This window comes from Melanostigma gelatinosum, assembly GCF_949748355.1.
Source record: "Melanostigma gelatinosum genome assembly, chromosome: 3".
Lineage (NCBI taxonomy): Eukaryota > Metazoa > Chordata > Actinopteri > Perciformes > Zoarcidae > Melanostigma > Melanostigma gelatinosum.
Genome location: NC_136636.1, coordinates 16,129,396 through 16,188,104, shown reverse-complemented (window position 1 = coordinate 16,188,104; position 58,709 = coordinate 16,129,396). Strand labels below are relative to the sequence as shown.

Below are 58,709 nucleotides of genomic sequence, written 5' to 3'. Positions count from 1 at the left end.
GGAGGTCTAAGGTGGCTTTGGCTACAGAGGCACTTCTATTGGATCTGTTGATAATAAGACAAAAATATGAAATATAACCAGACTTATTCTTTAATATTTTAATCACCTCTTTAAAGTGAAAGTAGCACAATCTGCTCGATTTTGCTGACAGAAAACAAACAACTTTAAAGCTGCAGAACTTATTCAGGTAACCTGAAGTGATGATGTTTGTCAAAATGATACAAGATGTATATGTTAGAAAAAAGTATTTTACTTGAAATGTCTTTAATATGCTGTACTGAACCATTACTTGCAAGACTTGTGTTTATTAGAGGATTGTTTGACAAACGTACATGGAGCTTTTAGTTTTTGACTTGTTTACGTCGTTTCATTCATTAAGGTGTTGAAATGACTATAAGCACATAGACTTCACAAAGTGATCTGTTCTTGTGTTTTTGACAGAATATTTGTGTGCTTTGTTAGAAGTGTAAAGTGTATTTCACAGCGTTTGAGCGTTGCCATAGCTCTGTTGCTGATGCACATGTTTTGATATAAAATTGACTTCATTTCCAAAGAGGAAGGTGTGAATTAATGCATAATAACCTTCTTCGTGTTGTTCTCACGAGCACTCAGTTAGACGACATGGTTATTGTGTGTGTGTGTGTGTGTGTGCGCGCAGCCTGCTGTCATGATTAGTCGAGGAGAAAGCTTACATGGCAAGTGACCACTAATATTAATTTCCCATTACTGAATGCAAATTTCTGTTACTCGACCTTCTATTTACATCTGGCTTCTTACTTCCTCAAATTTTCCTCACACATCCATTCACAGCTCCTCATTTTCTTTCAAGCCGTCATATTGTGTTATTTTACTTGCTCAGCCTTTCTCCCATCTGCTGTCTCTTTGCACACTAATTACCAGCTGCAACAGCGAGGCTGGTATATACTTTTCACCTTGTGAGTATGTGTGTGTCATCACGACAACATGTGGTTCTGGAGACACCAACTGTAGTGGGAACTACCACAGAGGCCTTTGCCAGGTGTTTGTATTTGTCTGACAGTCTGTCTATTTGTGAACAGATGTTGTCACAACTGTGTAGGATCCAATCACAACACTTTACTGGTATGTACTGGTATGTACTGGTATGAGATTAAATTAAAGGCCGAATTTGAAGATGGTTGTGATCCAAGTAAGGAGGTAGGAAGGGGGGGGGGGCCTTTCACTTTATGCACCTGGCCCTATTTGGCATCATGGCTGATGTGTGATCCCATTGCAGGATGGATGGTCTGTAGTTTCTGTTTCTCCTTTTATTCTTTTCTCGCTTTCCCTCTGAAATAAATATGGCAGCAGCAGCCTGAAAGACCACCCTAACAACCCACAGAGCGTGTCCAGTCATATCCATATCCTTTATTTCCCAACAAACGAGATCGCACCAGACTTGTGGCAGAGAGCAGTGCTCACCTAGAGGGATGTGCATGTGTTATCAAGTGTGAGAAAATCCTTCTAGGCCAGTTTCAAGTAAACAGGTGTTGCATATTCTGAGATAAAATGCGTTCTTTTAAGATTCTACAGATTTTCACTTGGACAGAAACGTGTATTACGTGTAGACAAAGGCTACACGTAATTATCTTTTATCTGAACTGAAGCTATTGTAAAGGGTGTTATTCAGTCTTAAGTAATGACTAATATTACATATATTATGCAGCCAGACTGATTCTTTGAGGAAAATTATATTCCATTAATGGAGATCTTTTGCTGCCTGACAGCTCATTTGAGTCATTTTTCTTGACAATCCCTTGTTAAACTATTGTATGTTCTTATTCCACATGGAAATATAAAAAAAAGCCTGTTACAGCATCACTCATTCACTAATTTATTCTGGTTGAAGTTGCTGCAGAGACCTAATTGGCAGAATGCTGAGCTGTTACCTGACTAATGCTCTACAAATACGATGATCTATAGTGGGTGTTTACATTTGTAATCTAAATGCTGATGGCTCTAAAGAGGGTTCAATTCCCTCAGGATAAAGTTAAACAAGATGAATGTGCTTAAATAGTAGAGTGAGGCCCTGAGATGCTGCCTGTTTGTGTAATTATAGCACCTCTCTGGGAGCAGTGGGTGCACTATACACGTGGGGTAGTAACTTGCTGAGGCCATGCTGATCTGTGAATTATTTGTTGGCTACAGGGAATCTAAACATAGACTTAAATATCATTGGTGTGACAGTAGCTGGTAGGGATACTGTTTTATGGAATTAAAGGGTAATTCCGCTTTATTCCAACTTGTCATCGTTTAGGATCACTGTTCCTGTTGACAATAGTCACTTACTCACAAAAGTAATAGCTGAAATCTGTGACTGCAGGGATATTGAAGGGTTTGACCCACTGTAGATGTTGTATTTGTGGACACGTTTATCCTGTGTTGAGGCAGCCTATTCTTTTTTATATTAAAAGTGCAGCCACTTTGTGTTTTACCTCCAAATAGAGTAGTTTCAGTGATCTCACCAAACGTTTGGCTTGTTTACAAGGCTTGGGTTGTATCCGACAGTCTGACTGCTCGAGTTTCTTGCCACAATGACCTCGTTTGTTCCCAGCAATTACTTTGACGAGTACAGCGTTTTCATAACAATGTATGAAAATATGAGGCAAATTAAGCTGAAAACGGATTTATCCTTGAAGGATGAACCTTTTGGTGTGGGAAGTTGAATCTAAGCAGGGACTATTTCCTTTGTAGAAAGCAGTATTTCTATAACAAAGTTAGTCTTTGTATGTTTCCATACTTGTGAATATCAACAAAAACAGAAACACCACATGATTTTAAACAGTTTGTTTAACATCGCTCATTGACATTGAATCATTAGAAACCCACAAAGAGAGCAGCAGTCTGACTGATGTGCACTGACCGGCTGGAAACGCTTTGTGTCTGTCCTCTATAATTTCACTCGACATTAATTGGCATGTTGCTATCTAAACTCTACATTCCACCCACATGCCCTCAACTATTGTAATGTAAACTACAATTCTATTTCAGGAGGAAATTGGTCCCTTTGTGTTAGCTGAGGGAATTATGCAACAAGCAGGACCCACTCGTCATTTTAATTGTACACAGAAAAAGGTTTTCTTTTCCCAACCCCTAACTGCAAAGTATCTATTGTTAGTGCGGAAATGAAACATTTGAAAACGGTGAGATGTGTTATGTATGTGTAGGTGAGAGGAGGGTGTGGTGGTGGTGGTGACGAGGTGGAGAAAAGCAGTGGTGCTCAAGTATGTGAAGGTGACAGAAACGGGTGAGCGATGAAGCTGAATACATTCTGCATTAATTATTATGTTGCTTCCTGAATATTTCCAGATTTAATTGTAACTGGTTGTGCACAGGGTATGGAGTTGGACTTAACAACCCAAACTGGTGCAGCAGACCTTTTATGCACTCCTCACTAATTATGCAACAGGCATGTTCGTGATGTAATGTTGTTTTGGATGAGAGTTTGTTGCATGAAAGGGCGTCTTCGCAGAATGCTTTGCTGCAGAGCACCATGTAGCATAGTTCACCTTAATTACCAGTGAGACATTGAAGTTTTCCACTGCTGGCTGCACCGCTTTTAAATAGCTAATAGCTGAATCAATACAGTTAGCCTCGTTTCTTTTGGACGATGAAAAACATTTTTAATATGTATTGTGTTCGTATTAGTTCAGGGTTGTTTGCAACGACAAATTATTACGAATGATGTATTTTTTCATTTGATTCAACCTTGAGCTCAAGTATGCCTTCATCATATGAACAGCAGATTAAATGTGAAGTTGTTTGCTGTGGGAGTTGTATGTTCGTGTGGGACGTTGTAGCCTTTTCAGTGAAAAACAAACCGTGCAAGGCCCCCTTTGAGTTTGTGAAGTGCTGAGCCACTCATCTGGAGTGGGATTCCGTTTTAATGAGCTGGAGGCGAACGAGGAGCTGGCCAGCCTTCATAGAGGGGGAAAAAAGTTGCTAATTTCTCTTTTCTCATCTAAATTTAGCTGGAGAGCTGCAGCGCCTTGCTTTGTCTATTTGGAAAGACATTTAAATGGGGGGGGAGAGGGATATGTCATTAAAAGTTAGATACCTCACAAGCTTGGTCCCACAATGCAATTGATTAGTCATTTAAAAACAGACCACGTGAGAAGCTGGAAACAGGATTTGTGACTTAGATGTTTGTATTCTTCACTCCTGCATATGCCTACAGCAAACGGAACATTTATATTCCCTTTTTTTTAAGTTGTTCCCTGCAAACAAACGCCATGGAGCACAGTGAGGCTACTGAGACGCGAGAGCGCAGCGTCGACTCGGTGCACTCATTATAGCGGTGGCGCTGCAGAGAGGGGCTGCACGAGCGCTATAGGATTCCTCAACACTGATTGTTTTGAAGTTGAATTTGATTCACTTGAAGAGAAACCACTACAGATAGCGATTGTAATTGTAATCACAGATTCGTTTAGATTCACTTGCTTCTCAGTCCAGCAGGCAGACACATACAGAAGAATCCGTCGCGCATCGTATCTGTCGATGCGAGTGGACACACGCGCACATGGGCGGTGGGCTGTATCGCTCCGGTCTGTAGGCGTGCTGTACACACGGTGACTGGCAGACACGAGTTGGAGAGCCCCGAGTGAAGTTTGACAGACTTGCCGATGAGGACAACACTTCAGAACCAAGGACAGATCCAAGCCGCTGCCTGGCCAACATGCTCAAAGTGAACAACATCTGGACTCCGCTCGTCACATGAAGCGCTGCACGTTGTCTGTTAATTGACGCGCGGATTGAGGAAAAGAGACCTGCAGATATATCTGCCAAGAGACATAGTGCAACAACCAGGTAAGAAATGAGCCCTTGATAACTTCGATTTTTAACATCGTGGTATGTTTCCCTAACCTAGCATAGTCTGTCATAGAAATAACTTGTCTCTGCATTTTACTGTACTAGTGCGTTTGTATTTTTTCTCCTTAAAATTAGATTTGATCACGCATCCCACATCCCCATCATAACTGCCATTCAATCCAGATCACATGCATCTTTATTGCACTCAAATCTCTATGGCTCAATATCACCAGTACATATTCAAAGGAACTTGCCCTTATAGTGTGTAGCCTATCTCTTTATAATTAGACAATCCAACACCTGAGTGTGTCTGCATGTATGTTGGAATACTGCATGTCAAGTTGTCTCCCTCTCCACACGAGAGACTATCCAGCACAGTCACAATTGTCCTGCACTAAAGATTGCATTTATAGTCTAATATCGCACTTGCTGTTCTCTAATCAGAGCTTTTGTTTTTAAGACAACAATGTAATAGCGCCCTGCTGTGAGAGTAACTGAGTTGTTTTCATTCTGCAAGAGTCATGAAAGTATTTCGTAAAGACTGATTCGGCATTTGACAAATACACGATTGCATGCATCAAATAGTTGTCAATGAATCCGAGAGGATGTGATGTAGCAGCGGGATTTCTCTCAAATGTAAGAGAACAGTGATAGGTTGGTTGTAGGTTAGTGTACCACCACCACCACCATGTCTGCATGAATGTGATTATCATGTTATTATTGGATGGTGCCACCAACAGTCAATAGACTGAGGCAACCTGTTGTTGCCAGTTTCACTCTCACATCTGCACTTCGTCTCAGTATGTGATTTAGACACATAAACACCCAGGTAAGATATTGGCACAATACAATCCTGAGAGGCAAACAGGCTGACTGATTTCTCCTGTGCTATTTTGATGAAATGATGCACTTGATCTGTTCAAATTTACAATCGAGCCGGCTGCTGGCCACCACAGAGGCATCCTAATTCCTTCAGCTGACAAGTCCAGGTGGAGGGATAAACTGTGTCCCCACTGGAGATGATATCGTGATGAAAATCATTCGTGGGATTATGGCGACTGCTGTTTTTCTCTTCTTCTTTTTGTATTTCATCAGCAGTAAATATAGGTTTTTTGCTTTGAACAGCTAGTTCCACTCCTTCAGAGGATCATGAAAATTCACAATGTTAAATGGCACAGGCGATGTGTCCTGTGTCTTCCGACTGCATAGCTGGATAATGTGAAAATCTGTTGGGTCATATTACACAAAAATAAAATCGTGGGGAACAGGATGAGAAAAGGATGAGCAATCCATCTTGTTTAGTTTGCCATAATAAGCACAAAATGATCATCCTATCAGTGATAGTCACTAAACATTGGAAAGCAACATTTTGGATAAATCTCATGGAACAAGTGCTGTGTTTAAGCTGTTATTACTCAACAGGCTTAATGATTCACGTGTAGTGGATTGCACACTAAATGAAATGTCATGTCATGTACAATCAAGCATTCAACAAAAAGCTATGTGCCAAACAAACCGGAGGGCAAAGCCTAAATGCTTGAGGTGATGTTACTAAAAGGAGCATTAAAAAAACGTTATCGGACATCACAGTATTAAATAATACATCAAATAGATTGATTTCAGCATTATCATAGTGGATTTTGTTAACAATAACAAACAGGTGGTTAGTGCCCCACCCCCCCACCCTCCATCTCATCAACTCGATTCCTAAACATGACATTGTAAACGCGTACTTAATACAGTTGTATGTGGCAATCACTGTCATTGAAAGCCACTCTGCAGTGAGTCGCTCATTAGTTCTATTTGGATAAGATAATAAGGAATGGTGTTCTCAAACCATCTTGTTGACGAAATCCTTTCTGCGCCGTGCGGGAGCTGTAATGCATTAGCTGATGGTTCAAAGCAGTCTGCTTCTTCTTTTTGAACTTGCTGTTCAGTGGGAATATTGTGCTCAGGCATCTGGGGAGCGAGTGACTCTATCAGCTGCTCAGTGTGAGCGTGACAGCCGTTTCTACATCAAGACGCTTTTAATGATGTGATCGATGCCTGATAGGAGCTACTTTTCAACTAAGCAGAGCCTGATGTGAGCTGATATCAGTGCTCCCGTTTAATAAGTGTTTCAAATATTGGTAGGAAATACGACAGCTGTATTTCATGTCTACTTCAGACCAACAATTATTTGAACTTCTTAAAGGATCTGAGAGGTTCTGTTGGACCTCCAGCCTCACTTTGACCTAGTTTGCACATCCTTGCCTAATTGGCTGTTCCTTATTGCACCATTAATTCAGACTGTGACCGAGTCTTTGCGACCGGAAAGCCCCCATCTGCTCCAGCAGACAGCAAAGAGGAGCAATTAGATTCTTTATGTTGAACTCTTCAAGTTGCTTTCTCACCTTGGATTTAATAATAGGGCAACATGTTGGGTAGCAGTAACAAACTCCTGCACCCACTGTTCAAGACACACAGCAGGTCTGAGACACATTTTATGAGTTCACACATGTAATCCTCTGCGCTGGATGGAGCGTAGTGGATTCATCATTGCAACATCAGGTTTCCCACCCACAACCTGATGTAATATTTATAAGGAAGGGACAAGTGACACATTTTATGTAATGGTACAATGTCAGTGGCAACACCTTGTGGCACAATATAAGAAGTCACTAATAAGGTAGCCGCTCTTTGATGATTAATAGAGGATCGGCAGCGCATATTGTTGTAGTCCAAACTACATCCAAGCTCTGTTACCAGAACTTGGATGTTAAAAAGTACAAAACACACAAATTTCTGCTGATTTCATGAGTCATTTTTGCAAATGACTTTCAAATGATGTCAGAAAAAAACGCGACATTATCGATAGTCCCGAAAATGCTGTTGGTGATGAGATATTAAAAGTCTATTGTCTCTCAAGCCAGTTTAAATCATTCTGTTTTGCTGAACTTGTGCGTTTGATGAATGTGATGAATGATTGTGTTTGAAAGAAACAGGATTGGTTTTCTCTCTCTGAGAGCACCGTGATTGAAGCTGCCCGCCTCCCTAATCAGACATCATAACAGCTCCTGGTGAGGCGTAAACCTGTAACCTCCACATGGTAGGAATCATATTAGCATACATGTCTCACTGCCCACTTCCCTGCAGTCCAACCCTTATTTTTTTTTACCCACCATGTTTCCATGGCAACCCCAGCCATTGAGGAGAACCGCCATCTATGTGATATCTCGGGTGTGAGCTTGGAAATTACGCTTCACTTGAAAAGTCCCTGAAGTATTTATTCATTTTTGATGTGGTCACTCGGCAGACTTCGTCTTTCAGATAAAACTGCAGTGATTATATTACACACGGAGCGCCTGGCCGAATCGAACAGTTTCACATCCAAAAGTAACACAAAAGCCCAATTTCAGCCTCCTAACAAAACAGTCTGAGTCCCGGGTTTATACTGTCTTTCACTGTAATTGCATTATCTGCCTGTAACATTTCTGTCGATAGCATTAGACTTAGAAAAAAAGGGAAAAATCGACAAGAAAACAGTGAAGAACCACTTGCAAAGAAAGTTAAAATATAAACTGGCTGCTTTTATACTGCTTGATGCCTTGGGGCGACTGTTTCATGTGTTTGGATAACCCTGTGGGCGAAAAGCTGAAAGCGTAATGGCACTAATGAAAATCTGAGACAAAAAGGCAAAACAATTTGGTGTCAGTGGGCGTCAGTAATGGGCATTTTAAGACATACAGTCATGTTATTACTCTGTTTTGTAACTCTCTTTCATTCCTCATGAATTGAAATGTATTTACTTTCTGCCCATGGATGCTGTTGAACCTGAAAAGATAGATTAGTCAAATGCACTTCATGCTTGATTAACTGAGTAATTAGTTTTCTCTTTCATTCACTCAAGGAAATATCAAACATGCTGCACCCACTGAGAGAAGACTTGACAGCGATCGGCCTCCAGACTCTGTGAACCTCTGCTCCTCTCTACTTCAGCCAGCTGAGTCCTGCTACCTGATCCTGTCATGCTGGGTGTCGTGCTCTGCCCCAGGTCGTTGGCCAATTCGGCCCATTATTGGCCTCTACCCATGCTCCTGCTGGAGCTGCTGATACCGGGAGTCCTTCCCAACATCTCCAGATTAACACCCGCGGCCAAACGTGAGATCATCATGGAAGGGGACTTGGTGATTGGAGGCTTGTTCCCGGTACACCATAAAGGTGATGGGATGGAGGACTGTGGTAAGATCAACAAGGAGAGAGGGATCCAGAGACTGGAAGCCATGCTGCTGGCACTTGATGAGATTAACTCCAGCGACCGCATCCTTCCCGGACTCCAGCTGGGCGCCCACATTCTGGACACCTGCTCGAAAGACACATATGCTCTGGAGCAGTCCCTTGATTTTGTCAGGGCCTCCCTCACCAAGGTGCACGATCCAGGCTTCATCTGCCCTGATGGCTCCAGACCCGTCCAAAATGAGGTTCCACTTGCCATCTCTGGGGTCATCGGAGGATCATACAGTGACGTTTCCATCCAGGTAAATTAGCAAATTAATTTATCTCACAACAAATATCCACAACCTTTCCCTCACCTTAACCATAGTTGCAATGCACAGACTTTGCGTAAAGAAAGACTGTAAAAAACCTTTGCATCGGACATTTGCAGAATCCAATACTCACGTTGTTGTCAAGACAACTTAAGCTCACGGGAAGGCGTATAAATAGCATAACCTTTTAAGGACATTCTGCCTGTCATGGTAACACATCTTAGGCTTTTTACGTAATTTTATTCCACGTTGTTACCGTGAAACAGCCGCAGTTAGGTTTAGGCAACAAAACCACTTTGTTAGTTTTCGAGAAAAACATAATGGTAGGGTTTAAAATAAGTAATTAAACTCAGTCAAACATAAACAACGTAATGTAAGTACGGAAAACATGTCACAAACATCACTACTGAAACCTCAAAATAACTCTTTGGTACAAAAAACAACCTGGTTAAAAGTCCTGTTTGTTTGCCCCATCTACCTCCACTCCTACCCACCAGAAGTATTCTTTTTTAATCTTTACTGTACACCTATGCATTTACATTACAGTCAGTACAGACTTTATGGCATTACATTACACGCAAAAAGCTAGAATGGCGTTGTTATTGCAGGCTAAATGACTTACAAATTGTCTGTGTCATAGTTAAACCATTTGGTGAGTAGGGTTGGGATTGAAGCATCAACATTCACACAGAGATGTCCATCACTTTGTCAGCGACTTCATTTACGCCTTGCAAAGGATACTGACCTTTCACACACACACACACACACACACGCACACACACACACACACACATATGAAAGGTTGCCAAAGGCTATGCATCTGAGCATAATTTATTTATTCTGATTGCCCTCACACGCCATAATTACCATGATGCACTGACTGTTGGTGAGACAAAGTGTGTAGGTATAATTCAGTTTCATAACACATTCATCATATATACACACACGCTCACACAGATTAAGCGCTATCTTTTCATTTGTAGCAAAGCTTTGGAACAGTAAACTATACGCATATAAAGATGATTTTTATTAGCAGCGTAGCGCATGGCCGTACTTAATGCTTTCGTCACGTAGACTTCATTTGCTTTCACATAATGACAGTTCACATTACTGTGGTGGCCTACAATTATTTTCATGCTTATAGCAATTGGTTGACTAGTTGTTTCCTCTTATAGCCATTGGAAATTCACTGTATACAAAACATGTTATTACATCTTAACTGAAAAGATGTTAGGCTAATGCTGATTTACTAGATCTTGCAAAAACACCAGTGTTCCATCCATCCATCCGTCCATTCACTTTTTCTTATTCAGAGTCGAGTCATAGGGGCAGCAGACTTAGCTGGCCCATTTCGACAAAGTAGTAGCAGCTCTACTCTGAGCTCCCTCCGAATGTCTAGGATCCTAACCCTATCTCTAAGGCTGAGCCCAGACACCTTACGAGGGGATCTCATGCAATCTCAGTCTTTCGGTCACTACCCAAAGCTCATGACCACAATGATTTGGTTTATAAAGTACAATGGTAACATCTTTTCCACCAACATTTTTTTATATTTCACAAAAATGCATTTGGTTTCCAGTGCTCCACACCCATCTCCGATAAATAAGGTTGGATGGTAATGTCACTGACCCTGCTCCCTAATTTGACAGGACATCACATTAAGGGACACTTCAGAGTGGCTTGTTCAAATGGTACAATTCCATCACATTAAAAATCACTCAGTTTTAGATGTTGGGTCATCGGGGATGATTGTAAAGATGTAATGATACTCATTAATGTATTCCAGTGTTTCCCAACAGAGTGGTGGAGGTTGAGTATTTAGGGGGGGGGGGGGAGTTTTGGGTGACAAAATATATTTTAGATCAAAAATAACATACGGAATAATAAAAGAGCATCAAAGAGCAGTTGATGCCAATGAATCCAAATAGAAAACAATGTGACACACGTTCAAAAACCACAGATGCACAGGCTGAAGCCAGAGCTCATTATTTCTATACACTTCCTACAAGCTTTCAGGCAATAAGTCCTTGTGGCGCACTAATCCTGAAATACTAATTATTTATCAGACAATTAATACTTTTTTTAAGTGGCTGTGTGCTACAATTATTTTGTTACTCACTGCAAAAACCCATTTCCTGTAACTCAAATACGCTTTCCTTTTTTATTTTTAGCATATCCTGTTTTCTTCTTCCATTTTTTTTCAAATCATATAGCTTGCTCTCATTTTAAAGAAATACTTTTGGAAAACTTTATTTGCCAATGAGAGTTAGATGAGAAGACAGATACCATACTCATGTTTGTCTATTAAATATGAAACTACAGCCAGGACACGGTTAGCCTAGCTTAGCATGAAGACTGAAATAGCTGGGAAACACCTACACCGGCTTTGTCCAAAAGTAAATAACAGACACTTATCACTAATTCATACATGTTAAAGTGTTTTTTTAATTCATACAAAAGCCGAAGGGAAAAGCAACTAATTGTTGTTCCAGGGTGTTCAGGGTTGTACAGGGTGTACTAAACTAAGCTAACAATCTCCCAGCTGTCGCCATAGTCATTAACAGACAGATATAAGAGTAGTATTCTTCCCAACTAACTCTCGGAAATATGCTTTTTTCCCCCAAAATGTCAAACTACTCCTTCGAGCAACCTCTGAATCTTTTCAATACTGTTTTTCTTTATGATATGTAGAACTGTCATAAAACAAATATTTTATAATTCTCCTTTTGAAGTATGAAAATTGGATTTGTATTTGATATCTAGACAGATAGATAGATAGACAGACAGACAGACAGACAGACAGACAGACAGACAGACAGACAGACAGATAGATAGATAGATAGATAGATAGATAGATAGATAGATAGATAGATAGATAGATAGATAGATAGATAGATAGATAGATAGATAGATAGATAGATAGATAGATAGATAGACAGACAGACAGACAGACAGATAGATAGATAGATAGATAGATAGACAGACAGACAGACAGACAGACAGACAGACAGACAGACAGACAGACAGACAGACAGACAGACAGACAGACAGACAGACAGACAGACAGACAGACAGACAGACAGACAGACAGACAGACAGACAGACAGACAGACAGACAGATAGATAGATAGATAGATAGATAGATAGATAGATAGACATACAGACAGACAGACAGACAGACAGACAGATAGATAGACAGATAGATAGATAGACAGACAGACAGACAGACAGACAGACAGACAGACAGACAGACAGACAGACAGACAGACAGACAGACAGACAGACAGATAGATAGATAGATAGATAGATAGATAGATAGATAGATAGATAGACAGATAGATAGATAGACAGACAGACAGACAGACAGACAGACAGATAGACAGACAGACAGACAGACAGATAGATAGATAGACAGACAGACAGACAGACAGACAGACAGACAGACAGACAGACAGACAGACAGACAGACAGACAGACAGACAGACAGACAGACAGACAGATAGATAGATAGATAGATAGATAGATGTATACTTTATTCATCCCCAGGGGGAAAGTAGTTTGTAGCAGCAGCAAACGAAGTTACAGAGTAAACATAAAATATTAAGTATGGAAGATGCTCAATATATACAATACAATAAATAACAGAGCAGAATATAATACATTTAAAGAAAATGTAAAATATTAAAAAAATTCAGAATAAAACGAACTAAACAGTAGTTATCTAATACCACACAGTAATATATACATGCTGCAGCCTCTTTGACTGTGGTTCCCGTCTGCTAAAACAGCATCAGAATATGATCCAACCTTTGAGAGGTTTGCCAGGAGTCTGCAGTAATGAGTGCTTCATGTCAGCATGCTGAAGCTGAATGGAGATCACATTCATAGACAGACAGACTGGACAGAGGACCTTACCATGTGGAATAATTTAAAGCTTATAAACACAGCGCTTCTTCACTGGAAAATGTAGATCTTCTCCTCCTGTAACGTTAGTTACAAGGCTTTGATGAAAGAACAGCCTGTTTTTAAGAGGCATGAAAAGGACTGTGTGTCTGTGAATGAGTCTTCAGCGACCACACGGTCACAAAAAGCAGCTCAATGCTTTTGAGTGTTTTTGTATGAATTTGAATATATACCTCTACTGTCACTTCGCTCAACAGCCTCTTTGTTCGCGCCCTTCACTTACTGGGCGCTTTAATGAATCGAGCCGTGAGAGTGCCGAGAAGCCCGTGGTGGGATTATTTGGAGAGGTCACTGATTTACACAGTCCCTATTTATCCCAGAGAAGCACTTGGTGGGGATGAGGAGGGTTTTAAAAGTGAGCAGGACAAGTGCCAGGGATGGGACTTTGAGAGGAGCTGCTTTTCCCATCTGTGGGGTGCCTCTCCATTGGCTGGCAAGGACTAGTCCACCTGCGTGTGGAGAGGAGGCCGACGCTGCCTGCGACTGGGGCCAAGGACGAGATGTGGGAAAGATGGTAGGAGACAAGCCAGTTTCTCCTCAGCCTTAAAAGGATTCTTTCATAATTAGCCGAGCAATATTTGGAGGCTTTCATCATCTTCTTACTCATGCTGGTGTATGTTGTCGTCCCTGTGGTCGTCTCACTGTTAAATGTTTTTTTGAAAACAGTCTTTATTGCCATCTGGAATGTTAGCTATATAGAATGGACCATGATGAAAGATGACTCAGTCCTAACAGCCTCCACGTTCTGCAGTTATGAATTTAACCCAGCCACATAGAGCCATAATGAAAAAAAGAACAATGCAACCATTCTGAACTATACCCACACTTCTGCAAAAATAACATTATCTTCAAATTCACAAGCCACTGTACTTTCACACTCACAAGGTAAAAAAGCTGAAATCTGCTTAGAGGCACAACTTTGTCTTCAACGTGGACTTAATGCACATAACTTTAAGCTCAAATGAAGTTCAACTGTTGCACACGTCTTTAAATAATTATGCAAACAAAGAGGACAAATCAAGTATATGTGTGCTTATAATCATTAAAGAATATGAAATCATTGCAGGACAGTTCAACACCGTATCTCTAAGTAATATGGCACTACTGTATGAGCCATTCTCCCTTCAGATGATAGTTATTGAGATCCTAGTATCCACAAAATGTAATATCCGAAAACATACACTCCAAAATCACTAAATCCTTTAAGACCATTCGACAAACTGTCAAATGACTGCTGAGGCTGCTGGGAAGGCCCTCACCAATTTGAGGTTATAAGAGTTCATATCTGTCCTGCAATACGTTGGAGTTTAATATTTTTGGTTTGTGGTGTTTTATTAAGTCTGTTTATGTGTCTTGCAGATGAACTGGAGAGGGCTCTATCTTTATTGTCTTTCTGTCTTCACAGATTGCGTCGGCTGAAAAGAAATCCTGCTTTTGTGTTAACTTCAAAAGGGTCTTGTTTATCATGTGATATTATAGCTGAAGCCCCTTCAAACTCCCCTCTTCTTCTTCTTCTTCTTCTTCTTCTTCTTCTTCTTCACTCCAAGAGACTGTTGTTTTTTAACTGAAAATGTTAGCACATTCGGTGCACACAGCTACCTAATTAGCACGCCAGAATGTGATTCAAAGTGAAGGGAAACATAGTAATGACTGGAAAGGTTGGTTCGAGTCAGGACCCACACGGTCAATGATATTGATAGCCTATTGATTTCTAGATGCAGTTCCATTCATCTTGTCTGTCTAAGAGCTGTTGTTTTTTCACACGGTATCACAGGAATAAATTACCAGCCGTTGCTCTGAACCTGTGGCTGGTATTTAGAACGGTGTGTGACAGAAGCACTGCACTCCAGTCTCAATAACGATTTATTTCATAGCTAGCTAGAGGCTAGAAGTGATATTTCAATGTTTCAAGCTAAGCAGGAAAGATTTTCTCAGCTGTCTCCTTGTAGGCTACTTGCGAGTGGTTCGAAAGGTCGCTCTTGTGCTGAGCATTGTTTTACTGGTGGGAGGAAATAATAGATGTAAGTTTAATGCGAAGAATAGCGCATGCAAGCAGATCAACACTTATTTCTTTCTGCTGCTGCATTCCCAACTATACAAGCTCTAATATTAAGTCCCAGCTCTGACACACAGGCATGAATATATGCAGTATGATCTTATGTATATTATCTGTTTACATGTGCATTTTCTGATTTGAAGATCATATTATTTGTTTAGGCCTTTGTTGTATGTATGCTTCTGTGTGTGAGTGTGTGTGTGTGTGTGTGTGTGTGTGTGTGTGTGTGTGTGTGTGTGTGTGTGTGTGTGTGTGTGTGTGTGGGTGTCTGCAAATGCAGCACACGTCAAGTTCACTTAAATGAAGAAATGTGCTATCCCTCGCTTTCAGCAAACAATACCTCACACGAGATTACAGTTCTGAAATCAGGCCAAAAGTTACTTAAGGAAATACTTTTTCATCATTTCCTATTTCTTCAAATCAAAATATATTGCCCCAATTGGGTCAACACTGTCTCATATTTACAAGATCCTTATCACTTTCAAGATCAAGATGTATTTTCATATTTCTCTACATACCAAATCATTTTTTCAGTTTTTTTCCCAGTTTTTTTCAAATCAGTTTTTACAAGAAACCTTTCTTTAAAAAATATGTTTTAGTTGTCATCTAAAATACAAGCATTTAGGAGGCTTACATATACTGTATATACATATATATGTATATATAATTTGGGCTGCTGTTTGTACAACATCTGTTTTTCATTTTGGAATCAAATGGCATTTTAAATGAACGACACTGAACAAACATTGAGATTGTTAAATTAGTTAAACTGGAAGCTTGTGTCACAGAGGGGACATAGAGAAGTGTAAATCCGGTGCTAAAAGTGAGGGAGAGAGCTGAGGGAACTATAAATGGGATCCTCGTAAATGTTTTCTTGCTCGGTGCATGAATAAACGCATCTTTTTTATTTAAAGATCCCCTCCAGTCATGTTTAAGATATTGAAGAAAATGCTGCTTTGAATCATAATTTGTGTCTGGTATGTTGAGAAAATGTGAAAATTCCTAAAACTACATTACTTCTCCCTCATCCTGAAATGTGAATATGCTAATTTCCTTCATTTAGAATGTTAATCTGCTGGATACAAGACTACTTCACTTAGTAAGCAAGTCTAGTCTCTGTATGTTCACCAGTTGCAAACTGGACTAAAATTGGTTTCTGAACTTGTAGTGATGTCACACATATTGCTCGCACATTACACGCGTCTCAAAATTAGAGACACGTGACACAATGGGCACAGAATAACAATGTAAAAAGACACATGAATATGATATAGAATATCTGAACAAACTGGCTCCGCACACAGCTACTGGACTTTAATGTTTTAAACATGAAGAATATGACATAAACTGCAATATAATAGTGCAATATCCATCTATTTATGCTTTGGTCAAAACCTACCTCGTTGAATATTGAATATGTTGGACTAGACTTTAGTCCCTGTCTACCAAACAAGCCACTGACATTAATGGATATGAACGAAACTCTTCTTCTTGACATATGATGACATACTTTGCAGTTGCGTAATCATTTTGGAAGAAATATTGTTCAAAGACTGCACTGTGTTTACAACAGCATATTCTATATCACTGCCCACTACATTGCAAAGTTTGAATTTAAAGAAACACTGAAGGAAAGGAGACATTCATAACTTCTACTTCATAAGGAAACATCGTAGAAAAGAATCACTGTTTCACTAATGAACCGACTTAATAACAAAACCAAAACAAGACCTGAACTGCGTAATGAACTTTCATAACCATTGGGATATATTAGATATAACCTGTAATGCTAATGAGGTCATTCATCTAGTTAATGCATCATTTGCATATTCCGCCATTCTTTAAGTATGGTTGTGCATACTTTATTTCACAGAGCCACTAGAAATTTCCAATTAACATTAGAGTAATAATATAAATAAAGTATTACTTTATGTAGTTAATATAAAAATATACGCAAGAGGGTGCCTTAAAATCCAATCAGACCTTATTACACAGGGAAGCTGTGGTGTGAATATGCCTCTGTCATGAATTATTTTAGACACTGGTCTAAGATACAGCATGCCATATTTGGGAACCTCTTTTGGATTTTAAACCGGTGGACCGTGAAGAGCACCTAATTGGTGCAGTTGTGATCCAAACAAGCTAAAGTTGTGTCTTGATGTGTTCAGGTTACAGTAAAGTCTACTGTTCTACACTGACTATGATGTAGCTTCGTGGGAGTCTTGAATGAATTAGTGTCAGTCAAACTGTCTGCAAAGCTTGCACACTGTACCGTCTACAGTGGTGGGACTTAATTAAGAAATAAAATGCAAGTTTGGAGTTTGTGGCGTTTCATGATATGAGATAAAATGTACAGTATGATACGCCTGAGTCAATACTGTGGTTGTGTACTTATCTGACTTGTCGATGGAGAGAGCGAGAGGGAAACAACACATGACGACGAACAGACGGTTACTGTCACACACTCCAGTAACGTCCTGAAAGGTGCGCTGTCAAGCTTCTGCAAGAATCTACTGATGAAGGCCAAAAGCCTGTCTGAAAATCCTGCTGGAGGAAACTACCTGATTACTATGCAAGTGTGACTGACTTGCTGTGGCTGCTCATACTCTGCTGCATACAAAGTACTGTAGATATCTAAGGCAACATAAGTGAATCCGTAAATGCAGGGCTTTTGTCCTGTTCCCTGTACACATGAACAACGGAAATCCCGTCTCTCAGCGCCTAATTTGATGAGACTTCTGCCCTATATTCTGCTATGAACAGTGGATAGGACTACTGCCGGGTGCAGTGGGCTTGTCTAAATACATCATATTTACTTCATTCATCCCCTCAAGAACTTGTAGTGTGCCCGTGTTTTCTGCTGGCTCTTGTCTTTGTGGTGTTTTAGCTTAAGGAGGTTTAGCACATGGCCACTTGCAGATCAGACTTAATGTCAGTATATTTCAACAGAGTGTGTTGGCATTGATGCCAAGTAGTCTCCTCTCTTTGTCTCAGTCCAGTAATGCATGCTTACAGATGCTTCACTTCATATTAAGGCTGGCCATAGCAATACAAATGTAGACGTGTCAGAGGAGGGAGTTGAGCTATCAGAGAGAGAGCGCAATGCAAGAAAAGGAAGGAACTAGAAAGTAAATACAGCTTTGTGAGGTTGTACGTATACTGAAGGCACAGCGGTTCTTTGAGCTAAATGCTAACATCAGCATGCTAATGCTCACAATGAGCATTAGCTCACCATCTTAGATTAACAGTTAAATAACAGTTGAATGAGATTTATTTTAACATCTGTTCTTGAGTTTTTCCTGTTAATATTCAAATCATTTTTCTTTTTAGATTATACTCTATCTTATATTATACTATAGATGGAACTTTGATAAGATAAATATTTGCAAGTTTAGCGTCTTAGCAAACATAAGTCATTAATGAATACATATGAAGCTGAAAGGAGTCATTGGTTTGGTCTTTAAACAAAATATTGGACAAAAAAAAGAAGAACGTTTTACAATTCACCTTTGGGGAGACATGCATGTACCACATCTATCCAACAGGTTTTTTTTTTTACCACAATTATGGACCTATCGACTGACCGAGGCATTGCCCCGCTAGAGCAATTCCACTAGCATGACTAAAAAACAATAGTTGTGTATGTTCTGGGTATGCACTACATGCAGAAAATTGTGCTCCAAGTGCACATACAGCATAAAACGATACTTTTAATGGGACTTAGTGTGACTGTGGAAGATTCCAATTACAGCCATGGGGATGCAATTTTTTGGGAAGCCTCCCGGCAAACAATGGTCCCTGAAAGAGGAGGTAGTCATAGTGAAGCTCATGGGTATTCACTAATCATCCCCATGAGGAATCCTGCAAAATGACAAGTTCTCACCAGCTCTCTGTTATAGTTGGCTCTGTAATGCAGTGTGGGAAAATAATTGCCATGATTTTGTGTTACTGTGACATGATCATTTGTGCAGGCTTGTGACCAACATGGTTGCCTCGCTGCTGAGTTTTCACTCAAAGATTATCATCCAACCCTGTTGAACTCAGCACCACCAACTATCATCTCCACAATAAAATCAATAAGGATGTCTGGGTTGCTGTAGGTGGGCATCATAACTTGGCAGAATCTGTTATGAGACTTTAATGACTTGACAGAATGGCTTTAACTAAAAAAAAACGGAAAAACACACAGATACAATTCTTATCTCTGTGCCATTGTTGCTATTGTTATCTGACACTCTCTGGGAGGGCATTTGTGGCATTAACTGCTTGTGATGTGGATCCCTGACAGAGCGAACAGTTTGAGATAGAGGAACATTGAATTTGTCGCTGTTTCCACCGTCAGTCTCCGCCACAGAGCTGAAGCACATCAGACAGCAGCTCTGCCCTTTCATGGCTCCACTTCGCCTACGACCAGATGGATATCTACAAGCTAAGAAGCAAAAAGGTTTAACGATACTTGAGGGATTTGAAATGTAGCATTGCGGCATTTTGTTGAAGAGGTCAATTTTAAAGGCGTTTATTACAATAACAGTACATTCTGAGATGATGAATTTCATTTTGAGAGAAAATATGACCTTACTGCACTCACAGTTGTTGGCTATCGGCATGCCATTTAAACCACATAACTGTTGTAACATTCAATTATCAATTTTCCTGCCTGCCAGCTGCACAACAATCTGCAACTGTATCACTCTGTTAAAGTGTTTAGAATCAATGTTTTTAGAATAATTAATAATGAAAAAACGTGTGTTATGTGACTAAGATGCCTACCATGTAGCAACAAAATCCTAAAATTGATTCTTGGTCATTATGCATATCATGCTTCTTCCATTCGTTCATGTCGCGCCATACTAAATTTTATGACACTATATCCAATAAAAGTGACCTAATTAAATATCTGTCCTCTCTTTCACCAGGTGGCCAACCTCCTGCGATTGTTCCAGATCCCTCAGATCAGCTATGCCTCCACCAGTTCAAAGCTCAGCGACAAGACCCGCTATGATTACTTTGCCCGCACTGTACCGCCTGACTTCTACCAGGCCAAGGCCATGGCAGAGATCCTGCGTTACTTCAACTGGACCTACGTGTCGACAGTAGCATCAGAGGGCGACTATGGTGAGACTGGCATTGACGCCTTCCAGCAGGAGGTCCGCACTCGCCAAATCTGCATCGCCACTTCAGCCAAGGTAAGCCGCACCATGAACCGCCAGGGCTATGATAATGTGATCCGCGCTCTGCAGCAGAAGTCCAACGCCAAGGTGGTCATCCTGTTTACTCGCAGTGAAGACGCCCGTGAGCTGCTGGTGTCCGCTGCTCGCATGAACGCAACCTTCATCTGGGTGGCCAGCGATGGATGGGGAGCGCAGGAGAGTGTGGTGAGGGGCAGCGAGACAGCAGCAGACATGGCTTTCACCATCGAGTTGGCCTCCTACCCAATTAGAGAGTTTGAAGACTACTTCACCAAGCTGAACCCGTACACCAACACAAGGAACCCGTGGTTCAAAGAGTTCTGGGAGCATCGCTTTGGCTGTAGCCTCCAGGAACCAGGCTGCAGTGAACACAGCCTCCGAGATGGACTTTTTGAGCAGGAGTCCAAGATCATGTTTGTGGTAAATGCAGTCTATGCCATGGCCTATGCTTTGCACAACATGAGGCAAGCTGTATGCTCCAACACATCCAAGGTCTGTGAAGCCATGAAACCAGGTAACGGCAAAAGGTTCTACAAGGAGTTCATCTTGAAGACCAAGTTTGAAGGTAAACACAGAAATGAAAGAAAACTCAGACAAAAGGTTCACTATAACAAGAATGCTTGTGTTTTATGTGCCTTTTTCATAGTTTGTAAATAGCTGACAATGGATTTAAATTCATTGGCAAATGGGGGGTATCACTGGATGTGCATGCCACTGGATTAAGACAGCAAATGATTTTGTCTGCAGCACTGAAAGGGGACTTCTAATTAATCAATTAGCAAATACAGCTCATGACTTAGCTTGGATGAATGAGTGGGAGGGGAAACTATCTAGAACATATTAATCTGAGAATATTGGGAATTGGTTGTATGAAAGAATACTCACTTTTAGCTTAAATGGCAGGAGACCAGCATGTTGAGCATTTACAGCCATGCAATGTATTACATGCCAGGACAGTGACGTTTTTATGTTGTAATTTTAATGTTTTTAATCATCACTGAAAATACTAATGTAATGAACCATTCGTTTTAACAATGCCAACTTCAGAATTTATACATATTTAATGCACATATATCATTTTGTATATGTACACAACTCCACACAACTCAGTTAGACAACTGAACAATGATTCATTTCAGAACAATCTTGTAACAAAATCAATTGTTTCCTCTTTTTGTTTTCTATTATCCTTTTTTGTATTTTTCCCTACCAGCTCCATTCAGACCTGTAGACACACAGAACATGGTGCGCTTTGACTCTTTTGGCGACAGCATCAGCCGCTACAACATTTTTCATTACCACAAAGAAGAGGGAAAGTTTGTTTATAGAAAGGTTGGCTACTGGGACCAAAGCCTGACCCTGAACACCAGCCTGGTACCGTGGCCTGACCTCGTACCACCCACCTCCCAGTGCAGTGACCCCTGCAGGAAGAACGAGGTGAAGAGCATGCAGCCTGGAGATGTGTGCTGCTGGATCTGTATCCCCTGTCAGCCCTACCAGTACCTCCAGGATGCATTCACCTGTGCTGACTGTAGCTTCGGTCAGTGGCCTCTGGCTAACTTGACTGACTGCTATGATCTTCCTGAAGAATATATCCGGTGGGAGGATGCGTGGGCCATTGGGCCAGTCACCATCTCCTGCCTCGGTATACTGTGTACTCTGTCGGTAGTGGGCCTGTTCTTCAAGCACAATGAGACGCCTGTGGTTAAAGCAAGTGGACGTGAACTCTCTTACATCCTCTTGTTGGGAGTGCTGATGTGCTACCTCATGACATTCATCTACATCGGCAAACCGTCCACCGCTGTTTGCACCCTACGTCGTCTAGGCCTGGGCACCTCATTCGCTGTGTGTTACTCAGCTCTTCTAACCAAGACCAACCGTATCGCTCGCATCTTCAGCGGGGTGAATGATGGAGCCCAGCGGCCGCGCTTCATCAGCCCCGCCTCCCAGGTAGCGATCTGCGGCGCTCTTATCTCCTGCCAGTTGCTGGTGGCTGTTATATGGCTGCTGGTGGAGGTGCCAGGAGTTCGGAAGGAGGTGGGCCCGGAGAGGAGAGACGTGGTCACCCTCAAGTGCAGCAGCAGGGACTCCAGCATGCTCATGTCACTCACCTACAACTGCATCCTCATTATCCTCTGCACCGTCTACGCATTCAAGACGCGAAAGTGCCCTGAAAATTTCAACGAGGCCAAGTTCATCGGGTTCACCATGTACACCACCTGCATCATCTGGCTCGCTTTTCAGCCCATCTTCTATGTCACTGCCAGTGACTACAGGGTAACTATCTGTGAAAATGTTTTTTTATAATGTCAACTGAGTATGAGTGTCATTATAATTTATATTTCGAGAAACTTCTGAAAAAAACTTTGTGGAATAATGTACACAAAGTCTATAAATAACCATCCCCAGTGTGTTTATCATTCCTAAAGAAGAAGGTGTCACTTTCACATTCCATTTGATCACCCAGACTCATGAAAGAGCGAGATTTCATTTCATGTGTGCTGAAGGATCTTTCAAGACAAGAACAAAGACACTGGAGACAGATCAGGCTGGAATATAGATGGAAATAATTGATGACACTCAAAGTGAGTCATAGAATCATGGCGTTACTAAATGCTTAATGACACATTTCAAGTGCACAAAATAATTTGTGGAGATTTATTACAGTTATCATATTCTAAAATCACAACTGACGCTATGGTGAACTCACCAAGTAGTGTTGTGGCCTGTAGTAAAAATAATTGTAAGCAGGGACATGGAGTGCTGGCCCATTTAGTGGCACTGCCTCCTGTAACAGTCTGAGGAAATATGACATATCTGCTCAGGTTTTGCAGCCTTCAGCCTTTGCAAAAAGCTTAAATGCTGCATTTACTCTGCATCTCATTTATGACATTGAAGAAATTGGCTGAATATGCATAACTATTACTGGACCTGCTTGAAATGCTGCGGCAGGCCAACAATTTGAATTATTTTCCCCAAGTAGAAAATGTATAGCTGCAAGGACAAATGAATGTATTTATACATGCTGCGTAAAGTAAGACAAATAAGACAAAACAACGGGCACAAAGCTGATCGACCATGTAAGTTATGAGTGCCGGTGCCTTAGGCAGACTCAAGGCTGCTGCCACAGCATTTGGTCATGGTGTGCAACAAGGCCTTTGCTTTGCAAACAGATGGGGGGAGGTCTAGAGCACACAAGCTTTGTATCATCATGGGGCTTTTCATGTCTGTAGAGATAAGCTTTCCCGGCACCAAAACCGTGAACCTTTACCTTTCCTGATCCCCAGTGGGATTTTTGAGACCAGCCGATCATTGTAGAATATACGGCTTTATACTGAAGAAGCAGCAGTAATTGAGAGGATGAGAGGTTTGCCACTGCAGCAGAAACCTCGATGCTTTGGTTCTGTGTGACACCAATAACAATGGCTGTTTGTTCAGTTGCCACAAATTAGGGTTGGATAGCACAGAAGTATTCTAATGAGAGACTAGCCTTGTTGCCAAGTGAATCATGATGAACTCCAGGTTTCACAGATGGATACAGATATTATCTAATGTTCAGAAACTTGTACTATATCAACTCTCCTTCATCTGAACCATTTCATTTTCTTATTTGATCAAAACATGAACATTATCACTGTGAAAACAGCCAATGCCTGATGTTTGTGCACTATATCCTGGTTAGTTATACATTCATTCATGAATTCTTTATTTTTAAATAGATGGAATAGATTCGAGGAGTTGCAGTAAATTACAATACTGAATCACAATAGACAAGGAAAGTGTGAAAATAATTGATTATGCAGTTGTACCCAAATTAAAATGCAAATTTCTGTTGAAAAACTATAAAGATATTTATTTAAGAAAGACATCAAACAAATCCTACAAATACAATAAAAGATGTAAAAAGGCACAGAGCATTGAACACATGTAAAAGTGGTAACCTCATTCTCTTTGTTGTCAGTTTTAAAGTAACAACACAGATGCTGCAGTATGTCCTAATGGTGATTCATAATTATTTGTATAGAGAACTGTTAAATGGAAACAGCTTCATGGCTGAAAGACTTAAGGAGCTGCAGGCAAAAGAAAAGTGTAGTAGTATATTACCTACAATCTTGGCGGTGTTTTCACCAGTTATTGTTTTGGTCTAGAATTTAAATTGATGAGGACTTAACATATTTCTGCAGTGTTGTTGTTGGGCAGTATGTTTAGAAGGGATTTCACTTCATGCTGTGGTTCTGCAAATAGAAGTTCCTAGACTGCAGGGGTGACCAGTGGGATAGGAAGAGAGGCTGCTCTGGAAGATGACCCCAGCAGTCAGCTCACATTAAGGCCCTGACATTCCAGGACAGCCAGCTGTGCTTATTCCACATTCTTCTTCTTGCCCTCATATTCATGCACATACAAATACACAATTAGAATTGCTAACATTCATAATTGAAAACGTCACACACACCCACACACACACACACACACGCACACACACATACACACACACACACACAAGAGATTTATGTTTTTATTGATGACTGCACGATACGACAGTTTAGGGCCAATTTAGGACAAATCCTCTAAATTTTGCGAATTTAAAAGCAAACAAATACCGATAAAGCACATGATCGAACATATAATGATAATGTAGAGCTCATTAGGTGTACAGTGTATATTTGACAGGGAGGTCATGATTGGTTTGGGAGTGATTGGTTGTATGATTTTGGAATAGCCACAAGAGGGAATTTTACTTATTGGATTTAAGAATCACCAGAAACGAATCAAACTGTGTGTGAACTGACTTGATCAAAGGCCGGAGTGAAGTAACAGGTGTGCGCGTGTGTCTGTATGCAGGTGTGTGTGTGAGAGTTTGAGAGAGAGAGAGAGAGAGACCTTTGAGGCCTTTGAACAAACTTCATTAGTCCTTTTGAACACAAAAGGTTGAAATCCAAGTGCAAGCTGATAGATTCATCTTCACCCACTCTCTGTCTCCTCACAGGTGCAGACCACCACCATGTGCATCTCCGTCAGTCTGAGTGGTTCGGTGGTTCTCGGCTGCCTCTTCGCCCCCAAAGTTCACATCATCCTGTTTCAGCCCCAGAAAAACGTGGCCTCGCTGAGAGTCACAGCCAACCGCTTCAGTGCCACAGTGTCTGCTCCTGCCTCCGCTCCCAGCTCCAGCTACTCTAAAGGTGCTACTATCCATCCACTATATCTCGTACTCATCGCTCTCTGTAGTACTGTGAAGAAATTGTAAACGCCAGCACGACGGTATCTGTGTTGATGAATGTTTCTGACTGAAAACTTCATCACAGATTTTGACGATATGATTGCATTTTTTCAGGGCAATTTCAGCTGCAATAGTGTTGGGACCATGAGTCTAGGTTTCTAAAATAGGATATAACAAAGAATTGCAACTTGAAATACACGGAACATTCATATTTTGTAAAACACCACCAAACATTTAGAAACAGACAATATTGAATGTTTTTGTGTCAGAGTGGCTAAGCAATTCATATCCAGTGATTATGTTTATTTTCATGTTGGATAAGTAAGTCTTATCTAAAGCTCATTGATAAACCAACGACTAATTCACAGTGCAATATTATAAATAAGCACAGACACAAAAAGTTACAACTTTGCAGTTAAAGGGTTAATGCTAGTTTAACTGCTTCACCTTGACTAAAGACATCTTAGTCATCTGAAAATGATCTTTTGATGCAATGATTTAGAACCATGACGTGGAGGAAGTATTTAGACATTTTACTCAAGTAAAAGTGGAAATACGACAATGTAAAAATACTCAATTACAAGTAAAAATGCTGCATTTAAAAGTGAAAGTACAAAAGCATGTGTTATGCAGACAAACTGCCTCTGTGACTGTTGGATTGTTATATAATATACTGGATTATTGTGAAAGATGCATTCATGTGTAAGTATCATTGTACTGTTGTAACTGCATAATATACTGGTGAGATCGTATGTTTTGTAAGTAGTCTTAACCAGCAAAGCAGCTGTCAAATACAGTAAATGTGTAATAATAAGAAGACTAGAAGTATAAAGTAACATAAAGTATAATTTAGTTACTCGTTGCTTTCACTGAGAGCATTTAAACTGACATTTTTGTACCCTAACCAAGATAGACTTGTAGAGCTCTGTGTCTGGTGATTTCCGTACTTTCGTTAACATTTCAAAATAACATTTCTTCTTCCAGGATCAGCCTCTAACTACGTGCCAGCGGTATGTAACGGCCGCGAGGTGGTAGACTCTACAACGTCCTCTTTGTGAAAAAAAACAAGAAGCTTCCACTCTAAGCACAAGAGACCATCCCGTCGTTACTCATCCCTCCATCAAACAGGGCTGTGTACAACAGAGCCCCCATTCCATCCAACACGCTACAGAGAGATAACTGTCTGGGTCGACTGACTGACAGCGGCGAGGGTCATTCTTAACTGTGAAGGCTACGTGATGTTTCTACAGCGAGCAGTATGTATCAAGTGTAAAGCCTTTTTGTATAGATTTATTATTCTGTGATCTCCTTGGTTTACAGATGTAGATGTGATTAAATGCACTGTGCCTTGTCCTAAAGAGTCTTGTTGTCAAATGGGTGGTTGTGAAGCAATAGTGTTATACAAAACAAAAGGCTGTTCTTATCTTGTCCTTAAAGTGCTGTGAATATATCCAAATGTTGTAGACATTGACAAAAAAAAAAGAAGCTATGAACTACATTTAGCCCTTCTGTTCTACAAAATATGTGACTAACCTTAGTGAACGTGATGAAAAGTAGGCAAATAGACAATATAAAGGAGGTGTGTTATTGTAGACTGGTATAACAGTGTGTGCTCTCCTGTAATTCATGGAAATAAAATGTTTTTTAATATTAAAAGATTAAATACTGTTTTGTTTGGGTTCACTCATGAATTCTTGATACTATTATCAGACTAAATGCAGCGATTCAGAGACAATAACGGCTTTTGCGCACAGGTTTGATCCCCCCCCCCCTACTTTAAAACCAAATTAACTTCCTTTAAAATTTCTTCAGTTGAATCCACTTGTAGTATTGCTTCCAATGAGTAAAAAAAACAAACAGCTGAAGATGTTAAGTTTGAGTCTGCTCTATTACAGAGACTTGTATTCGGTGCTCAGCAGTCAAAGATATAACTATTGCTGTATCCATTAGTTGAGTATGTGCAATTATACATGTGTAGTGTCTATAACATGTATTCACCCAGGTTTTTCATCTTTTATACAGATTGGCGTTTCCTGATATTAAATTGTAAATAACCATCGCTAAACAACCCGCCGACTGTCTGCCTGGTCTGTTTTTACAGGTTACCTTAAAAACCTGCATCCCATCCAGGAGTGACTTTATTTACTAAATGAAAGGTCATTGTCAAATGTTTAACTGTAAAAGTGGACAATACAGTAGAAATGTCATCCCCTCCGAACATTTATGTACAAACAATTGAATAATTCATATTTGTACAAGTGAAAGGGACAAGAACACTTCTACCAAAGAGGACACCTGCTGGAATGCTGAAGAAAGTGCCAAACTAAACCGGCTTCATGATGTTAACCGCCTCTAATAAAACACTATCATCTGGGTTATGCTCATGACTCACTACTTCTAATTAAAGGATTTCCACTTCTTTACATTCAGTATGTAAGAGACCATTTTCAGTCCAACTATAAACCTGACTGCTGGTCACATTCCTTTGAATGCAGATGTTATTAGTCAGACATTTTGCAAGAGTTAAATAATTCTGCAGGTCCTTTACCAACAGAGATAAAATGATCTCCTCTAGTTAATTATAATTTAATGTTTGGCTCTGACAGGCTGACAATATCCACCACAGAAGCAGTTCCCAAAAACGTAACCCATGAATCTTGCTTTTTTATTTAAGTGAGGTTAACTTTTCCCAGCAGACAACTTGACAGAAACTTTCAGCAGAATTCTTAAAAATAAATGAAATAGTACAAACACAAGTTTTGCTCATAAGATGGTATAAGTCTTGGTCAGACAATACAGTCTCTTCCCTTGTGTGGCCCATGTCAGACACAGCTCACCCGGCAGACTCCTTCACTAAAGCCGTCAAAGCTTTCTCAAACTAAAATCCTGTGGTTTTTGGTATTTCAATTTCTTCCTCAAAAAAGAATAAAAACAATGAGAAGATGATACACCGGCAGTTTATAAACCTTTAATTTACAAAATAAAAGACACTTAACAGTCCACTATTCAGTTATCGTGGCTTCCTCTGGATTTGGAAGTTTCCTTTTAAGAGGAATAATATAGATCCCATTCCTGGCCTCTTTTAGTCTCCACCATCGTCCCAACCTGCAGAAAAACAAACCAACTTAGAATCGGAGGTAACGGATACAAACAGAAATGTTTGTGTGGGTTCCTTTCAATCAACTGACGTCAGCTCAAGCTACCATCACTGACCATGAGAGATGGATAAACTCTGCCATCTAGTGGACATGTCATTCACTGAACATAAACCGGCCTGAAGTTACCTGTGCTCCTGTCCAACTCCTGCCACCAAGAACTGACCGGAGCTTGAAAACTTCAGACTGTTGACAAAACCGGACTGAGAGAGACCGCAGAGGAAGAGACACTGTGAGGTATTTTGAGACGACCATTGTGTTTGACAGGAATTCATTGTAAATAATGTGTACATATCTCATGTAAACGTAACCATTTCCAAAAGAGCGGACGAAGAAGGCACTTACCACCGGTACACTGAATAGAGGCTCCAGCTTGCGGTAATTCTGGCCACATTTCCACAGCTGCACCTGTGAGTTGTGTGAACCTGTAGAGGAGAACAGTCGTAACGTTACATCACCACAGACAACAGAACATCTTAAGTGCAGCTAAGATAAACATAAATGCATCAACTGCTCTACTTGTAAGCGTGCAGGGCACTTAATCAGGACCATGGTTGTTTGATTTATTGATAAAGTTCATATAAGACATAATAAATTCAATGTATGTGTGGTATTAAAGAGCTGGTAAGAAGGACTCTCACAGCCTTCAGAAGCACCTGAGGCGACGGTATCCGAGTTCTGAAGCGCCGCCACCGACGCGACCCAGTGAGGCTGCTCCAGCCCTGCGTCACCGTGGCAACCGTGAGCCTTTTTCACCGTGCTGAGAGGCCTCTTCTTGTTGACGCTCCACAGAGACACCGAGCTGAGGACGTACAGAAAAATTGAGTGAAACGCGGAAGAGAACCGTGAATGGATCTGGACCAACGCTGTAAAAAGTCAAGACAACGTGAGACTGTACCGTCTTACCCATCATCACCTCCCGTTACCATGTGCTCCTCGTTTATGAGCTGGATGCAATCAATCGAACCCCTGCAGGGAGACAGAATCGTGTCAAAGGGACAGATGTGCTGTTGCAACCACTACGGTCACAGTTCTGCAACAGTTTACCAAAACTAGTTTTGTCCAAAATCATTGCCACGGTCAACTCATTCACTACCAGACTCAATAGTTTATCTGTAACTACTTCTAATTATATCTGCTTTGTGACTGTTGATTTGTTATTTTAGTTTTTCTGTTATCAGTTTACTGCTAATGAAGCTAGACACTATAGTAGCTAATATAACATTCTACGCAACTGTTGATTACTGCTGTAAATACGTATTCTACTCTTGTGGATGTATACGTTAACAGGAGTCTATTACTATTTTGTACTCCGTATTCAGACATTATTCTCTTATACTTGTATAATACTGTAGCAACTCAATTTACAACACTATTGTTCCATGTCTCGTTTGTGGTATATTTTTCTCATTTGGAAAGGTTGTCCTCTTGTCTTTTATCGATTTCGCAACATATGCTTTCTTTTCTGACGCTCATGCTTAATGTTATATTACGTGCCATCATATATGGTTGTTGACGTTCACTTGATATTTGTTTATGCTCTTTGTGCATGCAATAAAGGTTTTATTTAGTCATTTAATCATTGCCACTACCGTGTATCCGATATAATATTATATTTGGAGCTGTGAGCGCAGCTACTTCCTATTCAGGGACTTCCTGGTTAAATAAAAAACGTTAACCCGTCACTGCTAACTCACAAAATGTCTGGGTCGTTTTAACCTCGGCAAAGTAATACTATTTTTACTTGACAATTATGAAATGTTTCCCGCAGTAAATGTATGTGCAGCACTGTGGTTTTATGACCATCGACAAACGCATGTGAAATCAAAAAGGTGCAAACAGGGAGATGTAAAAACAACGGCCGGACTCACTCGTGTCCGTGGAACACCAGCTGAGATTCCTCGGCTATCTTCCACACCCTCACCGAGCGGTCCCTCCCGCCTGCCGTCACACAGAGCTCTCGGCTCAGGCTGTCCAGTCCTGTGATGGCGTCCTGATGCCCGAAGCTGCAGCGAATCACAATTACAGTTAAATTCAAACTTTCAAGACAAATTCCAGTGTTGGGCGGCGAGATAATCATTTATTTTCTGATTAGTTACTCACAGAGTTTCGACATATGCGTTCTCGTCCACGTTCCACACCTTGACTGAGCGATCGTGAGAGGCGCTGTACAGATCATGAGTTCCCCTCCTGAATGAAAGACCCTGAGGAGAAACAGACACTCGATGCGTTTCACAGGAGGTCCTCGGAGCGACAGTATCTACACAACTGGTAAGATGAAAAAAGATGGTATTCCATGTAACAGAGAGAAAGGAGGGAGAACGTACCGACACAGGGCCCTTGTGTCCTGTGAATTTATACAGATGTTTACACGTTCCTGCCTCCCAGATCATGATCAGTTTGTTCATGTCTCCAGTGGCCTAAGAAATGTTGAGAAAGAGGATTCTTAAAACATCAAGTCGCACTTTGTCAAAAGCAGGATGTGCTGAGAGAGTATTACTCACCAAGTATTTTCCATCTGATGAAATGGCCAGACACAGGATATGGGCTGTGTGTCCAACATGCCGAGCCTCTGTACCTTTCCTTCCACCAGGTATTGTGTGCAGTTTCTTCCCACTCTCAAAATCCCCTGAATAAATAAGAAAAACACTGAATTAAGACGGACATATTAGCCTCAGAAACAAAACGAAACATTCAGTTTCCGTCCCTCTCTAATTTCATACATACTTCCCTCCAAGTATCAAAAAAGTTTTTAATGTATACTGACATTTAATGATGGAGCAGTCTTTGGCAGCAGAATAGATGTACTTGTCATCAGCACTAATGACCAGACAGGTAATTGGAAGTTTGTGTCCTCTTAACAGCCTGATCTCTGAAGCATCCGGTGGAATCAGCTAAAAGACAGAACAAATATGAACTAGGATTCAGTCCGTTCATAAGAAATACATTCTGTGAAGATTAAAGGAATGAAAATTTCCATTCTTACATCTTTGGCAATGAATCGCTGAAGCTTTCCTTTTTGTTCAAGCTGAGGGGGGAAAAACACACATCACACACACATCACAAGATCAACAACTAGTATTAAACGTATTAAATCGAAAAAAGAAAAACTGGCTCAAATCATGACAGAGGTTTAGTTCGAAAGTCAGTTGAGACACAAAGTAAAACCCTAAAAAATATTTATACTTTGACGGATTAAACAGTATTTACTTGTAACCAGTGGACCATGTTCATCACAATTGCTTCATAGTGATTCAGGGCTTCATGTCCCCACCACTAGTGGCAGTACCTTTACCATGACAAGTGTCTGCAGATCTTTCTCTCAAGCTGCATAGAGCCCCAGCAAACAAAGAATAAGCAGCCTACATGTAGCCTGAGAAGTGCAAAGCAGGGGAAATTAACTCCACATTAAACCTATTGCTGCAGCTTTCAACATTTCTATCTGCTCAGGGATTCACTCATCTGGATAATGGTAGCTGTTTAATAAGAGGATCGTGTTTAGAGTGATTTAATGAAAGTTTTGAGTCACAAGCCATGGAGATTTAGGCAGAATATGATGGAAACTACCATAAAGAAAACGCGATACAGCTACAACACAGACTGCAAAAAAAAAAATCGTATAACTGGGTGAAGCCGATCGTAGGCGATTCTCAGAGAGTTTTAGCTTATATTTCAATTTCACAAAAGGGGGGGGGGGTTACGACATGAATGGAAACGCGAGACTACCTCTCAGCATCGTAAACATGTTCCACGTTACACCACACAAACACAAACTATTTGTCCTACATTTGGTCGGCTTGGATCTGGTCACCCTCGTCATGTCCCCAGTGGTAATTACATTCTTGTCTACTATGTGTTTTAACACAGAAGACGCTCTCACCACTTCTTCTTGAAGTCTTCCAGCAATCAGATCCGTCTCAAAGAAGTCCTCTTCTGCTTTATCTTCCTCTGATGAGATCAGATCACACAATAAATACAGGCATAGAAGTACTGTTAGATCTCTTAGTTATGCTGTTTGGATAACACAAGTTTACCTTCTTCCTTTAGCTGTTCGAGGTAGAGTTTGGCCAATCGAAGCTTCTTCTCCTGTGGTGTTTCATCGTAATCATAATCTTCATTGGACTGTCTTTTCCTGGGCACTACATGACTGAGCGACAACAAACAAAGTCACAAATATACAACTGCTTTCAAATAATCACTATAAAGTGATCATTAATGCATGAGCCGGAGAGAGCACGTGAGAAACTAACCCCTCCGTCTCAGAGTCGCTGGAAATCTCTTCGTTGTGTTCGGAGTTGCGTTTCTTGGCTCGTAGCTTACTTTTACCGCCCGAGTCCCCATCGCCCTGCAGCAGGAGAAACACAATGTAAAGGTTGTAATCGCGTACAGTGATGCTGCATTAGTGGCCGAGTTAGAACAGCAGGTAAGACCAGGTCCAGTCGCATGTGTTAACCTGCTGGTAAGCTAACGTTACTCGATTTAGCTTGCTTGCTAACAGTCCAGTTCACTTACCTTTCGTTTTAGCGCCGCTGTATTTTTCCCCCTTTTGGCTAATTTGGGGTTTTCTTTCTTCTTATTAAAGAAAGGCGAGGACATTTTGAAACGCGTTTCAAAGTAACCGCTGACTGTAGATAGAGTTAAGTCCTCAACTTTCTAAGAGAGCAAATCAACATTGGACCCACATGTGTACACTTCAACCAAACTATGCAGCTGAAGTCACGGTTGAAGACGGACGCTGATTGGCTGATCGTCACAGTTCTTTCTACATGTCCCGCCGTTGGTTAAAACTCTCAATTATCATTGGTTAAATCACGAATTTAGACTAACAGGAAACTGTACAGGGGTAAAATGCTTCCCTCGGGGAGTACGTTTTCAAACCTTTGTTCCGCACATAATTGTAGAAATATAAATTTCACAACGCAAACATATTGCACGCGTGTGTACCATACACAGTAAAACATAAATACAACAGCAGCATTTCACACATATTTAACCGGGGAACTTTAGCGCGGCTGTGGAAAATTAGCCGTAATTGTATCGGGATCTATGTACTGTAGTACTGCAGTAGTACTACTACTTCCTCTACTACGCAGTATTTGCATGTACTGCGCTGTCTCTGTCCTCAGTGAGTGTGGTTACAGTGCATCCGTGAAGTAGAGCTGAACGGTCAGGTGAGCCTCAACTCGACCGTCCAACATTACATATCACGTGTATTAGATAATGTATTGAAAGACAGCCTGTATCAGTCAGAGTGGATCCAGATGGAGGCAATCTAGAAGCTAGTAGGAGGGGTTGAGGAGGGAGGCGGGTGCGTTGTGAACTAACTTTTAATTTTTGTCTCGCAAATGCACAGACAAACAACGTCGGTCGAATGAAAAAGTTTCTCTCAAAGTTTGACTCCCATCTTGTGTCAAAACAGCTGTGTTCGATGTGTCAACTGTTCAAATCTGTACTCTCCACAGATTATTTTCACTCCCATGCCACCCAAGAGAGACGCAGGGACGACTCCAACACAGCCGCCTGTCAAGATGATAAAAATCGTCACTGACTCACAGGAGTTTGGCTGTGATCCAGTGGAGGATAAGTACAGGTTGGCCGAGGAGTCCAGCTACTCTCCCTTTCCCAACAATGAGGTGAGATATGCAGTTGCTTTTGCAATTGTGCATACAAAACAACTGTTGTTTACCGTACTTGCACATTCGAGTTGTTTGTGTTTTCTTCTCATTTGGCAGCATGAAACCATTGAATTTGATGAAGAAAACATTCCAAGCCCAGACATCAGAACCGACACCATCAGCCTCCTCATGAAAATCGAGCAACTGCAGGCACAACTCAAGTATGAACGCAGATGTAGAATTCTGGCCGAGAGAGAACTGAGGGAGTTGAAAGGTGGGTGGAAAAAGATGACTGACTTGAGAATTAATATGCTAACAAGAAATACCTGCCGAGACCACACAGTCCAAATACTGTATGTGACTGGGCAGGACATATCACACACATTGGACTCTTTAAGTTTTATTCTGGTGTGTTTTAGGAGAAAAAAATCAAGAGAATAATATATTACAGGTATGAATGAAATTGCTCTCTTTCAGCATTTCTTAAGTGGTTTCACACTTTTTACAGAGATGAACACTCTCATGATGCAGATGAGGCACACAGCACATGAACTGCGAGTCACTCTGGATCACGTTCTCCAAGGAGGCGAGGCATCGGCAGCACCGCAGACCTCTCAAGATGAAACCGTCTCTTTCCTGGCTGAGTCTGGGGAAGAGATGAGAGAGGACTTTAATATCCCAGAGGTCAGTGCTCTTCTTCAAAGTCTTCTAACAACACAATTTTGGTTATCGTAGGAGAGCTTATCGTACAATATTTCATGGCTCCTGCTTCAAGTGTTTCCTTTTCTTTCAAGCTCCAGTAATAAGTATTAGACAATTTCACAAAAGTGACGATGTATTTAAAGCTAACCTTTTTGATTTTTCTCTCAGGAAGATGACACCTTCTTGTATATCACTGAGCATCTTCGAGTACCAAAAAATCTTTATGTGCGCATCGCAGAGATTGCAGACTACAAAAAGTACACGTCAGCTCTGCTGATGATACTTTTTGACAGAGAAACGTTGGCCACACACTCTCTGCAGGGCCGGAGGAACACCTTTAGTGGAGAAGACTGCCACAAGCCTCAACTCCCCCCTGAGATCTTGAGAAGTCTAATTGGTAAGATAGAGAACATTTGGTATCACCTTTTCTATCACACAGACCTTTTGTAGATTTTGTATTTATGAATTTGAATATGGGAATTGTATCATGTTTCTTCTTCCAGGTCATGTGGCAGTCAAGTTCGGCGTTGAAACAAGCCAAATAAAAGTTGCGATCCGTACAAAGTTGAATAATGAGGACAAGCTATTAAAGAAGAGACTGGGTATGGGTAAAGCTGAAAACAAAGCTAGTATGGATCAAAGCCTTTGCCAAGATGCTTCACTCCTGCCTGAAAATGGAGCAATGGAAAATGATTCTCAGTTCTAATCTAGAGTCTGCCTTCATCTCTTGGACGCCCGTTTTTCATTATCTGATAGCAATGTGTGACAGGTTGCCTTTTTAATCTACCTGTAGTTTATTCAGTATTGGAATCTAGTGCTTGAAGTTAGCTATTTCTTCAACCCTTTTTAGAAATTGTTTTCCTTTCTTTTTTACAGCTGTCCAAAAGTGTGAAGTTTAATCTGGTGACCCAACCAATACATTGGACAGCACTCTAAAAGGTTGCGTGTCATCGTCGGTGGTAAAAACGGCCAAGTGTTCTTATTTAATTTAAGGTAGTAAGTGGCTGTGTCTAAATCTTCTGTGAAGTTGGCCTTTGTCAAACATTTATACTGGTTTAACTTTCCAAGCAGTTGGCCTTTGTGTGTTTTTAAAAGTAGGACATTTAAAAAATGTTGGGTGCTATTTGTACCCTTGTTCATAACAAACGGTACACCAAGTGATACTGTGCTTCTAGAATAGGTTTTTTTGCAGTTGCAATATATGCTGTAAATTATATTTAACCTTCAAAAAAAATCTATCACTTCTCTGTTGTGCTTAACTACGAAAGGGACAATAAACTTTTGGAAGCGATTTTCTGTTATGTTTACTTGGACCCTTTCTTACATCAGCTCAGTTTAAGTACTGAATGATCAATATTCTGTCGCAGCAACCAACAGATGTCAGCGCTGAGCCCCGTTTCATGCTCTTCTGCAAGCAATGATCAACTGTCAAAATACTACAGCTGTTGTGAATTTAAGGTTTCTGTTTCTTGAAAAAAAAAAAAAAAAATCAAAAAATAAGATGAACTCAATTTCCAGAAGAAAAGACTATAGTTGTAAAATGGTGAATAAGACTAAAGAAATCCGTCAAATACTTCAGATTATATGTATTCTCTCAGAGGCTCTGGAGAGGAGAACAGAGGAACATCTGTAAAGACGGAGGCATAGTGGACAGTGTGTGACAGTCACTGCCACATACTGACTCGTGTGTGTGTGAGGGAGAGAGATGCTTAATGTCAGCAGGTGGCGGTTTGATAGAGTCATGTTGTCTTGAAAGATGTGAATTGACCAATCGGCAATTGCTGGCTCCTCCCCCCCCCCCTTTCCCTCAACCAGCTGTGCTGTCTCAGTGGGCACATCACCTCTCTCTGTCAGAGTGAATCTCCATGGGGTCCGTCACCAAGGCTCCTACGTCTGTTTCTTTGGGGAAATACCATTTTTCCACAGTCTGTGAATATCTCCTAATATATCTCTGGAAGGTGGACCAGCTCTCGTATCCACCCGAAGACAACACCTGAATGCTGAGTTTGATGCTTTTAAAGGATTCAGGGAAGAGTCATCACCATGGAAAAACTCAACTTGACAAAACTCAGAGAAAACTTTGGAGGAGCTACAGACAGTTTTCAAAATGTAAGAGTTAAGTAGTTATGCTGTTACAAGGAATATAAATTCTGATAATTGCATGAGATAATTAAATAAAAAATACAGTGGGCTCTTTGTTTTTCCTGTAATGTTATCGCTCCAAATAAGAGGTTTAGTTCTGTAGCATTTGTTAAAAATACTTTCAAAATGTCTATTATTTAAGTTCAATGTCACAAATAATACATTGATTTGTCCTGACAAATTGCAGTCTGGTGAAATTGAATCTATTAGATGAAGACAAGAGCCGTGAGACCTTTAAGAGCCCTCTGGGGTAACTGATAATATGAATCAGCAGGATCTAAAACATATTAAAGGATTTCTAGTGTTTTTGAGAATGAACTTACAGCATTACAAATGACAAACCGCACAAAACAGTCTTCACACATGATTGGAGATGGATGTATTTGCAGCCACACCTTAAATAGTTTTGGGGTGTATTGCTATAAATGTCAGTTTACTTTAATGATTTTGGTGAATATGATGGACTCTACTATTACAATATCCCCATTGCATCAACATGTTGCTGAATACAGTATAGAAAATACACTGCAACTCAATATCATTTTTGTGTAATTTATTCCTCAATGGGGAAAATGATGTCTGTTAACAGAGAGTAATGCAATACACATTTCAATATCTTATCTTTCACTTAAATTACATCTGAAACACATTTTGTTTATTTTTTTCATTCGAATAGCACATTTAGTCACTGAGAAATGTTAGATATTTAATGCATAGTATATGTTTTTATTTTGATAAAAAAGTAAATGGTTATCATTTTGAAATTATAAACTGTTTTGCATTACAATTGGTTATTAACATTATCAACAAAGGGTGGATTATGAGGTTTCTCTGCATGGTACAATCCTCTCTAACATGGATTTATGAGGGATTAAAAGACCTGCATAATTCCCTCATCCTCATTATATTGTAAAGCAACAGAGAATAACTACAGCAGGCACGAAATCCAATTCATGTTTCTCTGTTGAATTAATGATTAAAAAAAGGTTTTAGAGAACTAAATAAACTGAAAATGACTAGTGGCTGGCTAAGTGATCATCTGTCCAGGAGTAAAACGTGGGTTTAAAGCATGTATAGTCAGTGGTGCAACATGATGAAAAATGAGAGCAGCCTTACATAATATGGATGAGAATGTACATGTACTAGTGCTTCCTGGGGACAAATCCCACTGGAAATGTTGCTTGCCAATAGCTGTCCACCAGAGAAGATTACAGCATCAGTGGATCATTGGCAGGGAGTGAGCACATGTATTTAGGACACAGCATCCTCCACAGACATACGTTTGAAACCTGATTATGATCATCAGCACAAGATAGATACACGCATGGAGAGGTACATTACAGATACTACAGAGGGAAGAACAACTGCAAAAGCAACAATTCGACAATGAGGATGTTTGAAATTCAGTTTTTGCATTTGCTGTATTTTGTTTAATTAAAATGTCCAGTGAACTCATAATATATATTCAGTCAATGCTTGCTGGTTGTTTTTTATAAACTACACAGTGACCGCAGGTCTAACCTGCCTTGGTAAGAGGTTTGCTCTTTGATGGTGCGGTGCAGGGTGACACTGAACACATACTCATCAATGCAGCTGGGATAAAACAAGCACACTCATTATCTTTCATTTCAAAAGGATGGGGACGGATGGAGGAGAGACAGGGTGTCCGCCATGAATTATTCCTATTGATTATGTCCTTCCCTCACTAGAGAGCATTCCTTCTTCAATATTCTCCCAAATAGTTATTGATTAACTTTCCAATATCTTTAAGGTGTGTATGTGTGTGTTCTCTGGAAGGTTGTGAGGGTGCAGTGAAGATCTCTGGATGTTTGTATTTACCAATTATATCAAGTGCTTTTGGTGGGATACATTTTAAGGAATAAAATGGGGATTCAGTACTGCCTGTAATAAGTAGTTACTGTATTCAATTATTAATATCAGTTTGGGTACTTGCTCTACAAGTACCAATGAAATGAACAAGCTTAAAGGGGAAGCTCCACCACCTCTACACCAACAGATTAGTTACTTGTCATGGTTTGTACTACGCAGCCTGGAAAAAAACCCCTAAAAACACTGTATAATGTCTTCTGTGGCTCTGAAGGAGCCCTGTCATCAGGGTTCATTGAAGCCTGCATTAAAACTGGAGTTATAGTTTGAAAGATGGAGACCTTTTAAAGTCAGCGAAGGTCTATTCATTTAGTTGCATTGTGGGAAATGTAGGATTCAAAATTCTTTCGAGATTAAAGTCAAGATATCTTAACTGCTTTGATTTTGAACATCATTTTAAAATCGGTGTATCATGAGCCCCCTCACGTTCAAGTGCAGTACTATATTACTGAAGTAATATGCTGGTTGTTAGGAATCTGTTTACGTACAATCTGTTTACGTACATGTTAACCATATAAAAGAAGATATATTAGTTTTGTGTTCGCTGCTGGTTTCCACTAGTTACTGCCGGTTTAAAGATGAAATATAGTCTTTATTGAACATAATTGGAAATATATGTTAATGTTCTCATGAACTTTATTTTCTCCAACACAGGAGTGAAGAGTACTTCATTTGATGTCTTAAGGATTCTTCGGCCTCATTACTGAACAATGAGGGAGTCTGGAATACAGATGTGTACTTTTACTTTGGAACCTTTACTATGAATCATGGAGGGAAACAGTTCATTTCTGAACCCTCAGTACAATGACAGCACCACTGTTTGGGCACCGATGCCCTCATCTCCCAGCAGACAGCTGGGCACCCTTCCCAACCCGCAGACACGCTTCAAGGACCTGGCAGGGATATTTTTCATGGTGACCCTGAATGTTCTGGCACTTCTTGCCAACACTGCTGTTCTGGTTGTTGTCATAAAAGCCCCCCATCTCAGGAAATTTGTCTTTGTGTGCCACCTGTGTGCAGTGGACCTGCTGTGTGCCATCTTGCTCATGCCCCTTGGGATTGTGTCCAGCTCTCCGTACTTTGCTGGTGTGGTGTTCACGGCACTGGAGTGCAAGGTCTACGTCTTCCTCAATGTAATCCTCGTGGCTGCCTCTATCTTCACCATCACAGCCATCAGTGTGGAGCGCTACTACTACATCGTCCACCCCATGCGCTATGAGGTCAAGATGACGCTGAAACTGACTGCAGCCGTGATAGTGATGGTGTGGGTGGCCTCTGCCGTGCTGGGGTTGTCCACCGTGTTTGGGTGGCCGTCCTATGGCAGCCTGAGCTCCATCAGTGCCGCGCAATGCTCGCTGTACTGGAGCCACAGTGACCACAGACGAGTCTTCTCTGTGTTCTTTTGTGTTACTTGTTTCTGCCTGCCTGCTGTTGTGATTTTTACCGTCTACTGTAATGTGTACAAGGTGGCCCGTGTGGCTGCCCGCCAGCATGGACCCCTGCCCTTGTGGACAAACAGTCAAGTGAAGCATCGCTCTGACTCAATAAACAGCCAGACTACCATCATCACAACCCGCAACGCCCCACGTAGGATTATGCGTCACCGAACTTTTGGTGGAGGTAAAGCTGCTCTCACGCTGGTGGTTATCGTTGGCCAGTTTCTGATCTGCTGGCTGCCTTACTTCACCTTTCACCTATATCTGATGATAGATGCAACACCCCAGATTCCAGTTGACCTGAAGGAAACAGTCACCTGGCTTGCATACTCCTCCTTTGCTGCTAACCCATTTTTTTACGGGCTTCTTAACCGGCAGATCAGGGAGGAACTTTGTAAGCTCAGGCGCTGCTACTCAGCTCGGCCAGTGGAGCTGGCCGTGTCCAGCCACGAGGGCTCAGGCCACGAGAACTTCCTGCAGTTCCTCCATAGGACCAGCTGCACAGTTGAGACACGTGCAAGCTTTGCCACATCCAGTCCCAGAAGCACTCTGGATCAAACAGGGCAGACTGATTTCAGGATACCAGGACAGATCCCTGAAGAGTTCAGTTAGATATACCTCACTGTTGTGCCACAGCATTAGCAGCCTGCAGGACTATCACAGCTACAAAATAACAAGTGATCCAGTACTTAATGACTGTCTGCAATACCTCTGTTAACTGTATCTGCATACAATGAAAGTTAAGATAGAAGAAATGAACTGTTCATGAAATTTGAGACACTTTTTTCCTTTTATAAAGATCACACTCAGACACACTACTGGAATAGAAAGCTATGGAAACCGTTTATTAAATTATTGTTACTGTATTTGTGTGTAAACTACCGTAAGTTACTAATCTTATAAGGAACACTTTGTTATTACTAGCTACTAAAACAAAGTTACATTTTTTTAAATCACCAATCATTACATATATTTTATTGAAAAGCAATGAACACAACTATCATATTATACTTAAATAGTAAGTCATGACAATATAATCAGCAGACAGATCTACAGGTAAATACTTTCTCAGAAATGAGGGATTTATAATGAGGATATGAGTGAGCAGTCATTCATTTTTCACAAGTTCTTAAGACTACCTGTTTTCATAGGAGTTATCAACATAGCAGCAATATTCGTTGTACAACTTATTCAGTGTTGTTATGGTGTATTCATGTTGCAGGAATTTGTGTGAACTTTATTTATTGTACTCTAAGAAAATGTATCGTTTCTTATTGCTTTAAATGTGCAAATAAACACTGGTTGCTTTCATAATTTATGCAGCGCTTACCAAGTAAGCATGTTATCTTACAGTAAATATTATATGTGCACAGCACATTGGTCTGTAGGCCTTCTAAACAGATTAAATGTGGGCAAGAAAGCTGACTGGCCAGTCCGTCTTATAAATGGGGTTATTTTCACCAATAACTTTGTAGCAGAAAATGATTCACTACACTCTGTTCATTTCGAATCATTAATCGTACTTGGGCAGCCTGTAGCGGTGGAGGGTCAGCCAGGTGATCCAACTGTCCCGTAACCACGAGATCAACAGCCAGCCTCTCCATTAAAAGTCACATGTCCTGTCAATTTGTCAAAGTATCCTCAAGCTCACTCTCTGTAAATCGCTTTGGAGGAATGTGCCAACTAAATGCTCTCGAGTGTAAAAGAGAAATTCTTATCTCTCTCTGATTACAAAAAGCACGAAAAAGAGCCATCTGCATTAGCAACACGAGATTTTCATGCATGTGCACGTTTTCTGTGTATGTTTGACATTTTGTTACTGTGCAGACTCTCTGGGTCCTGACCTCCGTGTGTCCATTCATGAAAAGCCTGTGACTAAGACTGAACCCAGTTACCGCGTGATAGAAGGAGATAATGCCATTTCATAACAGGTGAAGTGGTTGTCTCTAATACCCTCTTAATATGTGTACACTGGCAGATCAACAACTATTTATATTTAGAATCATTTATCTATGACGGCAACCTGTCAAACACTGTCAACATTAAATAATGGTACATTTGTTCTTGTTAAACTTGTTTAATCATTCATATTATTCACTCAATGAAGGCAGTTAGATGATGACATGCTGATGTATCTGTGGTGAATATGTGTCAGCTCTACACAGATTAGATTTAAGGGATATCATCGGATAGACACGCTGATGAATGTCGAGAAATGAAGAGAGCACGCTGAGCTAAAGTTTTACCAACCCTGTAAACACCATCAAGAGATATAAACATAAATCATGTCAACATGTAAAAATAACTGGGCAATAACAATGACAAAAGAGATAATAAGACTGTGCACTGACAGACAGCAGAAAAGACTCCCCCCCCCCCACACACACACACACACAAACTGAAATCCTGAAACACAAGTATTTTATAGATACTCGGAAATGTTAAAAGCAAGATAACACAGTTCCATTTCATGGTTCCTGGCTGTAAACACATTTACGTATGTGCTGCAGAGTTTACTGTAACAATGCTACTTTGATAACAAGTACAGTCAAATATTGTCATCAAAGCTAACATAATAAAACAAGAAAGCAGCAGTGATTTACAAACATCCACTGTGCAAATATGATATACACCTGCATGGAGGTTTGTTGTACATAAACAGAGGCTGTGCACATATACAATTATCCCCCCCCCCACACCCACACACTTACATGTCATCATTGTCACCACAATCATATAAAGAAGATGTGTATTTTTCTGTTTTTCTATGCTGCTCTTCTCATACAGGTTGAATGTTTTAACTCTATTCTTAAATGTCCACTTCATCAACGCTTAAATGTTTTGTTTACCAATTTCATTACAAATTGATGCTGCGCACGCAAAACTTTATTGAAACCCGCCGAGCTTCATTTTAATTGTTGTAAAGTTCCAAAACTTTGCAAAGATACCAAATATGTCTGGCTGGTTTTTGAGGGTAATGTGTATAAAAGGATGCAAACAACAATAGAATATTTTTATTTAATGGACTGGATCTCCTCAATCGCATTGATCAAGTTTTTGCCCCTTCTTTTCTCAGAAAGAGAATAAAACACTGTACTCAAGTTACTAATCTTTTGAATATGATGTACTGTATGTTATGCAATGATATGAAAAAATAAAAACCCAGCTCAAAGAGCTGACTGCCTGTTTCATCACCCAGCTTCCAAAGTGTGCGATTGGGTCTCATGAATATTTGAACCTGAGCTGTCTTCATAATTTGCTCATTAAAGTGAAGGACCTCCCATCTCAGTGGCGGCTTTTATTAAATCAAGACAATCAAATTAGCTGTACACCTCTTTCAAAAGCATATTCATTGTAGATCAAACACGAGTCCACTCTCTATAGAAAATGAGAATTCATGGCTTAGGCTCAGCCGAGTGGGGTTTGTTATTCGTCTGTTTGCTGTACCCTGTGCTGTCTGTTTGACAGTGATTAAGAGAGACCACTCCTGAAGAATCAAAGGCAGGAGGTGTGATTGATGGTGCTGCACAACAGAGTGAAGCACATTATTTCATCAGACCTTCCCTTAAACAGTCACAGCACGACTTCCCTCAGAACTGCATGTACACATATAACATGACATCTGCCCACCATCTTCATCGAGCTTCACGCAGCAGAACCTCATGTTCAGTGCACTCAGGTCCCAAAATGAAGGGCCCAAAGCCATTATGAGACACATATCACAGGCCCTCTGAAAAACACCCATCAAAGGAATATGACATGTTGGGAAATACGCTCAACAACACTCTCATGTCTGTTGATTATGAAGCTTGCAACTAAAATGTTAGAAGAATAATTCAACATTCAGGCTTTTTCTTGTTCTTGTTCTACGGTACCATATAAACTCAATACATTTCAACTACAAGTGTCTCTTTGACAGTTACAGGAGGAGTGAGCGGAGGGGTATTCAGTTAGTTGGAATCTGCAACCGAACTGCTATGTCATTCAATCCAACACATCATTCCTTTAATATGAAGCTACAGCCAATAGCCGGTTAGCTTAGCATATAAGGACTGGAAATTGGGGAGACAGCTAGCCTGGCTGTGTTGAAAGGTAATAAAGTGCGCTTATCAGCGAATGACTGAATGAGCAGGGCCGCTGGCTGTAGCTTCATGTTCAATTGACAGGTGAAAGATGAATCTGTCCTCTCATCTAACCTCAGCAAGCAATAAGCTTATTTCCCCAAATGTTGAGCTATTTTATTTTTCATTTAGTGATGAATAATTGTCAAAGGGAATGTGTGTATATATATCTGAGCCAATGAAGCTTCATGTCCTGAATTGTTCTGTTCCTTTTTCCATTGTGTGGCAAACATTAGCACACACATACTGTGACAAAATGTGTGTTTTTTTTACTGCATCCAATTTTGTTGGTTGTTTGGAATTTGAGGGGTATTTTGTGCAGATAATCCAGTGTTCAAAAAAGTTTTTCTTTTGGTGTTAGATGGGAAGCACCGAATACACGATTGCATTGTTGAATAGACGTGACAAATAATCAGTCTGACCTGTTGTACTGAAAGCAGCTGGACTGACAGGTGCTGAGCCGGAACACTGTCTGACCTCCCTCATGCCCCCAATAAGCTGCTTCTGTCTGAACAGACGGTTTGAACTGTGGTTGGAGTTAAATTCATGTCATCATATATGATGTTATAAATAATCATATGAATATGATTAACATGTATCTGTACATGTTTGGCCTTAAGATACAAAATATGCTGTATTAATAATAAAATGAATAAACATTGCATTCATATTTTGTCTTAAATAAAGGGCCCTCATAGCGATTTCGGTTTATTGTCACATCATGTGTTGTAACGCTGAGGTCATGAGAGGGTCACAGGCCACAAATGTTGAAGAAAAACCTGTCTTCTAAATCAGCTTCATAATATGACAAATAGGGTCCTACATAAAGAATATTTCATTTCAAAATTCAATAAGTTATTTTTCTTTTTTTTTTTACCATTAAGCTCTTTAATTGTTGCCTTTTTTGACAATTTATAGGCTTTTTCATGGGCTGTAACACATCATACAAATAGGTGTTAATGATATTTATATAAGGAGCCAGAATTCTAAGTCTAAGAGGCTGAAATGTTTTCAAAGTATTCTGGATGTCTGGATATATATCTTGATCCCTGCTAAATGGGACGTCTTTGGGTAATCCTGAACCACAGGGTACAATGTGCAACAAAATGTGTCTTTCTCTTCTCCTCTCTTTTTAGTTCTTCTCCATCTCCCTATCTCTATTCTCACACACACACACACACATAAACTCACACGCTCCGCTGACCTCACCTGTGCAGCCACGGTGACAAACAAACCCCATCTGGTGAGGTGTGCAGCCCATTAGCCATCGTCTCCGGCACAGACACAGGAAACTCTCTGTCATCAATACACCGTGTTCTCTCTCTGTCTGCAGGCAGAAATTATCATTACCATAGAGACTGTGTTTATTGTAGCTCGTAGATCTAGGAGCGCAGCAGCTCACTTATGAACAACTCATAACAGCTGTACAGTTTGTTACGTACTTGGTAGTTTGTTTTGGGTGATGTACAGCAACTGTTCTTTTTAATTGGGAAGCATTTCCATTTTTTTGCTTCTATAAAAGTCAAACTCTTGGATCCACATCTTTTAAGATTCATGTGGCATATAATCAATCAACATCATTTTATTCTTGAAGGATACTTAAGTTTTGCAGATGGGAGTTACTTTGTATATTTACATTATTTGATCAGATTATCACATTGCCAGCTGCTGTACTGGTTCATTATGTGGGGAAGGTGATGATGCGAGCAGTGTGAGATGGCCTTGTGATGGAGGTCTGGTGGTAGCTGAGCAATAAGGTCTAACCCTGAGGATTCATAGCTGAGCTATTAATAGCAGAGAGGATGACTGGTTAATGGGTCCAAAGGTTGTTAGAGTCGAAAGTTTTTTTCTTCTTCTTAAAAGCATGTTGCGAAACATGCTTTACACTACACAGAGTGCAGAGACCTGAGAATGCTCTTCATTCTCTGCCGAGAGGAGGCTATTAAGATAACATGCAATATATCGGATTGATGCTTTTGTTGAAATTGAACGGGAAAACCGAGGCAGTAAAGGATGTTGAACAATTATCTGTGTTATGTAGGGCACAGTATGAAAATTATCCACAAAAAAAGGATTTTCAGCCATGAAACGCATTTTTTTGTTTTCAAAGTCAAGCTAATGGGATCAAAAGTCAGTTTTGAGAAACATTATGGACATGGATTTCTTTCGTCAGGGATTGAACGTTTTATATATCTACAGAGAGCATGTTATTTTTCACAAGCCTTCAGCGGCTCATACCTTCACTTTATTCTGCATCTGTATACAGAGCAGCAGCACCGTTTAAAGTTAAATGTCTAAATAAAAAAAGAAAGTTAGATGTACAGTTTATGTAAAGTGACAGTGACAAATATTGGTTTAAAAATGAATTCTGATTCTTAAGAAAATGAATCTTACGTGCATACTTGTACTTGCTCTGAAGAAGACAGTTATTTTCCTCTACACCTTGACTTCTCTGAAGTTAAACGAGGCTTAAAAATGAATGAAATCAGTAAGCAAAGGACTAGAATTAGTAATGCAATGATATCATATCACTAAATATTCCAGTTAGAAGTCTCTAAACTTGAATTCTATCTTTGCTCTCATGCAAGCAGAGTTGTCTCATGTTGTCTGTGTATGTGTGTGTGCGTGATTGCATTCCCAGTAGGGTGTATCGGTGTATACAGAGCCATGCAGGATTACAGTATTTATATCCCACCCTGTCCTTCCTATCCCTCCCACAGCATAGAAAATGATCTTCACTTGAAAGACCATCTGCAAATACCATCCAGGGCACCGTAACGTTCCCAATATAGCCACACAGCCAGCCAGCCGAGGGGTCCGGTCAGCGGCCTCAGTCTGAGCTGTACGGTTAGTGACAAGCACTCTGCTCTCTGGATTGTGTTTTCTTCACGTGTTTGGATGAACACCATGATAAAAGGGGAGGATTCAAATGAAGTAGAAATTAACCTGGAGGACTCTAGTGACTCTGATCAATTTGATAATGGTGAGGAACCTGAAACTCTCTGGAGGGCCGATCGTTCCGTGGAAGAAGACGAAGACATTCATACGTCCACACTGGTGGAAGTCAGTGATACCAAGCCTCTGATAAATGTCCGGGACCCCCGTGGTATCAATGACTGTCTCAAGGTATTGCATTCTCATGCAGGACCTCTAATCAACATTGTTTTATGGATCCTTTGTGCATTTTTCACATGCAGTGAATTAGCTTATTAAAAATACACTAAGTCATTGCCATGTAAAACCAAGATACTGTTTGGCTGATTGCACTGCCCTCCAGTGGATGAAATGCATTATCGACGGTGAATCAAGTCCAACAGCAACATTCATTGTTGATTCATCGCTGTATCATCAGCACCACTTTGTTTTTCTGTCTCCAGGTGACGTTTGAGGATGTGATTGCTGAGCCGGTGTCAGTGCGCAGTGGGGACAGAGTGTGGTTCTGGAGCAATGCCCTGTTTGAGGTGTCTAGGGTTTGGATCTACAGGATAGTGACGGTGCTTCTGGCCATTCCCATTTCAATTATCTCTGGGCTCCTCTTTGCCATCCTCAGCTGCTTCCACATCTGGTAGGTTTAGCTAATGCCTGGTTTTTTTCAAATATAAGGGAACAACATATTCTCACCTACTTCATCTCTGAAATTTCTGCCTTCACCCAATAACTTGAAGGTTAATCAAAGTATATTTGTGGCACTCACATCCCTAAATGCTAACACCAGCATGCTAACACTCTCGCTAAGACCAGGTTAACATGCTGATGTTTAGTTATAATGCTCACCATGTTCACCATCTTAGTTTAGCAAGTTAGTATACTGTTATGTTCTTATCAGCACTAAACACAAAGTACATGAGACTGGTGGAAATGTCTTTAGTTTAACAGGTATTTGCAGGATCCAGTTTTTCAACTGTAAATTTGCTGGAAATAACGAGGAAGGTTTCATATCCTGATTCAAGTTAAGAAATAATCAAGTTATAAGTAAATCTCCAACGGTTTTGGGGGAAGTAAAATAATGTATTAATGATTGTGTTTCTTGACAGGTTCGTTGGTCCTTGTAGCCACTGTATCCTCATTGGGGCGCGCTGGCTGCAGAGCCTGTGGAGCATTGTGCTGGGCATCATTGTGCGCCCTTTCCTCACGAGTGCAGGGAGATGCTGTGGAGGCTTCAGCGTTCACCTGGCCAAAGAATGAGACTGACACATCCAGACTGGGATTGTTCTTCATGCACTGGTGCTCTAGTGGACTGAGCCGAAGTGGGCAAAATGTTTATAATTTCATGTTTTCCACAGTTAAGGAGCATTTGGTCAAACTCCAATGGCATCTGATGGTCCTTTTTAATGATTATAGGCAACCTTTGACATGTTTAAACAATAATTTGGACCTGTCACAGTCACAGAAGGTGATGTTATTCTTGATTTTATCGATTGGGACGGTGAAACCAAAAAAAGGATCAGAGTTCCTAACATCTGAGTTCCGAGTAAGACAATGGAGTCTCTAAATGTAACTTCTGTTCCAGTGATTGACTTCAAGAGAATGATGAACGTAACCATTTGCTCACACTGATACAGTGGGGTCACGACTTTGTGAGATGTCTTGAATTTGAAATCATTTCAGCATAGTTTGTTGTACAAATGAATTGTCGTATCATCTTTATGTCCTAATACTTGGGGCTGGGTTTATTTTGTTACATTTTTAAACTGCAGTTTAGAGTTGAAGCTAGTTTAAAACTACTAGAGTCTAATTTTAATTATAGAAGTTACTTATTTCGAACCAAAGAATATTTAGTTCAATAGAAAAAATAGAAGCACTTAGATGTATTCTTAAAGGAGGAAATGGCAATAAAATATATGGAAAAGTCATTCATGAACCACGTTATACTCATCATTGTGATTCAGGTATTTAAACCATGGTCTGTTACTACTGAATGGATCATATAAAGCTCAGCAGGATAGAGCAGATGCTGAGCTTTTACAATTGAATGCCCTTTGTAGATGTATTCATGCCATTGGTATAAGCTTAAAAGCAAACACTCTTCCTACGTTTATTACTTTATAGAGGTAACATTGGAGTATCTAGGACTTTTTGTCACTTTGTGGATGTGGATAGAAATGAATCAAACATGCCATATGATCTCACTATAAATCATGCAATCATGTATTATTGTGCAGTTTGGCACATTCCTAGGAGGCGTGAATTGCGAAAGGAGGCTGCTTCCCTTTTTGAGAAGTAAGCTTTAAGTTACATTGGGATTGTCACACTTGTACGAATGAATAGACAATGCTATAGTGTGTGTGAGTGGTACCCTATACTTGTTGTGGTATGTCAGCAGTGCTGTCTATATCTTTGACAGTGTGAGGTAGTCATTGCTGACAGCTGCCTGCTGGCATTCCTGGATCAGAAAAACACTGAGTGGCATTTCAGTCTATAAACTGCCACTCCCCTCCCATGCCCTCCGTGGCTCTGACTGCAGCCACACACCGACCTCTCATCTTGGCCTCTCTTGCTTCAATATCTCAGCTGCAACTACAGCCTGCTCAGAGAGCAGGTCCATGACTGAAATGGTCAGCCAGGAGCATATCAGTATCTGATCCAGATACTGATTATGCTCCATATGGTGAGTATAACAGTTGGCATGTTGCTTCAAATGTACAGCAAAGGAAAGTCAGCAGAGAAACAATACTATTTGTTGGAGTAATTAAAAGTAACCACAAGGGGGAACTATTATTCAAGGTTGATCCCACGTGGATAAAATGAGCTTCAATGTGCCTAAAAGCTCAGGCTGCGCTGATTACCACCAACCACCTAGAAAAGACGAGATGGAGTTGATAAAACATGTAGACACGGACAAGGAGCAGTGGAAACTATTTACAAAGTGAGTTTTATATTGTATCATAAAGGACAAAGAACAGGCTGCTGAAAACAATAAAACCAGCCCACTTGTTGTAAAATGCATTCCTTATGGATTTAGCTTTTGATGATTTTTTTGTTTATTTGGCTGACGCAAAACCTCAAGAGGGGTATTATATAAATAACCTTAATATCATTCATGCGGATCAACATTTTGATTTAAAAAACGATATAATATAATAATTCAATAAAATGCTTGTACACAAAGTAATTCTCCCTTTAAGGTGTAAACAAGTATAATAGTACCTTTGGTTGGTGTTGGAGTAAATATATTTTTGTAAGACAGTAAGGTATTGACTGAAAATAATGTACCTGTGCAACATTAATGTACTTATTGTGATAATTACTTGTCTTTTAAGGTTAAATTAGAAAAACAACTATTAGAACAAGACTTACAAACAACTTTAAAAATGCTCATTGACAGGATACATCTTGAAATGCTCAAGCCGACAGGGTAAGATAAATAATTTGCAGGTGCAGGGAGTCCAAAATGAAAGTGGTGTTTTGAGAAATCCAAGGGCTACATCAGTGAAGCACAGCAGTTTTATATTGTTTGAACCCAGTGGTTCTCAAACTTTTTCTGTCGCGCCCCACTTTGGAGGAAGAAAAATGTTCATGCCCCACCGCCACAACACAATTGTAACAAAATGGTCCATGTTGAACTTTTATTGAAATAACATTTTGTGACTCCTCCGTCTGTGCTTTTTCAAATAATAGAATAAAGAAAATTGCAATCACTTTTAAGTAAACCAGATTACTCCATCATACAAAAACAAATAAAATGTGCAATCACTTTGTTAGAACAATGCAAATAAAGTTATATCTGTGCAAAAAGGAACTACAATTTGGCAAAAGGCCTCCTGTGGACAGGTGTTGTAAATTAGCATTTCGCTTCAAACACTTAACACAGTGCATCTGGGCTTTGTGCATAAATGTATGTTACAATTCTAATGCTACTGTGCGTATCCATATCAAATAAAATAAACATAACATTATTGTGAGATGCTAAGTCATTATTATGAGATGCTAAGTCATTATTTTGAGATAGAATGTCATTATAATGACTTACAGGATCTATATTTTTCCTCACAGTGGCGGAAACGGGCTTCCATACATTTCGCCATGTATTTATTAATTACTTAAAAAAATAATAATAATAATTCTGCACCCCACCTGTAATACCACCGTGCCCCACAGTTTTAGAACCACTGATCTAACCCAAGAAAAAAAAGAAAAGAAAAGTAACTATGGCCACTGCAGTGCCGCTGCAGATGATTAAATGCCTGAAATGGGGGATTTGCATGATAGCCGGATTGCACGACTACAGGAAGCTTGGATGGTTATCAGCTGGCTCTTCAGTGTCCCAGTCCACCTGTGCTGGATGTGTGTGTGAGGCTCCTCTGGCTGCTGGTGTTGTTGATGACGCAAGTGGAGGACTTGCTCTGGTGCCTGCACTGTCGATCACAGCTGCAGGAGCAGGTACTGTCTACAGCAACAGGAGAAGCACTGCATCAGGTCATGAAACAGGTGACCAGCAAAGAACATGTAGATCCAGGGGTTGCAGCAGCTGTTGAGACTGGCCAGCAACATGGCTATGATGAATGCCATGTCTAAGGAGAGAGACAGAGAAGATCATGCGATTGATGTTTTTGGTGAATATTAGTTCTTACAGTGTAAATCTTTGAGTGTAGTTTATTTTGAGTCAATCCCACGTACACTATATGTTCTCATGAATACACTAAATCCGAGGCTGAAAATCGTCCCATAAATATACAAGATTTGGACTATAACGTGAATTTTGCTCTTTTCATGCGATATGTTGACAAGGAGAAAAAGCATATAGTATTTCCAACCTTATCCTTAAATAACCCTTGTGTATGACAATATGGTCAGGGAGCACTCTGTGTCTCACCCAGTGCATGCTGGGATAGGCTCCAACCCCCTCCTACCCTGAATGATGGATCTTTAAAGAGCCTCTAAAGTAGAATGTTTTTTTCCATTCCAGTAAGATGTAATCACCTGGGCTTCAGTCCAAATTCAGTAAGTGTGTGCGTGTGTACCTGTAGGCTTGCACTTTTAAGAGTTTTAGACAGCATTATGGCTGTAGGAATGGTCTCAACAAATATTGGATCTGTCTGGACATTCATGGTCCCACCTGAGGACGAATAACAATAACTTTGAACCCCTAACTTTTCATCTATAGCACCATCATCAGGTCAATATTTTAATTTGTCCAATATTTTGGTTTATAACCCTAGCCTCGGCTGCATTTAATGTATAGTGGTAATGAGCATATGTTAAGGTGCTAACAGGCTAAGCCACTAGCATGGCTATAAGCTCTTGTTAAAAATGTATTAACATAACTACATGAAACAATAAGATGCTACAAGCCAAACACCTCAACTGGACAGCTTTGGACTCTGGATTTCATTTCTCTGAAATATCAGTCCTTGTGCACGGCAGCTGCTCTTGCATTGCACATCGTTTACAGAGAAAAATATGAACTGACATGCTGAAGCATATCAGACAACACAAAAAACATTTGCGATTATCCCTGAAAAAATAAGGAAGGTTGATCGATCCCACACAAAATAGGATTTTAAGCTGCCTGACACAAATATGATGAATGGCTTCATTTGTCCAGGATGGAAAAATATACCAGACTTTTCTCATTTATTCAAGTGATTCAATTTCTTATAGAGGCACAGAGCGCATTGATGGAGCCCCCTATCCGAAGACTTCCATGTCTTTTTGTTCTCTAATCCTTAATAGGGTGAGAGATTTAGTGTGTGTTGTCCTCTTCTCTCCTCAAGTGAACTGCTGAACCTTGTTCTGGTCATGGTCCTCTGACTCTAGTTACTTTGCTTTATTGTGACCAAACGGCACGTCAACACTCTGGGGAGCACAGTTCTCTTATTACTATCAAATGACTGACAAATGAAACTTTTTTAAAGACTTAAAGTACATTCACCACTTTCTTGTGCTGCCAGAAATGAAAGAAAAACATTCATCCTGGCTGCATGTTCTGTAATTGTAAGTGCAGCTCTTCTGAGATTGGAAGGAGGATTGTGGGGATATTGCCATCATTTGTTTGATAAAGAATACGCACAAAGATAACTCTGAGTATAAAAAGTTAAACAAACATTCCATGAGTGCAAAAATGAAGTTTCTCCTTTCAGCAGCCCTCAGCAATAGCAAAACTCACATGGAGTCTTAACCTGAGTGGCATTACTCTACATTACATTAGGAGAATGCAATAAAGTAAAGATAAGCAAAAAGTCTGCAACATTAGAATTATCTTTACTAGGTAGGGACAAAACAAATTGTATCCATAACATTTACATTATCAATCAGTTCACTTTACATGAAACTCCAAATCATTAAATCATATTGAGATATGTCAAAAAACCATCTTTCCTTCTCTTCCTCTTTCTCCAATTTGTTGCTTCTTGTTTATTTCAATTATTTGTTCTTATCTTTTACATTTCATTTTAGTGTGCAATTGTTCGATACGATGAAATTCAGCAACATTGTAATGACTGTCAGTAATAAAGGGTACATGAAACAATGATACTTGTTTTTAAATCGTCTTGTCTTAATGTTTTTATACACTTTTTAACTGTTGCTGCTGTACTGATGAGTCGCCAACTCAATTTCGTTGTATGTTCGTACAATGACAATAAACATCCTTATCCTTATCCTTGACATTCACAAATATAATTAGCCTCAGATTAAAGCATAGTGTGAGTCCATCCAAACAATATGAGGGTCCCTATGACAACATCCACTTCTGCATGCATTCTTGGTTTTAATGTGTTTATTTTCTTAATTTGTGCAAAACTGTTTTGAAGCAGCCTATGGATTAGCTTGGCTAAATCTGGCCTATTTAAGAAATATCTTAATCTCTGACTGCTCTGAATGAACACTTGTGAAATGTTGCTCTGATAACACCACTTGAAAGGTTATGGAGCATATCTGCTCCTCTGCTCCTGTCCCCTTTAATGGCAAACTCAAAAGATATGAGGGGTAAATCAGAACAAACTGTGCAGTTCAATGGAAATTACATAAACCACCACTGGGAAAAGAGAGTGAAACTCTTTGATGTCCTGGTACATTTACTCTCCCAGTGGCTCCAAGGACTGTCTCTGAACTGATAACACTGTAAATGGCACTCCCATTCATCTGTGCTCACTCGAGGTCTATTGTGCTGCCTTGGAAGTGAAGTGGATTGTTTCTGAATTCCCAGAGATATTTTCTGAAGTGGATATTTGCATGGTAAAGAAAATAATCAAACACGGAGCATGCCTTTACCTTCTCTTGGTGCAGCAGGATCCCATGCAGACCACATCTGGACAAAGAAGAAGGGAGTCCAGCACACAATGTAGGCAAGGACCACAACAAATGTCATTTTCACTGTGCGGATCTTTGCTTTTGAAATGAGCCTCACGCTGCTCACACGACAGAGGGGTTGCGCGCCTTTGGAGGGCCTCTGAGCGAGAGCCACGAAGTGGTCCTTTCTGGTTTTCAAATTGAAATTCTGCCATATTTTAAAACAAATCAAACCATAGCAGATGCTTAAAATTGCCACAGGGAAAATGTAAATGCTGAGACTCATCCATGTGATGTATGCTTTGGCTCCCCATGGCTGTATGAAGTCTCCCCAGCAGTCATACACACCGTTACCGACATCCCTCAGAGAAAATATGCACGCTTGAGGTGTGCTGAATATCAGACTGAGCATCCACGAAGCGACCACATAGAAGCGATCCTTTCTCTTGTGCACGGAACGAAGTGGCTGGCAGATTGCTAAGCACCTGTCGATGGACATCAAGACAAGCATGTAGGTAGATGCAAACATACCCACGACCTGGAGGTATTTGACCAGCCTGCACAACAAATCAGGCCCGTAGAAGCGAAATGTGATATCCCAAATGAGTTGCGGTAAGACCTGAAAGATTGCAACGACAAGGTCTGCGATGCTCAGGTGCTTCATGAAGTAATACATCCGAGACTGGCTGTGCTTGGTGGTGGGGATGGCCCACAGGACGCACAGGTTGCCGGTCAGAGCGAGCAGCAGCACCAGGACCAGGACGGTAACTTCAATTTTGGCCACTTCTTCATTTCGTTTCAAAGGATTCACTGTGGTGTTTCCTAAATTGCTGTAATTTGTCATTGAGTTGCTCAAGGAAACATTAGGCTCCCAACTATTCTGCTCGCGTAAAAAGGCCTCCATCGTGCGCAAAAGCGCACACTTCAGCGCGGTCAGCGATCACATCACAAAAAAAGAACAGCACCGCTATCCGCTGGTAGTGTAGTTTCCCTTCGCAGCTTACTGCCAGCTCACTCTGTTAAGGTTGGTTTTGTGAGTTTCCCTCAGGTCAAATTGCGGTATGATCCAAAAGTCAGCGCTCTCTCTGCAGAGGAACATATTGTAACACTTATTGAAAATCCTTAATTAACTATTACAAAACTATTAACTATTGCAAAAATGATATGACTTCATAACCACACACAAGTGTTTTTGTTAAAAGCAAAGCCTACCTTTCTAGAGATCCTTTGCCCAGTAATTTTGGGATCCTGGAGCACCGCAGTCCTCACCACTTTCTGGGCACAGATTGATATCTGGTTTTGTAGAAGCTCCAAAGGATGTTCTACTCATGTCAGTAACCACCTCCCCTCATCTTGTTTTCTTCTAAAGGAAACTGTCTGGCTTGAGTATGAGCAGACTCTCTTTCTCCCTCCCTCTCCCTCCCCGTGTCTTGCTCCCTGCACATTGAGTTCAGGTTTTGACTTTGAGGAGTGAGTGTTTTGTAAAATCAAATGTCCCTCAACAGCATTCGGGCGCTGCTATCCTGTATTGCGCAGAGAGTCAATACATTTAGCATCTACATTATTTGAAGTGATTCAAAAGAAGGAAAATTCCACTCTGAACCGGCAGAGTTTTAAAGGGTCACTTGTTTTCCAAAGAAAGCCCCCAATGGAAATCACATTACCTGGAACAGACTGTGATGCTGTGCTGTAAACAGGTTCTTTGTATGCATTGGATCATTACAGGTGGAGTGAAAAAAAACTCCCCGGAAGTCATGAAGGGAGGAATCCCAGAGTAAATTGAATACTTATTCAAAATAGTCATCCCTTTTTCAGGCCCATGCAGTACATTGAAGCAAAATATCATTCAAAAAACTAAAACAGCCATCCAAAATGTTCATTTTGGTTTAAATGCCAGATATATTGCTTTTGAATGAGTAACATGGATTATTGTTCTCAATCATAACATGAACATGTGAACATCACATGTACAGAATATAATGTTTGCTCCTTTTGGTTTATTCACACTCAGTTGAACACTTGCAGGTGTTGTATTGGCAGCCATTTGTTCAGCTGAATAGCTTTGATGCCTTGTTGGATTTGTGCTATAGATACAATCTGACCAGACACAATGGCAGACAAATAGTCAAATCAGATAAATCAACAATTTGGTTGAATTCCTTGTAACATCCAGTCCAAGTCTGTGTCTGTGCACCAACATCAGTGATCTTGATGTCCACAGTGAATAATTGAGTGCACAACCCACTGGTATCCAGGGCTGTTGCCATCAGCTATCCATCTGTGGCTCAGATAATATAACTACAGTAACACCTTGTAATTCATACCACATGACCTTTAAACTGATAGACTGGCTCAGTCCTGGCTCTCATATGAAACTATTTGCTCAATTGAAATAGTTTGACCTTGCTTATGAAACACTCATCCTCAGGTGAAAGCATTTTAATACCAAATTAAAGAGGAGTTGAAAACAGGGAATCATTTGAAAACCTTTGAATAATACCATCTCTGATTCAGCTCCTGGATCCTCTCACGTTAGGGTTTGGTATTCATTGGAAGCCTTTCCTTAAAAATAAACCTGCCTCTATTTTAGTGGCTATAACACTGCAGCCCGCTATCAGCATAATGGCACTTTTCATAGTAATTGTAGTAAGTAACTATCTGCATTATCTGTTCGACAATATTATGCTGACTGTGACTTTTCCCAAAATATTGATCAAAAGAAAGTGGCCGGTAAACTCAGAACGTCTTACCATTCCCACAAAAATGATTTCAAACAAACTCATTGGGGATTTTTAAAAAGATCCCCTCTTTGCAAATATAATTACATTTTGTAAAAAATAGTTGAGATCCCAGGGAAGCTGCTTTAAATGAGGGAATGCATGTTCGGTATGTAAATTAGGCTAAAGGGACATAAAACGTATAATTATAGTTTAACGGATGAAATCTAATAATCATTTTACAGCAAGCGTGTATTACATAACAAATGTAAAGTGATTTTAACAAATGTAAACCTGATAATAATAATAAGTGTATCTGAGTATAGTGCAGCCTGGTGTAGAAAGTACGGAGAAAGAGGAAGTAAGCAGGGTGTTGGCTTCAAGGGATGGGGAAATAACGGTGGTTGAGAAGAAAAGACACAAAGCACAATGATGATGAAGGATGAGATCAATAATCATTTTATAAGCAAATGTGTACTAAGTAAAGTGATTAACAACTGTAACTGTGAAATTATGATAACTAATCTGTGTTAGAAATGTGTGAGTGTAGGAAAAGGGGAAGTACAACAGATGTTGAACACCCAGACACGCGCAGAGCTTGATTAAGTAAGCGCCCAGACAGGGAAGTTGGGGTGATTTCCTCATGCACACACACACAAAAGTTAGGTACTTTTAAAAATCTAATCTGCATTTAAAGTAAATTTCTCAAGTGCATTTATTTGCTTAAGTAGTAAAAGTTCCTCGTGTCAGTAAAAAGTTAAATCTATTGTATGTCTAACAACTGAGTTCTATAAGGTTATCCTAGTGACCTATCCACTTAACAATCCCTTACGGTTTTAGATGTAATCCTAGAAGGTAAAACCTAACCTGGCAATTTACCAAGAGCCCGGATCCAGAAGAGGGAAGCTGCCATAACCGACGCGAC

The 58,709-nt window shown here is 40.3% G+C and overlaps 6 protein-coding genes across 10 annotated transcripts; 4 read left to right on the top strand and 2 right to left on the bottom strand.

The window, feature by feature from the left end:
- Positions 1-8,834: 8,834 nt before the first annotated feature.
- Positions 8,835-26,837, top strand: grm2b (glutamate receptor, metabotropic 2b; the record flags this gene model as incomplete). 4 transcript variants are annotated; one of them, XM_079296117.1, is made up of 5 exons in its annotated part: positions 8,835-9,344; positions 20,289-21,126; positions 21,775-22,838; positions 25,549-25,741; positions 26,764-26,837. In XM_079296117.1, the coding sequence occupies 5 exons, from the start codon at positions 8,835-8,837 to the stop codon at positions 26,835-26,837; spliced, it is 2,679 nt and encodes an 892-aa protein (XP_079152243.1). The 4 variants fall into 4 exon arrangements, with proteins under 4 accessions (XP_079152243.1, XP_079152244.1, XP_079152246.1 ...); XM_079296118.1 differs by having other exon boundaries at positions 8,898-9,344; positions 25,549-25,783; positions 26,764-26,765; XM_079296120.1 differs by having other exon boundaries at positions 8,967-9,344; positions 26,788-26,837.
- Positions 26,838-28,732: 1,895 nt separating this feature from the next.
- rrp9 (ribosomal RNA processing 9, U3 small nucleolar RNA binding protein) lies at positions 28,733-33,622 on the bottom strand. Of its 2 annotated transcripts, none has more exons than XM_079297281.1 (15): positions 33,447-33,622; positions 33,185-33,279; positions 32,969-33,081; positions 32,815-32,882; positions 31,921-31,962; positions 31,702-31,828; positions 31,439-31,563; positions 31,262-31,354; positions 31,038-31,138; positions 30,806-30,940; positions 29,841-29,903; positions 29,576-29,736; positions 29,280-29,359; positions 29,064-29,137; positions 28,733-28,884 (listed from the first exon to the last, which is right to left on the bottom strand). In XM_079297281.1, exons 1-15 carry the CDS (start codon positions 33,528-33,530, stop codon positions 28,782-28,784), a joined length of 1,464 nt encoding a protein of 487 aa, XP_079153407.1. In that variant the 5' UTR covers positions 33,531-33,622; the 3' UTR covers positions 28,733-28,781. The 2 variants fall into 2 exon arrangements, with proteins under 2 accessions (XP_079153407.1, XP_079153408.1); XM_079297282.1 differs by having other exon boundaries at positions 29,591-29,736.
- A 450-nt stretch (positions 33,623-34,072) lies between these two features.
- LOC306775687 (uncharacterized protein) lies at positions 34,073-36,517 on the top strand. The gene is made up of 6 exons (XM_079266156.1): positions 34,073-34,105; positions 34,397-34,567; positions 34,667-34,823; positions 35,058-35,233; positions 35,420-35,648; positions 35,755-36,517. Exons 2-6 carry the CDS (start codon positions 34,412-34,414, stop codon positions 35,955-35,957), a joined length of 921 nt encoding a protein of 306 aa, XP_079122282.1. The 5' UTR covers positions 34,073-34,105; positions 34,397-34,411; the 3' UTR covers positions 35,958-36,517.
- Positions 36,518-40,047: 3,530 nt separating this feature from the next.
- On the top strand, positions 40,048-41,328 carry LOC306797717 (putative G-protein coupled receptor; the record flags this gene model as incomplete). Its single annotated transcript, XM_079297110.1, has 1 exon — positions 40,048-41,328. One exon carries the CDS (start codon positions 40,048-40,050, stop codon positions 41,326-41,328), a length of 1,281 nt encoding a protein of 426 aa, XP_079153236.1.
- A 6,315-nt stretch (positions 41,329-47,643) lies between these two features.
- Positions 47,644-49,690, top strand: cav4a (caveolin 4a). The gene is made up of 3 exons (XM_079266510.1): positions 47,644-47,963; positions 48,215-48,402; positions 48,872-49,690. The coding sequence occupies exons 1-3, from the start codon at positions 47,736-47,738 to the stop codon at positions 49,020-49,022; spliced, it is 567 nt and encodes a 188-aa protein (XP_079122636.1). The 5' UTR covers positions 47,644-47,735; the 3' UTR covers positions 49,023-49,690.
- Positions 49,691-52,199: 2,509 nt separating this feature from the next.
- On the bottom strand, positions 52,200-55,971 carry oxtrb (oxytocin receptor b; the record flags this gene model as incomplete). Its single annotated transcript, XM_079297194.1, has 2 exons — positions 52,200-52,348; positions 55,050-55,971. The coding sequence occupies 2 exons, from the start codon at positions 55,969-55,971 to the stop codon at positions 52,200-52,202; spliced, it is 1,071 nt and encodes a 356-aa protein (XP_079153320.1).
- Between the last annotated feature and the right edge of the window lie 2,738 nt (positions 55,972-58,709).

Bases quoted from the DNA above. Each gene is read 5' to 3' on its own strand.
- LOC306775687 (XM_079266156.1), top strand. From the start codon at position 34,412: ATGCCACCCAAGAGAGACGCAGGGACGACTCCAACACAGCCGCCTGTC. The intron at 34,824-35,057 runs GTGGGTGGAAAA...CACTTTTTACAG, and splicing joins AGAACTGAGGGAGTTGAAAG to AGATGAACACTCTCATGATG. The intron at 35,234-35,419 runs GTCAGTGCTCTT...TTTTTCTCTCAG, and splicing joins AGGACTTTAATATCCCAGAG to GAAGATGACACCTTCTTGTA.
- rrp9 (XM_079297281.1), bottom strand. From the start codon at position 33,530: ATGTCCTCGCCTTTCTTTAATAAGAAGAAAGAAAACCCCAAATTAGCC. The intron at 31,963-32,814 runs GTGAGAGCGTCT...TTCCCCCCTCAG, and splicing joins GAAGACTTCAAGAAGAAGTG to CTTGAACAAAAAGGAAAGCT. The intron at 30,941-31,037 runs GTGAGTAACTAA...GATTCGCTGCAG, and splicing joins AACGCATATGTCGAAACTCT to CTTCGGGCATCAGGACGCCA.
- cav4a (XM_079266510.1), top strand. From the start codon at position 47,736: ATGAACACCATGATAAAAGGGGAGGATTCAAATGAAGTAGAAATTAAC. The intron at 47,964-48,214 runs GTATTGCATTCT...TTCTGTCTCCAG, and splicing joins GTATCAATGACTGTCTCAAG to GTGACGTTTGAGGATGTGAT. The intron at 48,403-48,871 runs GTAGGTTTAGCT...GTTTCTTGACAG, and splicing joins CTCAGCTGCTTCCACATCTG to GTTCGTTGGTCCTTGTAGCC.